The sequence below is a fragment of the Antechinus flavipes genome, chromosome 4, assembly GCF_016432865.1.
Source record: "Antechinus flavipes isolate AdamAnt ecotype Samford, QLD, Australia chromosome 4, AdamAnt_v2, whole genome shotgun sequence".
NCBI classification, from domain to species: Eukaryota; Metazoa; Chordata; class Mammalia; order Dasyuromorphia; family Dasyuridae; genus Antechinus; species Antechinus flavipes.
Window position 1 is genome coordinate 425,284,954 of NC_067401.1, and position 60,883 is coordinate 425,345,836.

Below are 60,883 nucleotides of genomic sequence, written 5' to 3' on the forward strand. Positions count from 1 at the left end.
GATTGGGTAGATAAGAGAAAAAGAAAGAGACTTCCTCATATTCATCAAATCATATCTATGAGTAAGACTGTTTATAAATGGGGTGTATTCTATCCATAAGGGTTATTCTAAGACCAAATTTTAATTCTCTAGGAGAGGTCACTATGATTCTAAAAATAATTCAGTAAAGGCACAAATTACCACATCACAAATAGAAACCCTATCCAGAAAGAATTTCAGAAAAGCATTCTATGTAATTGAAACAAACAAACAAACAAAAAAAACAACCTGGAAAAAGACTGTGTCCCAGAATAGGGGGATGGTTAAATAAAATGTGCTTCATTATTGAAATGGAATACTCAAATCCATTAATACTGGTGTGTATGAGACTTACAAATAAGGAAAGAGTGAAATAAGGTATGTGAAAGCAAAGAATAGAGTTCATATTTACTGTGACCACATTAAAAAAAGGAATAAGATTAAGCACTGGAAGAAAAAAATGAATGACTGGATCAATGAAAATGTATTGTTTATTTTGTATAAAGTTCTGTGCCCTAGCACAGCTGAGTATACATATGGAAAAGCATGACAGCTCCTGCTCTCGTGGAAATCACATTTTAATCATGGGAGGCAATGCAGATAGTAGTTTTTAGATGGCAAGAACCAGTGGTCCTTAGGGTACAGAGATAAGGAAGATTGAAACAATATCATTTTCTGAAGCTGACCTATGTGGAAAAGAAAGAATTCCAATGGAGAGTTAGGGGCAGTAACTGAAAAATTACTGATGTTTACACAGTGTGGTACAGTGAAGGTGTGAAAATGGCCCTAAGAGGTCCTGGGTTCAAATCTCAGCTCTACTATTCATCAAATTTGATTTAATTAATTAATTAAGTTAGATTAGTTAATGAGCAAATCTCTGGGACTCAGCATCTTGATTACAAAATGAAAAAGTTAGACCAGATTGACTTTTTTCAGCTCTAAATAAAATCTGTGATCCTATAATCTTAAAATTCATATCTTTTGGAATGTAACATGTATACCAGGGGTAACCACATAAGCTTTCTAGGTCTCAGTTGAAAATTGAAGTTGTAACTTGCCCAGGGTCCAAAATAGGTGGAATCCAATATTCCTGACTCAAAGTCTATCCTCCATGTATGTTGACGTCATCTAATTTTTCTATTTTATTTTTTCCTATCAAAATTGATTGTTCTATGGGTTGAAATTAAATCAAATATAAATAATTACAAAGCAAGCTTAGTTCAATTTATTTCCGATATTCAATTCTTAATAAAATACTTTATTAAAAAAATAAAGATATCCTCTTCAGGAGATTTCAGTTTTAGAAGAGTATTGGAGTTAATGGTCACCTAGATGTGAATAAAATCCCATCTTCCCAAAGAAACAACAGTTTTAATTCGGGTGCCTTCCTGCTATTGATGTTTTCCATTTATCCTTTATATAGCTTGTTTGTACATAGTTTTTTGTGTCTCCCCACTTAGATGGTGAATTTTTTGGAGTCAGAAAGTCCATTTTGTCTTTCTTTGTATCCTCAGTATTTAACATAGCTCCTAGCAGATAGTTGGTGCTTAAAAATATTTATTGACTGATTGGCTGATCCTTCTACCTATTCCACACTATTACCTCCAAGTTCTGGTAAATTCCTTACTTGTCTGCTCCATCCATTCATGCATGTCACTACTGAGAAAAATGTTGCTTTTTGCTTTTTTAAGACCTTGGTCTCCAAGATAAAGAAGCGTCCTGATTTCTCTGTTACTGGCCAATGGGATGTTGTGACTGAAAAGGATGGGAAGCAGGAATCAGCTGTGTTTGATGGTGTTATGATATGTACAGGACATCATGTGTTCCCCAATCTGCCAAAAGATAACTTTCCAGGTGAGTTGAAAGAAGACTTACTATGAAGACTTGACAAAGCTAGCTAAGGCAAAATTTTCATTATTTAAAATTTTTTTGGTGATTATTATTTTTGTTGTTTTTTTCATCACAGAATGGTTAGAATAAATACAAATAAAATACATAAATATAAAAATACAATACATCACCCCACCCTACTTTGAACCAAACCTATGAGTTAATCAGTATGGGGAAACTCCTTGTGTAGAAACTCCCTCCGCTGATTCAGATCGATAATTTGGCTTTATTTTTAGAGAGTCACCAGGGAATGCTGAGAATCTGAGCACCACCATGGTGACAGAGTTAGTAAATGATAAAGACATGACTTGATCCAGTCATTGAGTCTTCTGAATAGCTGTTTTTAAAATTGTCCATGGACTTGACGGTAAAAGAAAGAAATAAGCTGCTGCTTTGAGCATTTACAAAATGTTTTCTGAAGTTTGTCATAACAAACAGAGGTAAAAGACAAGTCAAGATTTAAACGAAAAATCTTTCCTGTTTTTTATTTTTACTTTTAGCAAATTTGTTTATTCTCCATTTTCACCCTTAGGGCTGAAAGAGTTTAAAGGCAAGTACTTCCACAGTCGGGAATACAAGGGGCCAGAAGGATTTAAGGGGAAGAGAGTGCTTGTGATTGGTTTGGGGAATTCAGGCTGTGATATTGCTACAGAACTGAGTCACACAGCAGCACAGGTATGATTTTCTAAGATTCTTAGTGATTTATCCTTCACCTAATTATTATTCCTATAATAGAACATTATTGCAACAAGGAGTTTGTAATAGCATCATTGATTTGGAACTCCAGGAGTCCTAGGGCCAGGTCAGCTTTCCTCCAGAAATATCCGCATCCACTAATTGATGAAGTCAGAATATGTCTAAGAAAGTAGTATGATAGAGAAAATCTGTTTCAAAACATCAGTGTTTTCCTCTTTAAACATTTTCACTTTGTAGAATGTTTTGGATTTTAGGTTAAACCACCTAAAATTCCTTATTTTTGTCCCACATGCCAATGGCACAAACAATAGGGAGATTTTTTTCTAGAAGTCAGGTCTAATGCTACTAGACTGAGGGTCTCCCAGCATGCTTCTAATCATAGAATCATCAAGCCTCATAACTGGCAAGCATCAAAGAGATTACCTTGATCAATCCTGTTATCTTAACAAGAATCTTCTCCAAAATTCTCAATGACTCAGAGATGAAATTAATTCAACACATTAAAAAATTCATATTCTAAATGCATTGTCAGGTGATGGAAATAAGAGAGTTTGAGTTATAAAATCAAAGAATTCAGAGGTGGATGAAATCTCAGTGGCTATTTTATCTACTCCATTCTCTCTTTTTTTTTTCTTTTTAATTTTAAATTTTATTTTATTTAATAATAACTTTGTATTGACAGAATCCATGCCAGGATAATTTTTTTTACAACATTATCCCTTGCACTCGCTTATGTTTCGTTTTTTCCCCTCCCTCCCTCCTCCCCCCCCCCCCAGGATGGCAAGCAGTCCTATATATGTTAAATATGTTGCAGTATATCCTAGATACAATACATATTTGCAGAACTGAACAGTTCTCCCGCTGCACAGGGAGAATTGGATTCAAAAGGTAAAAATAACTCGGGAAGAAAATCAAAAATGCAAATAGTTCACATTCATTTCCCAGTGTTCCTTCTTTGGGTGTAGCTGTTTCTGTCCATCATTTATCCATTGAAACTCAGTTAGGTCTCTTTGTCATAGAAATCCACTTCCATCAGAATACATCCTCATACAATATCGTTGTCGAAGTGTATAATGATATCTTGGTTCTGCTCATCTCACTTAGCATCAGTCCATGTAGGTCTCTCCAAGCCTCTCTGTATTCATCCTGCTGGTCATTCCTTACAGAGCAATAATATTCCATAACATTCATATACCACAATTTACCCAGCCATTCTCCAATTGATGGGCATCCATTCATTTTCCAGTTTCTAGCCACTACAAACAGGGCTGCTACAAACATTTTGGCACATACAGGTCCCTTTCCCTTTTTTAGTATCTCTTTGGGGTATAAGCCCAATAGAAACACTGCTGGATCAAAGGGTATGCACAGTTTGATAACTTTTTGGGCATAATTCCAGATTGCTCTCCAGAATGGCTGGATTCGTTACTCCATTCTCTTAAATTAAAATTTATCAAGGATCGTAAGTCTAGAACTGAAAGGAAACTAGAAATCTTCTAACTCAAGCTCCCTCATTTTACATAAAAAGAAAACAAGGTTCAGGAAAGAAATGGGACTTGCCCAAAGTCATATAAGCAGAATAAAAAGTGGGAATTGACTTCAAATACTTCTGCCTCAAGAGTCAATGGCCTTTCCAATTTATCCTTTTTTGAAGGGAAAACCAGGAAAATCAGAGTCCCACCTGCAAGACAGCCCATTCCACTTTTGAAAAGGTTTAATTGTTAAAAAATGGTTTTCCTTATATTTAATCACAGCAACTTACAAAGAACATATATCAAAACAAAGTTCTGATGCTAATCAAGTTTGACTCTTTTATCTATCCACAATGTAAGAAAGTAGGTAGCCATCTTAGACCAATCAATAATAATAAATGAATATTTATGAAAAACTCACTACATCCAAAGCACTCTTCGAAAGCCAAAGAAATACAACAAAGAATTCTCCTTGTCAAGGAACTTGAAATCTAGCTGGGGAGATGAATATCTGCAGAGAGAAATATTTAGCGTATAGATATTTGAAAGTAAAAATAACAATACAAAATGTCAAGGCAGTGAATTACTAAGTACACAAAAGGAAGGATTTAGTTTTGTGAATTCAAAGAAATAAAAAGATCAATTAATAGCTAGAAGAGGAAATTTTGGAGATAACCTTTACGCTATTAGATATTAGATAGATAGAAAGAAATTAGATAGACAAAAGAAGCTTTGAGAAGGAAAGGCACAGCAGATGAGATGTTAAGACATAAGTATCTTTGCATATTTGAGAAACTGATGTTGTATTAGGCCAAAATAATTTATTATCAGAGAGTCATGGAAGATGAACTTGGAAATGTAGACTGAGGTTAGATTATGGAATGCCTTGAATAGCAATACTTGACTAACAATGAATGCCATGACCAAATCAAGAAGTTAAGAAGATTATTTTGCAAGATGAACTGGAGAACAAAATTAGATTTAGGTAAATGAGTCAATTGATATTTTTTTGTGACCTCAGGGAACTATTTTTGGAAATAATTTTAGTGAATTTACTCAGTAACATTTTTAGAGAAATATTTATATTATAGTTGACAAGCAAAAAAAAAAGATCAAATTTCCTTTCTATATTGAAATGATGAAAACATGTGTTTTGCAGAGAGAGATATAGGTAAAATATTTCTTCTTAAGACTTCAACGTCAGAGTTTGTTGGGGGGAAAATGCAATTGAAATTTACTTATCACTTTCCTTCTACATTGAGAATTTGATTAGAAAATACGAGGATGATAATATTTGTATAGTACTTTAAGGTTTACAAAACATTTTGCAAATATCTCATTTTAGCCTTACAATAACCCAGGAAGTATGTGCTAATATTATGCCAATTTTACAGATGAGAAAATTGAGGCAGAGCCTAAGTGACCTGTCTGGGATCATATAGTTAATCACAGTTCGAGGTAAAATTGGTACCTTGACTACAGGTTCAGCACTACTGTGGCTCATAGCAGTCGGATTTTGCTTATTATTATCAAATGGGAATTCAATTCTACTTTCTTTGTACTTTTTATTTTTATTTTTAGGTTATCATCAGTTCTAGAAGTGGTTCCTGGATAATGAGTCGTGTCTGGGATGATGGCTTCCCTTGGGACATGGTATTTTTAAACCGCTTTGATAACTTCGTCAGAAACAACCTCCCTACATTCATTTCTGATTGGTGTTACGTGAAGAAGATGAATGGGAGATTTAAGCACGAGAACTATGGACTGATGCCTTTGGATGGGTATATTATATTCAGATTCTTATATAGCTGAGCATTGTCATGTCTGTGCAAGCATTTGTTTGATCGTTCCCCAAGCAATAAGCTTAACAAATAACATCAGAATGGTAAACCTCAAAACTGGGATTATGAAGCTGAAATTCTAGTCAAAAGCATATATTTATTGAGCCAAAGCTTAACTGAGCTCAGCAGACATTCTTGGCCTAAAACTAAGAATACAAGAGGAAAGGAGGAGGTAAGCAAGAAAGCAAAAATTTCTGAGCTATCTCCATGTGGCCCATGACCAATTTTGAGGTCAATTCTGTGCCAGCAGAGATGCCAAAGTTCACATGGATCCAAGGAAAATAAAGTTGATTGTGGTTAGTAACCGAGGAAGATGTGGTAATTACTGTAGAAGAAAAAAAGAAATATAAAAATGTGTGAGAGGGTTAGCGTGAACACACACATCACCTATTACACAATTTGCTCATGATTTTTTGTGCATTGTACATCAGGAAAAGCACAGTCACATTTTCTATGTTTACCATACTTTGGGTACAAGAACTGTAATAGAGACAGCAAGGATAGGAAAGCCATGTATATATATGCGGGATATGTGTGTATTTGAGTGTGTGTATGTATGTATATATCTACATACTTATAAACAAATGTATCTTTTCTTAACTGGAGCTTTCTTGGGGGTGGGGAAACAAAAGAGGGAAAAATAAAGTAAATAAAGTGTATAGCAGAGAATCAAAGAATAATTTACAAGGAAGTAAAGAAAAAATGGACATTCATGAAAATAATTTCTTTGACTAATATATACATATATTTATATACATATATACATATTTATACACACACACACACATATATATACTTATATACTTATATCTATATATACTCTTTTTTAACTTGGTAATTTGTTATATATTTTGAATCCTCCCTGATGTTCTGCTGGGCACATGACAATGTTCTCTTTTGTTAAGATTTATTTCGGTTTTTTTCTTTTTTTTCTTACTCTGTTTTCTCAGATAAAATAAATAAAAAAAATAAAAAAACATTATAATCTGAAGTATTGACTCTTTTTTCTATGCAGAACACTGAGAAAGGAACCTGTGTTCAATGATGAGCTCCCAGCACGTATCATCTGTGGTACAATAACCATCAAGCCAAATGTAAAGGAATTTAAGGAAACATCTGTGGTATTTCAGGATGGGACAGTGTTTGAAGCTGTTGACACCATCATTTTTGCAACTGGCTATGGTTATGCCTACCCTTTCCTTGATGAATCAATCCTCAAAAGCAGAAACAACGAAGTGACCCTTTTTAAAAATGTTTTCCCTCCTTGTCTTGAGAAATCAACATTGGCTATGATTGGTTTCATCCAGGCCCTTGGTGCTGCCATACCTACTGTTGATATGCAGTCCCGATGGGCTGCAAGAGTAATAAAAGGTAGGTAGAGGGAGAGTTAATAGGTAAAAATGGGATTTGTCAGCAAAAAATCCAAAGTGAATCAAAGCTCCAAACATGGGTACAGCAGTGAAGCAGATGAGTTCAGTCCAACAAAGTCAATATCAGAGAGGTTCTGATATACTTACTGGGAATCAAATCTCAGGAAGACAAGTTCAGGGGGAGAGAAAATAGGAGAATTGAGTTACTAGAAAAGTAATTAGGGACTGAGAGCCACGAACCAAGACAGAATTCCAGTTATTTGATAACTGATAGGAAGTGTAGACTTAATCTTATGGGAGTAGATATACAAAGCAGGAACTGAGTTACTAAGGAGTCAAAATACCAGAATCAGAGTATAAGTAACTAACTAACTAAACCAGTGATCTATTGATGGTTTGTTCCTTAAATGACACTAACTTTGGACAGGTTTTATCTCAGGGTTTGGAGATAGATTGAACTTTGAGTGAAATACCCCAAATTTCAATGGCTTTAAGATCGGGGACTCAAAAAGGGATTGGGATGATCCATTTGGGCTATTTAGAATTTGTTTGTTTTTTCTAGACCATTTCCCAGATCTTAAAGTCTTCAAGAATCCAACAACTACCCTTAATTCATCCCTTTGCAGCCCTGAACCATTAAAGCAATCATAGCATAAATTTGTCTTTTCCAGAATCTTCCACATCAAAAATCAGAATAAAATGGTTCTCTGCTTAATCTATCCCAAGAATTAAGTGACCTCTGAAAAAATTGGATTTTCTCTAAATAAAAATTCTGTTTTATTCTCAATTCCTCAATAAGCTAGGGTAACTTCCCATGGAACTATCTTCAACTGTTAGGATGTTTGACCTATCTTCCAAGTAGATAAATCATACACACACACACACACACACACACACACACACACACACAGCATTTTTATAATATTTAAAGTCTGTCTAGAGCTCATTTTTAATCTCTTTTGATCTTTACAAAGATCCTTTAAGGTAAGAATGTTTTATCCCCACTTCACAAATGAGAGAAATTAGTCTGAGAGAAGGTATATGACAAGTACCCAGAGTAATAAGTGTCCCAGGCAAAATTTAAACCCCAACTTTCTGATTCTAAAACTAAAGTTATACTGACTACACTAATCTTGCCATCTCTTAATTATAGGTTGGAAAGTATAGTACTCATTTTAGGAAATTGACACTTCCAAAAAAGTGAAACTTTCCAGAAAATGAATTAAAGCATTTTGCAAAGATTATGTAAGAAATGACTTGGAATCAATATTAGCAAAGAGTTAAGGAATACCTTAGGGTTGTAGATAAACAATAAGTCTTTCACTTAGAGAGATCCGAATTAAAATCCTATCAGTGACGCATACTAATTACGTGACCACAAGGAGATCAATTTTCTTCTCAGTACCCCCAGACAAACAGACTAAATCAGTAACAGAAAAGTTATGGATCTGTATCTATGGAGGAGGTTTCCACAACAGGTATTTCTTTTATTGCTGAAATTGCACATAGAAACAAAAAATGAATCAGAATGACAATAGTAGTAGTAGCATTTCTATACTGCTTTAAGTTTTGCAAAGTGCTTTACAAATATTATCTCATTTTATTCTCAGAAGAATCTTGGAAGGCTTTTTTTTTTTTTTTTGTATTCTACAGATAAAAAACTGAGGCATACAGGTTAAATGAGTTGGCCAGGGTTACACAGCCAGTAAAAGTCAATGTTCATATTTTACTCTAATCTTCTTGATTGCAGAATCAGCACTCTATCCACTCTGTTACTTAGTTGCCTTGATTACCATCTTGATTATGTAATTATTTTAGTCACTGTGACTAGTTTAATGTCTTAGAAGGATAAATAAAATCTGGATAGTTTAAAATAATCACTAACTTTTTATTACTTCATTGTATTAGTTAAATAGTATTGCATTAGTCAGTGACAGCTAAAGTTGCCACTGGACTTCATAATAAAGGACACAGTACATTCCAGATTCTCTTAAGTATTTTTGAGTAGTTTCCAGCTCAATCTATCTATGGAGTGAGATGTAATTTTGCACTCAAAATATTATTCTGATTTTCTTTTTTAGGAACATGTTCTTTGCCCCCTGTGAGTGATATGATGCATGACATTGATGAGAAAATGAAGATGAGACTCAAATGGTAAAAATACTTCCTTCCTTCCTTTCTTTTCTTCTCTCCTGAAAGTGTACTTCTTGCAGATCAGTTACAAAGGTCATAATAAATATTGATGTTAATACATAAATACTTATGTAATACAGTTTCCTAACTCTTTCACTAAAAAAAAATGTTGTTGTATATGTTTTAGTTTCCAAATCCAGTCAATGTTATGCTGATTACTATTTAATATTGGGGTATTTCATTGAGACTATAAATGTAAATAAATACCAATAAAATTGATCAGGTTCAAAGAGAGGTACATAGATGATGAGAAGAAAGGGTACTATAACTTCTATGGATTGATTAAGGGAAATAAAAACAATTTGTCTATAGATTAGGATGCTTAAAAAGACTGTAATAACTATCTAGATATTTGAAGGAATATTATGTTGAAAAGGGATTATATTTGATTTATTGACCAAAAACAATAGAAGGAATGGTGGTTATAATAAGTGGAATAATAACAATGGAATAAGTTATAGAGGCATATTTCAGCTTGAGATATGGAAAAACTTTTTATAATTAGAAATGATCAGTGAGGTGTCTAGAAAGATAATATGTTTCTCAAAACTGGATAACTGGATAGAACTTGAATGACCACTCATCAGGAATACTGTAGACACCTAGATCACCTCTAAAATTCCCTTCAAATTGAAAATTTTATGTGATATTTCATCATCAAATACTGACAAATTGGTTCAAATGTATTTGTAGGAATTTAGTGAGGAATATATAATAGCCAAACCAAGGAAGGATAAAGCAAATAAAGAAACTAAATAACATTAATGACTAAATAATGATGCACAAATTAAAAAAAAAATCCTAGCCAAAAGACTGCAGGAATATATACAAAAATAATTCACTATAACCAAATTGAAGTTATATGAGGGATGTAAGGATCACAAGTTTGGTGAACTAAACCAATAAAGAGGGTATCTTCAGTAGCATAAAGGAAACTTCAAAAGAGCTTGTATTATACACAAACCCCTGCAATTTCTGACTTTTTAGTTCAGAGGTAGGGAAACTTTTTTTCTTTCCAGGACGATTTATAACCTCATTCATGGATCTCCCAAAATCATTAATTTATATAAAGTCAAGCAGTGGTAGATGGTTGTACCTGGCTTTCAGTTAATTATTGCCTGTGGTTGCTTTAGCAAATGATTATATGTGGGCTGGACATTTCCCATCCCCAGTTTAAATCAATAGAAATCCCCGAAGTTTTATTGTGGTGATAATATAAAATATGATTTATTGAGAAAGTCAGAATTTTTTAATCACACCTCAAAGGATTTCCCAATATAGCATCTATAACAAAGTTTATTTCACCATTAGAAATAGACAGTGGGGATAGAGAAAAGATTATTCACTGAGATTTTAGTAAAAGGAGAAAACTCAAAATACAAGTACCCATAAGCATATAGTAACAAGTATTCCTTTTTTTCATTAAGGAGGGGAAAGACATTAATGTTAAACTAGTCATTTGTTAGAGACTCCATAAATCTATTTTAGGAATATATTCTATATTTGTGAATGGCAACTAATTTAAATAATATGGTACTTTCATATGTTATTTCTTTGCTGAATCTAGACACTCATGGTAATGTATATCTTTCTTTGAAGGTTTGGCAACAGTCAAGCATTACAGACAGATTACATCGTATACATGGATGAAATTGCCTCCTTCATTGGGGTCAAGCCCAACATGTTTTGGCTGTTTCTCACAGACCCCAAGCTGGCTGTGGAGGTTTACTTTGGCCCCTGTACCCCTTACCAGTTTCGATTGACAGGACCAGGAAAGTGGTCAGGAGCCAGAAACGCCATTCTGACCCAATGGGACCGGACCTTGAAACCCATGCAGACTCGAATTGTTGGTTACCCACAGAAACCTTATCCTCTCTTTGAATGGCTCAAACTACTTGCTATTCCTATTATTCTCATTGCTGCTTTTCTTGCTTTAAACTAATAATAAATGTCTGGAGCGTTTCTAACTCAGAAAAAAGAGAGGTTCATATTTTCTTCTGTTTTGTACAACATTCCACAGAAGTACTAAATTGGCATTTGTCAGCTTTCTTGGTAAAATAAAATAAAATAAATCATCTCCACACCTCTGACTACTTCTCAAATAAGAAGTAGTTATCAGGGATCTTTCTCCTGTCTCAGAATTACTGTGTCTCAGACGTCCCAGAAAGTTGAGTAAGAAATTAAATCACATTTAAATAGCCTCCAGGGAAGGATATTGTGCCATTCACACCTGTCCCTATATTTAGAATCCCTTCTCTGTCAGGATTGTTCATTCTGATAACAATGTGATATTTTTTCCTATAAGTAATCATGTGGGTTTTGGTGGCTGAAAGATTCTAAGATGGAGCTTTGTACAGAGAAGCATCTGAAGGAACAAAGTTTAACTGTGTTGAAATATATCACTTTGCCTCTTATTGAAATGGATACAAAACCAAATCTGGTAATAACTATGAGATCCTATTAAATATGGAAAATTACAATCAATACATCTTTACTCTCAAGGTTCTGGTAAACTGGCTCTTGTCTCAATCATGGGCCTTAGCAGACTTTAATTAAATGCTTGTTTAAGTGCATAATAAGGATTTTAGGCCAGTCAGCCCACTTCCCTTGAAATTAATAAAATAAAGAATTCTGACACGAGTGTGTTACTAATCAAAATGTATTAATTAAGCATATATGCTTCAATTTTATCTATAGAATTTGGATCTTTCTTGTTCACAATAATATTATTCACTGTCACAGCCAGATATTCAAAGACATGGGCTAAATTCTGTTATCAGTTGGACAGAGTGGTGGGGGAATAAAGGATCTGGGAACAGCCAAAGCTATATAAGAACATAAAAATCAGGTAAGCTGAAGCTGATGGAAAAGTCTCTGTGTTTGAAAGGGACAAAACTGGGGGAAGCAAATTTATATAGCTCCTACTCCTAATTTTATTATTGAAGAAACTAAGGTTGAATGACTTTCCCAATATGATACAGCCAAAAGTGTCTGAGACAGGATTTAAACTCAAAGACTTCCGGACCTCAGACCCTGTGCTCTGCACCCTGCCATTGAGAAGGGAAAAGAGAAGACTAATCAATGTATTAGGGAAGTCTAGAGATAATAGAATACAGCATCAGGACAGGACTGAGTAAATTTTACATTAGCAAAACAGTTAAGCTTTTATTAAGTGCTCAATAAACTTCCCCAGTTCCCCTTTTTCCTCAGTTTTATACATTTCTTTAACAATCTAGAAATAAAATTGTTGGAATAAAATCGAGGAGTACCTCAACTTTGCACCATTTTTATTGCAGTATCACAAATTGTTTTAAAGTTAATTGCATAGCTACAGGAATAGACTACTAAAAGAAAATGTAGGGTTTCTTTCTCTGGAGAGCTTTGAATTTAAAACAGGCCTTTCTGAGGGTGACAGTTTAAATTTAGTAGTGCTTTTAAGCAGAAAAATGAATTTAATTAATTCTAGAGGCTTTATACAATCCAAGTTTAAACCAAGCATGGTTTTTCATTTATTCCAAGGCCTATACTTGGCTCATTGAACATAATAAAATTGTTCTTATTATATTTGGTAGAAGCTACCAGAACATTAACTTTGTAGGCAAAATCGTTAAAGCCACCTCTGTAATGGAAAGGAACCTCAACCTAGAACTTTTCTAGAGTGACAAACAATGCAAAACACTTGTAAAATTTAAAAGATGTATATTAATTATTTATTATGATTATTGTGATAATTATGATGCCTGTATATGTGTTATTCAAAAACTAGTCTAGCAACTTTTTTTGCTGTGGTTAAGAATTGAAAATCAAGAGAATGCCTATTAGCTGTGGAATGGCTGACCAAATTATTATATGATGAAATATTATTGTGCTTTAAGAAATAACAAGCATTATTTAAGAAATAATATGACAGTGCTCTATGCACTGTCCCTGAATCAGGAGGAACTGAATTCGTATCTAGCCTTAGGTACTTAACACTTAATAGATGGTTAAGTCACTTAGCTACAATTGCCTCAACAAAAAGGAATGAAAAGAAAGGACAAGAAGGATGATTTCAGAAAGAATTACACGAACTTATGCTAAGCGAAGTAGAAGCTAGAAAATGTCATACATAGTAAAACCAATATTATAAGAACATAAAGGACTTAGCTATTTTCAGCAATACAATAAGGCAATCCCAAAGGACTCATGATGAAACATGCTATTTGCCTACAGAAAAAGAACTTATATTGTTCAAATATAGAGTGAAGCATGTTATTTTTTACTTCCTTAAATTCATTTTTTTGTTTTGAATCTTGTAGTATAGCTCTGCTTCATATCTATATAGAGATTATAGAGAAGATTACACAATTTGCCCAGGTTTTTATAGGTAATGACTGTGTGAAGTGTTATTTAAACCAAGCTCTTCCTGAATACAAATCCAGCATTCTATTGTTATATCACAGTTTCTTTGAACTGTTCTACCTCAGTTTCCCTGTACTAGTTTCCCGTATTGTCCTGACTGAATTTCCCTGAATTGTTCTATCTCAGTTTCCTTAATTGTTCTGTCTCAATCCCCTTAGTTGTAAAACCCTGCTCTGGTCCATTAAGACTGAGGACCATTTGCTCTAAGGTTATAAACTGTCATTGTGAAGCTCAAGATGAGGGGGAAATCAGACTTCCTGACTCCTAACTCCTTCTGCCTTCAAGAATTTATGACACTACCTCTCTAAAATATTCCAAAAGATAAGACTACCCGGATATCTCATTGACATCTTTACTTCTGTTTATTCAGACATCCTGACTCTGGCTTTTAGTAAGAATTTATGGCCTCCCCCCATTCCTGACAGAACCAAATGGATCTGTGAAGAAGTTTCCCACTTCTTTCCCCTTCTTTGTTTGTAAAGGTATATAAGGATTTGGGATTCTCCCATTCATCACTGGATATTTTGAGACAAGAGTCCTGTCCAGTCAATTATGCTCTCCAATTAATAAAATATTAAAAACTCTCTAATCTCTATGCTGCCTCAGTTTCTCTGGCATTATACTATGTACTATAAAATCACAAATCCATAAATTGTTCACGCATGTGTCATATGTAGATGCAATTTCAGATTCCAGGTTCTAGTATCTTAGTAATGAATAATGAATATTAAGGAGAACCTGAACAACAAGAAATAAATGGGAAATTCTTTTACACACACACACACACACACACACACACACACACACACACACCTTATTTCTTCTAGGTACTGAAAAACTGACATTATAAGACAGAAACAAATACTTGTAGATGAGAAATGGAGGGAAGATATTTCTTCAATTTTTCTTGTTCATATCACCAGGGAGCCCTTGGTGACTTAAATGAGTTCAGTGCTTCCTCTGTAGTTGATGCCTTTAGGTTTGCTCCATAAGAAATAAGAAAAAGAGATAGAAAGGAATATCAAGAGCCACTCCACACAAATTTTATCTCTATTAACTTAACTAGGAAAGGACTTATTTCAATCAACACTTAAAAGACTTAAATTTAAAAAGAAGAAAAAAACCCTCTTAAACCAGAATAACTTCCATAAAAATTGTGTTGGAATAGGGACAACCAGGTGGCTCAGGAAATGGAAGCCAGCTCTGAAAGCTGGAGGATCCAAGTTCAAATTCAGCCTCAGATTCTTTGTAGTTGGGTAAATCACTTAAACCCAATTTCCTTCAAAAATGAGAGACAGAGGTGTGTTGAAATAGACTATTGAAACTTGGCCATATCTGAAGCATTTTCTATAAATTATTTATCAAACTGAGAAGAAGAAAAATTCCTGCTATTGGAGTCATCATGGAATTCTAACTCTTGAGGTATCAAGCACATAGCCTATGATATTGAGTTGGGAAATATTTAACAAAATAAATAAAAATATAATATAACATGGATAATGTGAATTTGTGGTTTTCTGAGTCAATTTGCATATTGCAGATTGCAGGGATCCACTTCTATTTGACTTTGACACCACTAGTCTAGCTGAATCACATAAAAAATGTCTTTTTAAAATTAGAGAGGACTAGATCCAACTCATGGAGAAGTCTTTTCTTCAGTGTCTCTGGAGGAGATCTGCTGGAAATCGTACTGATGAATCAACTTCCTCTATGTGACTGAAGTTTCCAAGATCTTTTCCTTTTTTTCTTCTCCATTCTTTAGAAATTTTTCTGCCTACATTTCTCTCTTCAGAAGAGTCTCTCAAGAAATTCTAAAATCAATTCCATTCCTTACAGAGGTACACACTATCACACTTGGTTTTCTCTATAGTCATCTATAGTCACATCTTCTTTCACATATGTAAAATGTCTTACATCTATTTGGAAGCTTGGTTACATTGGAATAAGGAGGTGAATATCCCATTGTATTCTCTCTTGAGAATTTTGTACTCAGTTCTAAATGCCATTGTTTAGGAAGGATATTAATAAAATGGAGAGGCTCTTGCAGAGAATAACCTTTGAGTTGATGAGAAGTGAATATCAGATGAAGAAATTGGTCAGGGAAGTGGAAAGTGAGGGAAGAGATGACAATCCTTTTCAAGTATATAAGGGAACACCCTATGGAATAGGGATTAGATTAGTTCTTTTTTGGTCCAAGAGGGAAGACCCAATTCTCAGTTTATTCCATTTTCTGAAGTAGCCATTCCTTAGTGCCTGAGTGCTAATGCTTTCCACTCTGAAATGACCTACTTAATTCTGTATGTTTTTTTTTTTTTAATGTCAGTGATGTCAAAAATGTGGTCACATGTCTCACAACAGTATTGAGTGTGACAAACAATTTAAAATGTAATCAGAAAATAGGTAATTATTGATTGTACAAATATAACACAGAGACAGAGACACAAAGAAAGTGAAAGAAAGAGAATGACTTACAGAGAGAAACAGAGATGAACAACAAAAGAAAGCGATGAACAGAAAGATAAAGGGAATTGAGAGAAGAAATAAATGAAGAAAAAATTCATTTAACAGTAGAATCTGTGAGAATATAATCACTCATGCTAAAGTTTTTAAATAGTAGATCATATTTGGACCAGTACCCCAGAGGATTGGGCTAAACATTCGATTCACTGATTTTGTGAAGTAGCCCAATTCTTTGGATTTGCTATTCACTGCAGAATATTAAAAATGAATTTTATTAATCTGTGGTTAAGTGCTTAATTTTCTTCTTGCCTCTCTCTACTTCTGGTTGATAAAATCTAGCTTTGTACAATTATGTAATATCTTGCTTACAAGCATTGAACAGAAGTCAAGGTTTGGGAAAATGTTGATTTGAAAATGTAACATGGAAAATAAGGAGTTCACTAATACTCATAGATATTTTTGGGAAAAACTTTGGGTCACTTGGGGGTACTGCTTCTTAATAGTGATCCAGTCACTCAATTCTTCCTATTCAACTATAAATTATAGAATCTGAGGGCTGGAAGGCCTAGTTTTATCCATTCTAATTTTTTTGAGGCAATCTGGGTTAAATGACTTGTTTACGGTCACACAGCCAGTAAATGTCTGAGGCCAGTTTTGAACTCAATTCCTCCAGATTCCAGAGCAAGTAGGGTTAATGTGTTATCCACTGCTAAAAGTACTCTCTAATATAAAATATTTGACTCTATACCCCATCCAATTGAGGGAGAATCTGCCTTCTTTTAAGACAGCTCTTTCTATTTTATATAGCTCTCATTATGAAGAAGTTTTTCTAGAAATCAAGTGTAAATTTGGTTTTTAGTAACTTCTATCCATTACTCCTGATTCCTCTAATCAATAAAAAAATCATTTATTAAAGGCTTAAAATGAACCAAGCATTGTAATAAGCACTAGAGACAAAGAAAAACCGTTCTTGGCTGCAGAGAACTCAAATTCTAATAGGGGAGATATTCAAGAATTAGTAACATACAACAATGATAAAAAAAAAACTCAAATAGAAATGGAGGCCATGAAACTGATTAACTTAGAAAATTATTTGGGAAAATAATTTAATAAAAAATTTAGAAAAAAACTGGTTTTTGCCAAACTCAGGAATGTTATGGGTCGCATGTGGCCATATTTTTAAAAACAACTCTGACATACAAATTCACACAGAATAGATAAAGCATAATATTCCATCACAATCATTTAACACAACTTGTTCAGCCTTTCTATTATTGATAGGCATCCTCTTAATTTTCAATTTTTATTTAAAAATAGGTTTTTATTTTCAAAATATAGGCAAAGATAAGTTTTCAATATTTACCCTCGCAAAATCTTGGGTTCCAAAATTTTCTCCCTCCTTTCCCCTTACCTTCTCTCCTAGGCAGCAAATAATCCAATATATGTTAAACATGTGCATTCTTCTATCCGGTTCCACATTTATCATGCTGTACAAGAAAAAATCAGATCAAAAAGGAAAAAAATGAAAAAAGAAACATGCAAACAATAACAAAAAATGAAAATACTGCACCTCTCTCTCTGGATGCAGATGGCTTTCTCCATCACAAGTCTGTTGGAATTGCTCTGAATCACTTCATTGTTGAAAAAAGTCAAGTCCATGACAGTTGATCATCACATAATCTTGTTGTACACAAAGATCTCTTAGTTGTATTCACCTCACTTAGTATTAGTTTATGTAAGTCTTTCCAGAATTTTTTGCAATCAGCTTCAGCTTCCCTGATTTCTGTATTCTTACATAGCCCAGATTTTTTATTCTCCCACTGCTCTGTCCTACTGATAACAGATTTTGGCCCATGTCTCCGAACAGCTGGCTGTGCACAGTGAAGAATATTATTGTGAATAAGATCTGAATTCCATAGATTAAATAGTACATTTTAATTAGTAACAAACTCTCATCAGAACTCTTTATTTTATTAATTTCAAGACTAAGCATAATCTTTCTTTGAAGGAATCCAGGGAAGAGGCTGACTGGCATAAAATCCTTATCATGCACTTAAATAAGCTAAGGTCCATGGTTGAGACAAGAGAAAGTTTATCAGACTTGAGAGTGAAGATGCGTTGATTATACGTTTCCACATTTAATAGACTCCCGTAGTTGTTACCAGAATTGGTTTTGTGTCCACATCAGCAAGAGCCTAAGGGTTATATTTCAGCAGAGTTAAGCTTTATTTCTTCAGATGCTTCTCTGTACAATGCTACATCTTAGACTCTTTCAACCACCAAAACCCACATGATTACTTATAGGAAAAAATATCACACTGTTATCAGAATGAACAATTCTGACAGAGAAGTCATTCTGAGTATGGGAACAGGTGTGAATGGAACAATCTCCTTCCCTGGAGTTTATTTAAATGTGACAAATTTCTAACTCAACTTTCTGAGATGTTTGAGATGTAGTCCTTCTGAGACAAGAGAAAGGTGACTACTTATTTGAGAAATGATTAGAGGTGTGGAAATAATTTTTTTTTGTTTTATTTTACCCAGAAAACTGATAATGTCAATTTGATACTTCTGTGGAGTGCTGGACAAAACAAGAAGATATGAACTTCTCTTTATTTTTTAAATAATAGTGCTCTGATCTCAGGCAAAATCATTATTCTGAGTTAGAAATGCTCCAGACATTTATTATTAGTTCAAAGTAAGAAAAGCAGCAATGAGAATAATCAGAATAGCAAATAGTTTGAGCCATTCAAAGAGAGGCGTTAAAGTTTTCATGGATGACCAACAACTCAAGTCTGCATGAGTTATAAGATCTGGTCCCATTGGATCAGGCTGCTGTTTCTGGATCCTGGCCATTTTCCTGATCCTGTCAATTGAAACTGTTACGGGATGCAGGAGCCAAAGTAAACCTCCATAGCCAGCTTGGGGTCTGTGAGGAACAGCAAAAGCATGCTGGGCTTGGTCCCAATGACAGAGGCAGTTTCATCCATGTATGGGATATAATCTGTCTTTAATTCCTGACCATTGCCAAACCTTGCTAGAGTAAAAAAAAAAAAAAAAACACTACCATGAGTATCTAGATTCAGCAAAGAATTAAGTATCATACTATTTAAATTATCAGCTAACCATGATTATAGAGCATATTCCTAAATTAGACTTTTGAGCTCCCATGGCAAATGACTGCTTTAATATGAATGTCTCTCCTCCCCTCCTCCCCTTAATGGGGAAAATGAACACGTTACTATGTGTAAATGAATGCTTATATTTTGATCTTTCTTCTTTTACTTAAGTCTCAGTGAATGATACTGCCTCTTTCCTCCACCCCAATTGTCTATTTCTAATAATGAAATAAACTTTGTTATAGATTCTATATTGTGAGATCTTTTGAGACATAATTTAAAATCTCTAGACTTTCTCAAGAAATTTTATCTTATATTCCCCACAATATACTTTGGGGAATTTCTACTGATTTAGTTGCTGAGAAATTGCTGAGTTTTTTTATAATATGAGATGTTTTGAAGTTTTCTTTTTTGTTTCTGAAGATATCCCCCTTATTGTTTTAGTATCCCAACAGTTGCCATCCTTACATCCCTGATATAACCCCAACTAAGTTATTTTTAAATACATTACTATTGTCTTTTTACTTGGGTTTTTTATTTAATTTTTGTTGCATCATTATTTGTTGCTTAATGTTACCTGTAATCTTCTTTAGTTATTTGTTTGTTTTTTTTCCCTGAGTTTCTTTTCATAGAGTCATGATTTCTACTTTAGACACTGCTATCTGCTGCCACAGAGATGAAGCTAGAACAGTAATGTGTGATTGAGATGTTTGACACTGTGCAGACCCTTCAAAGTTTCCCAGGTTCTCCAAAAGTCAAAAGATCAATGGAAAAGAAGGAGACCTAGGCTGAAGACTGACTTTCAAATTCTCTTTCTTCTGTTCCCCCTTCCAGATGGTTTTTCTTTAGGGATGGAAGCTAATATGTCTTCCTAATTTGGAAACAAGTCCTGTGATGTGGCCAAGCTTCCATGGCTCATCTGAACAAATTCTTGGATATCACTCCAGTTCAAAAGGCTTTTCACATAGTCTAAAATTCATGATGGATGCATGGATTGGAATATATTCTTAGTTAACATAGCCAAAGTAAAATAGAATTTGTGTGGTTTCAATGCCAACTTAAAAATTCAATTTATATAATAAGTGTATGCATATATATATATATATATTTATCAAATGAGAAAAGAATGATAAAGCACTTCCTACAATGTCTGGCACTTAGTAAACACTGGTTTCTTTTTCTTACTATGATTTGTGCTGCAATGACATCTAGTGTTGCATAAAAGTAAGTGATAAATTTAATTTGAATGTAAGGAAAGCAGCTCAGGAAGAGGATAGATATAGGAAAGTGTTGTAATAACACTAAGAAACATACTGTTGCTAGTAGGTTTTTGGGTATCTCACCTACCTTATTACCTAGTCACTAGTTTATTGAATCTCCTCTCATTAAGCAAGAACCTGGGAAAATTTTGGACAAGTGTCAATACTAGGAAATCACAAGATTTTTTCAAATCTACTCAGTTTCCAGTTTCTAGCCACTACAAAAAGGGCTGCCACAAACATTTTTGCACATACAGATCCTTTTCCCTTCTTTAATATCTCTTTGGGATATAAGCCCAGTAGTAACACTGCTGAGTCAAAGGGTATGCACAGTTCGATAACTTTTTGAGTATAGTTCCAAATTGCTCTCCAAAATGGTTGGATCCATTCACAACTCCACCAACAATGCATCAGTGTCCCAGTTTCCCCATATTCCCTTAAATATTTGTCATTATATTTTCCTGCCATCTTAGCCAATCTGACAGGTGTATAGTGGTATCTCCTTAAAATAGTGATTTGGAGCACCTTTTCATATGAGTAGAAATAGTTTCAATTTCATCATCCGAAAATTGTCTGTTCATATTCTTTGACCATTTATCAATTGGAGAATGGCTTGATTTCTTATAAATTAGAGTCAATTCTCTATATATTTTGGAAATGAGGCCTTTATCAGAACCTTTAACTGTAAAAACGTTTTCCCAGTTTATTGCTTCCCTTCTAATCTTGTCTACATTAGTTTTGTTTGTACAAAAGCTTTTTTAACTTGATATAATCAAAATTTTCTATTTTGTGATCAATAATGACCTCTAGTTCTTCTTTGATCACAAATTCCTTCCTCTTCCACAAGTCTGAGAAGTAAATTATCCTATGTTCTTCTAATTTATTTATAATCTCATTCTTTATGCCTAAATCATTAACCCATTTTGATATTATCTTGGTGTACAGTGTTAAGTGTGGGTCAATGCCTAGTTTCTGCCATATTAATTTCCAATTTTCCCAGCAGTTTTTGTCAAATAGTGAATTCTTATCCCAAAAGTTGGCGTCTTTGGGTTTGTCAAAATTAGATTGCTATAGTCATTGACTGTTTTGTCCTGTGAACCTACCCTATTCCACTGATCAGCTAGTCTATTTCTTAGCCAATATCAAATGGCTTTGGTGACCACTGCTTTATAATATAGCTTTAGATCAGGTATAGCTAGGCCACCTTCATTTGATTTTTTTCCCCATGGAGTTCCCTTGAAATTCCTGATCTTTTGTTCTTCCAGATGAATTTTGTTTTTATTTTTTCTAAGTCATTAAAATAGTTTCTTGGGAGTCTGATTGACATACCACTAAATAAATAAATAGATTAGGTAGTACTGTCATCTTTATTATATTTGCTCAACCTATCCAAGAGTACTTAATATTTTTCCAATTGTTTAGATCTGACTTTATTTATGTGGAAAGTGTTTTGTAATTTTGCTCATATAGTTCCTGACTTTCCTTTGGCAGATAGATTCCCAAATATTTTATACTATCAACAGTTATTTTAAATGGAATTTCTCTTTGTATTTCTTGCTGTGGGATTTTAGTGATGTATAAAAATGCTGAGGATTTATGTGAATTTATTTTGTATCTTGCAACTTTGCTAAAGTTGTGGATTATTTCTAATAGCTTTTTAGTAGAATCTCTGGGGTTCTCTGAGTATACCATCATGTATCTGCAAAGAGTGATAATTTGGTTTCCCCATTACTTACTCTAATTCCTTTAATCTCTTTCTCAACTCTTATTGCCAAAGCTAGCATTTCTAATACAATGTTGAATAGTAATGGTGATAGTGGACAACCTTGTTTCACTCCTGATCTTACTGGGAATGATTCCAGTTTATTCCCATTACATATGATGTTTACTGATGGTTTTAAATAGATGCTACTGAATATTTTAAGGAAAAATCCATTTATTCCTATACTCTCTAGTGTTTTTATTAGGAATGGATGTTGGATTTTATCAAATTTTTTTTCTGAATCTATTAAGATGATCATATGGTTTTTGTTAATTTGGTTATTGATATGGTTAATGATGTTAATCGTTTTCCTAATATTGAACCAGTCATGCATTTCTAGTATAAATCCTACTTGGCCATAGTGTATTATCCTGGGGATGATATTCTGTAATCTTTTTGATAATATTTTATTTAAGATTTTTGCATCAATATTCATTAGGGATATTGATCTATAATTTTCTTTCTCTGTTTTCGTCCTACTTCGTTTAGGTATCAGTACCATGTCTATGTAATAAAAGGAATTTGGCAGGACTCCTTCAATTCCTATTTTTTTTTCAAATAGTTTATATAGCATTAGAGTTAATTGTTCTTTAAATGTTTGGTAGAATTCACATGTAAATCCATCTGGTCCTGGGAATTTTTTCTTAGGGAGTTGATTAATAGCTTGTGGAACCATCTTTTCATAAGTGGTTGTGTTTTCCTGCAGGCTGAAACTAAGGAAAGGGTTCAGCTTTTTAGAAAAGCAAAGAAATAGAAAAGTCATTAGTGAAAGAGACAGTCAAAGGGATTTTCAGTCACCTCATCAGCCAGGTCAGAGCAGTACAATCTATATTACCTGTATCACTCTTTGGCAAAGACCATATAAGAGGACTACTTGAATTAGTTGAGTTTGTATGATAACCTTTGTCCTATCAAAGTCTACTTAAAAGGACACTGATCCAGGCAAATACAGCCCACAGAAACTATGTTATTAAATTACAGAGTTATAGATTTAACACTGGAAAAAACCTCAGAGTCCATCTCATCCTCCAGATAGGGAAGGTGAGGTCCCAAAAGCTGAAGTGATATTAGTACTGGAGTTAAAGGTCATTCTTTGGAAGTGATATTAGGACTGGAGTTAAAGATCATTCTTTACAGGAAAACTTACAGCGCGCCAACATATATCTAAGCATGGTGTACTAACCCTAGGAAAGTGAGAAGATTATTGCCTACTTTGAAGAACTTCTCATATCTGGATTCAATTCAAGGGGGTCACTGAAAAAAGAGGGGTAGGGGAATAAAAAAGTCCTAAAATTTGTACTATAAACAGAGAGAATTTGTTGTTGTTCAGTCATTTTGGCCATGTCCCGGGCTTAGTGAAACAGAGGATAGAATGCCAGGCTTGAATTCAGGAAGACATCGTCAGTATGTTTGCCAAGAAAACCCCAAATGGAGTTATGAAGACTCAGCCATGATTAAGACAGCTGAACAACAACAATTCCAGACTAACATCTGGAGAAAATCTCAGGAACCTCTGAAATTTCACATGGCTTTACTTGTTTCTGTCTTGAAAATCTTTTATGGAAGGTGGGAGGAAATAATTAAACAAACAAACTTTTAGCAAATTTTTTTTGACATTGCTGTAATTTTCCAATTTTTCTCCCTCATCCCAGAACCCTTCCCTTGTAACAGTAAACCATTCAAATAAAACAAACACCTTAGCCATGTCTGGCAAAATGTGCCTCTTTTAGCATATAGAGTTGACTCTATATCTCTCTGCTGAGGCATTTCTGAAGTGTAAGCAAAAGCCAAAAATTTGATCTATCACATGAACCCATTTTGTTCTTTGTCACACAATAAAAGTTCACTCATTAAGAATTTCCAAAGGTCCCTGACTCTCAAAGCAGGTGGGCTCAAGCTCTTCTTCCCAACAGACTCTGATAGAGGCCAGGCCACTCACTCCAGCCCCAATGATTGCCACTCTCTTCTCCATGGTCTCCTGTAAGAACAGAGGCTCAAGTAAAGCTTCAGCCAGCATCATCAATTAACTCAAAATTGTACATTATTTCTGTTTGACTGAAAATCATGATGGGATTTGTTCCCATTTCTTCCCTTTCTGTTTAGGGATCCTCAAGAATGAATTTGTCATCATGAATGGAAAAATGGGTTGAGAAGCAGGACGACCCAGATTGGACTCCTTACACATAGTAACTATGTGATCATGGCAAGTCACTTAGTCTCCAGTGTCCCTTCTATTTTTTTTAAGGAAATAAGTTTTATAAGAGATGCTGATCTCCATCAATAAACCATCTTAATTCCAATCCCAAAGACTCCTTTTGAACATTTGGCTATATTTTACATGCCCTCTTTCAGTTCTTATATTGAATATCTTACTTTTGAATTCCATGAAAAATATTTCCTTATTTTTATATTGTAGCTAATTCTCAATTTTCCAGAGATAAGTAACCCAATCATGTGACTAGTAATCTTTCCCCCTCTTCCTTTTTTTTGCTGGTCTTTACACTTTCACTCCTTACTAACCCCTTTAAAAGAAAGATCAGGAAATATTCAAAAACAAGGAAAGCAAATAGTCACTAATCACTTTAGTGTAAGGATTAAAAGAAGCTTCCAGCCAAATGTAAATATTAGACTTTTTGACTTCAGAAACACTTCTTCCCAATGTTTTGTCTTTCCTTTAACCTCCCTCTCAGAAACATATATTTCACCTCCCTTTCATGCCTCTGGTTATATCGATGCAGAAATATAGAATGTTAGAACTGGGAAGAACCTCCTCAGAGATTGTTTAGGTCAGTTTCTGAGCCCCAAATTGTGATATAATTCCCAGAAAGATTAGATTGATTAGAATTTGTTAATTACATCTGTCCTTTATTCCAATTATATTGAGAATAGAAATATGTCCAGCATTTTTATTGTTACCCATCCTTCCCTTTTATTATTCCTATCCCTAAAGTGTCTATCTTTCTTTTCTTTGCCACCTTCTCTTATAACTTATGTCTTCTGAATTCTGAATATATGTCTCCAAAGACTTATATAAAAGGAATAATTTGCATAGTCTTTCCTCTAGAGGCAATAATTGAAAATAGGAAGAATTTCTCTTAAAAGAAAGCATTCCTTTTTACGTAGTAATCCAATGAATTAACTCATGAAAAAAAAAGTCTTGGAGTAACTTTATGTTTAGGATTTTGAAACTCATATACTATCATAAGAGATATAAAAAGAGATAAATGTGAAAATAACCATGATTCTCAAAGTTTCATAGTCCCTGTATAAGTTTTTTTTTTAATAACTTTTTATTAATAGAACGCATGCCAGGGTAATTTTTTACAGCATTATCCCTTGCATTCACTTCTGTTCCAATTTTTCCCCTCCCTCCCTCCACCCCTTCCCCCAGATGGCAAGCAGTCCTTTACATGTTGAATGGGTTACAGTATATACTAGATACAATATATGTGTGCAGAACCGAACAGTTTTCTTGTTGCACAGGGAGAATTGAATTCAGAAGGTAGAAATAACCCAGGAAGAAAAACAAAAATGCAAACAGTTTATATTCATCTCCCAGTGTTCTTTCTCTGGGTGTAGCTGTTTCTGTCCATCTTTGATCAATTAAGTCTCTCTTTATCGAAGAGATCCACTTCCATCAGAATACATCCTCAAACAGTATCGTTGTTGAGGTATATAATGATCTCCTGGTTCTGCTCATTTCACTCAGCATCAGTTCATGTAAGTCTCGCCAGTCCTCTCTGTAATCATCCTGCTGGTCATTCCTTACAGAACAATAATATTCCATAACATTCATATACCACAATTTACTCAACCATTCTCCAATTGATGGACATCCTTTCATTTTCTAGCTTCTAGCCACTACAAACAGGGCTGCCACAAACATTTTGGCACATACAGGTCCCTTTCCTTTCTTTAGTATCTCTTTGGGATATAAGCCTAGTAGAAACACTGCTGGATCAAAGGGGATGCACAGTTTGATAACTTTTTGAGCATAGTTCCAAATTGCTCTCCAGAATGGCTGGATGTGTTCACAATTCCACCAACAATGTATCAGTGTCCCTGTTTTCCCACATCCCCTCCAACATTCTTCATTATCTTTCCCTGTCATTCTAGCCAATCTGACAGGTGTGTAGTGGTATCTCAAAGTTGTCTTAATTTGCATTTCTCTGATTAATAATGATTTGGAGCATATTTTCATATGTCTATAAATAGTTTCAATTTCTTCATCTGAGAATTGTCTGTTCATATCCTTTGACCATTTATCAATTGGAGAATGGTTTGATTTCTTATAGATTAGAGTCAATTCTCTATATATTTTGGAAATGAGGCCTTTATCAGAACCTTTGACTGTAAAAATGTTTTCCCAGTTTATTGCTTCCCTTCTAATCTTGTTTGCATTTGTTTTGTTTGTACAAAAACTTTTCAATTTGATATAATCAAAATTTTCTATGTTGTGGTCAATAGTGATCTCTAGTTCTTCTTTGGTCATAAATTCCTCCCTCTTCCACAGGTCTGCGAGGTAAACTATCCTATGCTCTTCCAATTTATTTATAATCTCATTCTTTATGCCTAGGTCATGAATCCATTTTGACCTTATCTTGGTGTACGGTGTTAAGTGTGAGTCAATGCCTAGTTTCTGCCATACTGATTTCCAATTTTCCCAGCAATTTTTGTCAAATAATGCATTCTTATCCCAGAAACTGGTGTCTTTGGGTTTGTCAAACACTATATTATTAAAGTTATTGGCTGTTTTGTCTTTCGAACCTAACCTATTCCATTGATCAACTAGTCGATTTCTTAGCCAATACCAGATGGTTTTAGTAACTGCTGCTTTATAATATAATTTTAGATCTGGTACAGCTAGGCCACCTTCATTTGATTTTTTTTTTTCATTAATTCCCTTGAAATTCTTGCCCTTTTGTTTTTCCATATGAACTTTGTTGTTATTTTTCCTAATTCATCAAAGTAGTTTTTTGGGAGTCTGATTGGTATAGCGCTAAATAAGTAGATTAATTTAGGTAGTACTGTCATCTTTATTATATTTGCTCGCCCAATCCAAGAGCATTTAATATTTTTCCAGTTGGTTAGATCAGACTTAATTTGTGTGGAAAGTGTTTTGTAGTTTTGCTCATAAAGTTTCTGATTTTCCCTTGGCAGATAGATTCCTAAATATTTTATACAATCAGTAGTTACTTTAAATGGAATTTCTTTTTGTAACTCTAACTGTTGGGTTTTGTTAGTGATCTATAAGAATGCTGATGACTTAATGTGGGTTTATTTTATATCCTGCAACTTTGCTGAAGGTGTAGATTGTTTCTAATAACTTTTTGGTAGAATCTCTGGGGTTCTCTAAGTATACCATCATATCATCAGCAAAGAGTGATAATTCGGTTTCCTCATTGCCTATTCTTATTCCTTTAATCTCTTTCTCAACTCTTATTGCCAAAGCTAGCATTTCTAATACAATATTAAATAGTAACAGTGATAGTGGGCAACCTTGTTTTACTCCTGATCTTATTGGGAATGGTTGTAGTTTGTCCCCGTTACATATGATGCTTACTGCTGGTTTTAAATAGATGCTACTGATTATTTTAAGGAAAAGTCCATTTATTCCTATACTCTCAAAAGTTTTTAATAGGAATGGATGTTGGATTTTATCAAATGCTTTTTCTGCATCTATTGAGATGATCATATGGTTTTTGTTAATTTGATTATTAATATGGCCAATTATATTGATAGTTTTCCTAATATTGAACCAGCCCTGCATTCCTGGTATAAATCCTACTTGATCATGATGTATTATCCTGGGGATGATTTTCTGTAGTCTTTTTGCTAATATCTTATTTAAGATTTTAGCATCAATATTCATTAGGGAGATTGGTGTATAATTTTCTTTCTCTGTTTTCAACCTACCTGGTTTAGGTATCAGTACCATGTCTGGGTCATAAAAGGAGTTTGGTAGGACTCCTTCATTCCCTATTTTTTCAAATAGTTTATAAGGCATTGGGGCTAATTGTTCTTTGAATGTTTGGTAGAATTCACATGTAAATCCATCTGGTCCCGGAGATTTTTTTTTTAGGGAGTTGGTTAATAGCTTGTTCTATTTCTTTTTCTGAAATGGGACTATTTAAGCAATTTACTTCCTCCTCTGATAATCTGGGAAGCCTATATTTTTGGAGGTAGTCATCCATTTCGCTTAGGTTATCAAATTTATTGGCATAAAGTTGGGCAAAGTAACCCCTTATTATTTCTTTAATTTCCTCTTCATCAGTGGTAAGTTCTCCTTTTTCATTTTTAAGACTGCCAATTTGATTTTCCTCTCTCCTTTTTCTAATCATATTTACCAAAGGTTTATCAATTTTATTGTTTTTTTTCATAAAACCAACTCTTAGTTTTATTTATTAGTTCAATAGTTTTTTTTTTACTTTTTATATTATTAATTTCTCCTTTTAATTTTAGAATTTCAAGTTTAGTAATTGATTGAAGGTTTTTAATTTGGTCTTTTTCTAACTTTTTAAGTTCCAGGCCCAATTCGTTGATCTTCTCTTTTTCTATTTTATTCAAGTAAGCCTCTTAGGATATAAAATTTCCCCTTATTACTGCTTTGGCTGCATCCCATAAATTTTGATATGATGTCTCATTGTTGTCATTATCTTGAGTGAAATTATTAATTGTGTCTATAATCCCAATCATTCTTTAAGATGAGATTATTTAGTTTCCAATTACTTTTTGGTCTATTTACACCTAACTTTTTGTTGAATGTAGTTTTTATTGCATTATGGTCTGAAAAGAAGGCATTTACTATTTCTGCCTTTCTGCATTTAATTTTGAGGTCTTTATGTCCTAATATATGGTCAATTTTTGAGTAGGTTCCATGAACTGCTGAGAAGAAAGTATACTCCTTTCTGTCACCATTCAGTTTTCTCCAGAGATCTATCATACCTAATTTTTCTAATATTCTATTTACCTCTTTAATTTCTTTCTTATTTGTTTTGTGATTTGATTTACCCTGTATAAGTTTTATAAAAGACCCTTATTTTGTGTATCTTTTGGCAAAATTTCAAACCATAACTATCATGTGTAAATACCAGGTAGCTCTCTGTTTTCTATCAGATGTTCTTCTCTAAATAAGGATAAGTGACATCTTATGATACTAATTGACTGTTTTTGATTCTCTGCACCTTCCTCAGTTGCCTTTATACTCTGATTGACAGGCCGGATGGTGGAATATTAAACCCCTCCCAAAGTCTTCCTTTTTAGCTGACCTTTCAGGTTACTCCATTTTCTATCAGCAGCTCTGGTTGGTTTTATATCCTGTTTTCCATATTTCTGGCCAGCTACCTCCTCTTGGCCCAGTTCCTCTTTCTAGCTTTCTTTTTTTATATTGTCTCCTCTCATTATACTTTAAACTGCATAAATTCAAGGGAAGTCTTTTTCTTATTTGTATCTCTAGATGATTCATTGGATCACTAAGTGAAAAAAAAAAGATATTTTCTCTTTAAGGGTAGCTCCTTCTACTTAGAACAGTGCCTGGTACCTAATAGGTGCTTAATAAATGTTTATTGAATTGAATTCTATGAGTATTGCCTTGGTCTCACTGGCAAATCAGAAATTAAGACAACTAGCTTGATATAATTAAGTGTTTCACTATAGTATGTTGTTTAAGAAATTGTCTTCAAAAAGCACAACATATATCTCTGTTGTTTTCCCCTGTTGTTCTTGTCTTCCAAAGATCATACAACTGTTATTTTTTATTGATTCACATGTTATATGATTTCAGGAAAATGTAGCCTCCTAGAGACATTTTGTCTTTTTGTTTGTTTGTTTGTTTTAATAGAAAGAGCTAATCAGTAGATAGAGTGTTGGTCTTAGAGTTAGGAAGACCTGAGTTCAAATATGGCTTCAGATACTAGCTCTGTGATCTCAAGTAAATCACTTAACTTCTGATTCTGTCTCCACAACTGTAAAACACACACACACAAACACACACATACACACACACACACACACACACACACACAAAAGTGGAATATTATAATATATCCTATCTCCCAAGGTTACTGTGAAGATTAAAAAAGATAATATTTGTAAAAGTACTTACAGCCTCTGACACATAGTAAATGCTTCATAAATACTTGTTACTTTCCATCCTTTAAAAACAATCAAACAAAAATTAAGGACTAGGGTTCTAGAATTTGAAGGTTGTCCAAAGCACGTCTTTATTATCTGGAATTTTTTATTTGAAAATGCTACAGTCATTAGTAAGACCCCCTGAAAATTTCATTGAGGGGAGAAATTGTTTAGAATTTTCTAGATAATAAAAATCACACACACATACACACATACACACACACATACAGTACAGACAATTATCAGTTCTGAATGAGAGAACTTTAATATAGAACTTAGTACATGGTTTGCATTGTACTTTTCTAGTTGTATGTTTGGTTCTTCTTATTACATTGCAAATTCCTGAAGAAAAGGAATCACGTATTATATACAATTTGTATTTCTAGAGGCTACCATAGTACTTTGCACATGGTAGACAATCAACAAATGTGGTAGTTGGGTGGATAGTGGAGTTTTAAAACTGTAGTTTTAATAGTTCTCACTCCGACTTTGTGAATTTGACTATCATTCTTGTCACAAGCAAGTCTCTGCTCAGAGGGAACCATATGTGGAAGACAAAAGGCAAAGTCCCATTTAGCTCTGACTAGCTTGCTTCAAGATGAATTGGCTGGTTTAGAACTGCCTTTTGCATTCTCTCAATGAAAGGTTTTTCAGTGCCTGGACCTGGACTCTAATGAATGAGTTGTTTCAGACCAGACAGTGCTGGGGTAGAGAGGGACATCCTTTTTTCCTGTGCCAATTAAAACTGAGCTTAAAAGCCTGCTTAGACATTTTTGGATATTTTTTGTCTTTTTCTCTTCACTTTTTCTTTAAGGAAATAGTAGAGGAAGGGGGAAGGACAAAGAACAAATGAAAGGAGGAGGAGTGGGAAAGTAGGTATGTCTCCTCCTCAGCAAAATAGAAATTTCCTGGTAACCTCCACCAGTCTTGGAAGTTGTTAAAGAATAACTTCAAGTTCAATCATTCAATGATCTGGCCTTAAAGTGTTAAAGAGAAGAAAGGAATTTCTGAGTCATGTTATTTAGAGATAAAAAGGATTATCCATGTAGCTCCTGAAGCAAAGTGAGCAAAAATGACTCAAGTTCCCTCACGGGGAAGTAGAAAACATACTCATTCCCTGTCATCATTAATATATGTTATTTGGACAGTGAAGATTATGTGGCAAGATATTTGGTTATTTGATCCCCAGGGTGCATTTGCCTTTCAAGGGGAGGGTAAACTATAGAAGGACCTTTCATTTCTTGGTGGTGGTGGTGTGGGGGGGGGAGTTTAATACATTTTTGGTAGTCTTGGTCACTTAATTTAATCAACAACTGTCTTTTGTCCCCTTAACTCATCACCAATCTCCAAGTTCATGCTTTCTAAGAGAGTTCTTAACTTTCTTTGTGTTCAGAATACAGCTAAGACAATAATAATCATTTGTTGCAAGTTCAAATAATGCTAATTTTGATTTAGTGTAAATTATAAAATGACACCACAGTTAGCTAGATGGTAAACTAGAATAGAGTGCTGGGCCTGGAGTCAAGGAGGCTCCACTTCCTGAGTTGAAAACTGGTCTCAGATAATTCCTTGTGTGATCCTGGGCAAGTCACTTAACCTGTTCGCCTCAGTTTCCTCATTTATAAAATGAGCTGGAGAAGGAAATGGCAAACCACTTCAGAAATTCTGCCAAGAAAACCTCAAATGAAGTTTCAAAGAGTTGGACATGACTGAAATGATTACTCAAGAGCAACAATAACAATAAAATGATACCATGCTGAGTCAAAATTCAATGAATGTGATATGGTGGGAGATTTTCTAGAGTTTAAAACTGTCTGAACTTGCCTAAATTCTTGTGAGGTCGTAATATGCTGCTGAGTATCATATCATATAGAGTATTACTAATTATATTTAATTTCCCAAAACTTAAAATGGAAAAACAGAAAAATTACTAAAATTGAGGCAAACACAACTAAGTGACTTGTCTAGATTACACAGGTAATAAGTATCTGAAGTTATATTCAGATATACTCACAAAGATGGGGTTTTCCTGATTCCAGGCTCAATTCCACCCTCTGGGCCATTAATTGTCCCTTCCTCAACTGTAACATGGGGATAATAATATTGTCCACTTCATAGGGTTGTTGTGAAATCAAAGCAATATTTGTAAATCACTTACTAAAATTCCTGGTAAACAGTAAGTAATAAATAACTGCTTGTTTCCTTTCCCCTTTCACAGCAAAAATTGGTTAAAAGAAAGTTGTTGAAAGAATGACAACTAACTCTCAGTGAACTTTGAAAGACTGAAGGATATTAGCTCCTATATTTTGTGTTGACCCATGTCCTCAAGTCCAAAAGTCTTTGAATATTAAACACTTAGTTTTTAAGTTGGCATTTACCTTTAAAAATCAGAAGAATGGTGTTAACATATACAGGTATACTTTGGAGTTATTGCAAGTTTGGTTTTCAAACTACCATATAAAAGCAAATATGGCAATATCTCAAATCACACGCATTTTTTGGTTTCTCAGTACATATAAAAGTTATGTTCACACTACATTGCAGTCTATTAAGTGTGCAATAATAGAATTATATCTAAAATGTATATACCTTAATTAAAAATATTTTCTTGCTAAAAATACTAATCATCATTTGAGCTTTCAGTGAATTGTAAATCTTTTTGTTGGTATAGGTAGGATCTTGTCTTGATGCTAATGCCTGATCAGTGTAGTAGTTACTGAAAGTTGGAGTCCCTATAGTCATTTCTTAGAATAAGACAATTAAGTCGGCTGCATTGATTGGCTCTTCCTTTCATGAAAGATTTCTCTGTAGCATTTTATCTACAGTAGAACTTCTTTCCAAATTGGAGTCAGTCTTCTTAAATTCTGATGCTGTTTTATCAACTAAGTTTATGTAAAATTTTTCAATGTTGTGTCTCAAGAAAAAGGAAGGTCTGAGGAGGGGGAGAGAAATGGGAGGATGGTTAGGGGGTGGAGTAGTCAGAACACACAACATTTATCAATTAGGTTTGCTGTCTTATATGGGTGCCATTTGTAGTGTCCCAAAACAATTATAATAGTAAGATAAGAGAATACTAATCACAGGTTACCATAATAGATAGAATAATAATGGATAATAATGAAAACGTTAGAAATATTGTGAGAATTTCCAAAATGTGACACAAAGACAACCTGAGCACATGCTGTTGGAAAAATGGTGTTAGTAGACATGCTTGACTTAGGATTGCCATAAAGCATCAATTTGTTAAAAAAAACAAACAAAAAAAAAAAAACAGAAAAAAAAACACTCCCTGAACAGTAAAGCAAAGCACAATAAAATAAGATATTCCTGTAATAAATATTTAAGCATTTGCTACAGGCAAAAGTCAGAAGTTTTCTAATAACATACAAACAGGTAAACCCAGAACTATCTCCCTTCCCTGCCCCACCTTTCCCAACAATTCCAGGAGGAACCCGTCAAGCATGAATTTGCCTCTCCCCTACTCTTTTAACCTCTATCTCTAAATCCCTTGACCCTTCAGTTTTTCTCCCAGGATGACCCCCTTATTCTAGCCACTTTCTCTTCTTTTCCCATCTTGACTCTGTGGTGAATTTTTTCACATCTACACTGTTTTCCTCTCTTGAAACTCTAGTCCCTTTATCATTTCATTGATTATGCCCTACTAAGCCTCAACCTTGGCTCATTCTCACCATTTGCCACCTTTGCTCATACATGAGCTGCTGAATAAAGGTGGAGGAAATTTTGTAACCGCTCTGTCTAGGTCTACTTCAAATTTATGTTCTACAACCTCAACTAGACCCTCATCACTGTTTGACAATGTTCGTCTATTCCTCCCTCCCTCCCTCCCTCCCTCCCTTCTTTAGATGTTTATTCTTTTGCTATATAGGCTGATCCATGTCTATATGCTGATATCTTAATGTTATTCATATTTCTTTGCTACATGTACAGGTGTTATACTTTGACACGTGGCCTGAATATTTTGTTAGAATGTACTATTCTGTTGTGTGATGCTAAATGTTTATTTTTTGGTCTAATATATGTATTTTCTTTTTAGAAAAATCTATTTTTTGAGAAAATCTTTTTACTGCTGAATGGAGGAGGGCTTGGAGTGGAAAGCTGTTTGGGACAGGGAGGTTATTCCAATGATCCAGCTGAGAATGCCTAGAAAATTGGCAATGAATTGTTTTGAGGTCCTGTAAATTGGATCTGACTATCTAGTGCCCTCTGGTGTTTGGTTGTGCTTTTTACATTATTATTCAGAAATGGAAACCTATTTGAACAGCTGTAGTCTAAATACAGTTCTTCACATAAACAACTGAGAAAAAGCTAGTAGATATGGCAGATCATTGGTAACTTTGGAGAAAGGTTTCAATTAAATGATGAGGCCAGAAGACAGATTGCAGAGTTTTTAAAAAAGAATAGAGGGAGTGGAGGTACAAATTATAGATGGCTTTCTCAAGTTTAGTTATAAAAGGAAGGAGAGAGCTAGAAAAATAGTTCATGGGGATGAATTGATGGATCACGTGAAGATTTTCCAATGATGGGGGAGACTTGGGCATGTTTGTGAGCAGCAAGAAAAAAGCTAATCACTTTAGCTGAGAGAGATTTAAGTTTAGTGAAAAAATAGGGATGTTAGAGGAGGAAATCTGCTGAAGAAGACAGAATACAATTAAATCATTTGTGAGTATAGAGGGGTTTGCTTTGGCAAAGAGAAAGGCTGATTCTTCCTATGAGATAGGGGTGAGGGAGGGAAGAGTAGGAAGGTTTCTGAGTGATGTTAGATGTTAACTTTTTGACTAAGCTAACATTTACAGAGATGTCTATGCAGAAAGGCACTATAGAGAGTTCATGAAATGGGACATATTATTAATTCATTCATTCTTTTGTTTAAAAATATTTATTGACTGTCTACTACATGCAGAAAACTGTGCTAAAATATAAAGTTGAATAGGACATGGATTTTCCCTTCAAGGAGTTTACAGTGTAGTATGAAATTAAGATATGAGTGTGTATGTGTTTTTATTTCTAAATTATACAAATTTAAATTGTTAGGCTAATTGTGTTGATGATAATGATCATGATATCCCTGAATGCTAACAAACTTGATTTGGAAATTAAGATAGTAACTATGTTAGTTTGAAGGAAGGGCTGAGTTAAGATGCAACTTAAAAGATGATTAAAGCCCTATGCAGATTTAAAGTCTTATGGATGCATAAGAATGATCCCCTTGACCACTGTTAGACTTCATAGTAAGTGCTTAAGAAATAGTTCTAGAATTTGTGTGTATGTGTGTTTCTGTTTCTCTGTCTGTTTCTTTTTCTGTCTCTCTGTCTTTGTTTCTTTCTCTGTTTCTCCCTCAGCGCCAAAGTGAATTGAATATTGTAGGAGGTAAAATGTAAGATGAAATAATTCTTCAAGTGTAAGATAATGATCATGGCCTATTTATTTATTTTTTTTTTAAAGAATGCCAATACACTTCTACACAAATGAGCACTGTGTTTTTTTTTTTTTTTTTTTTTGCAATTGTAACAAAATATTGGACCATTATCTGAATGAAGCTACCATGTCTGAAAACTTCTTTTTTTGGAATTATATTTTAGAGACTTGGTTACATGTGGTCAATGTGGATAGCCTCTTAGGTGGAAAATTTTTGAGGAAGAAAGGGAAGAAGGGGAATTTTGGACTTGAAGTAACAGTTCAAAGTCATTTAGGAGGAAAGTTTATGGACTAAGATGGAGGGAAGGAAGAATGGTCAAGAGGAAAGAATATTGAATCAGTTTCATTCCTGGCTTTTCATCTAACTAATTGTGTGCCTCTGGGCAAAGCATTTAATTTTTCTGTTCCTCAGTACCCTCATCTATCATGAGGATGGGATCAGGCTAAGGAATCACTAAGGCTGCACCAAACTTTGGCACTCTGTGATCAGGCTGAGTACTGTTGGTTTTGGTTTAAACCAGCCACAGCAACAATAACAAAAACACCATAGTATTACTACTGTTAGTGAGAAATGTTTTCATGTGTAACTGATAAATGGATTTAGAAGACAACTCTAAAAGAAAAAATCCAAAAGTGTTTTTAGCAATAGCAACATTGTGAGAATAAGTATATTATCTCAAAAGGGTCCCAGCACTGACATAGATATACAAGTTACAGCAACAAATCAAAGTCAGTCTCAGCCAAAATCAATTACATTGGAGTCCCAAAGTGAATTTGGAGTCTGTGGCAAGGGAAAGATGTAGAAAAGATGAGAAGACTTTGGAGGAGAACTATAGAGGTGGTCAAACAGCTGGAAAGGAGACTTTAGAAAATCAGTTTTTAAAATAATGGTGATTCTATAGCCTGCAAGAGAGAAGAGCTAAAGGGAATGAATATAATCATTAACAACTTTTCATAACTATTTCAGCCTAGGGTGAGGGACTATCCTTCCTGCCCTTATTCTTGACATAGCAAAGAGAAAGGAATCTCAAATGGAGTCCTGAAGGCTTGGAAAGAGAAATGAAGAATAATTTCCTGATCCTCATTAGTTTCTGAAATGGTAGAAACCAAGTAAACTGGTTCTCACTTCTATGAATCTAGAAAAGTATGATTTTTCCCCCCAATATGTATGTGTATGTGGGGTGTGTGTGTGTGTGTGTGTGTGTGTGTGTATGTGTGTTTTTACATAAGCACAATCTGCTTCAGTGTTCTACACAAACTAATTGTTTATATTATGCTTAAATTCTGCTCTGGAGCTAGAACTTTGAACTTTTGCTCAGTAGGCATCTTTTAAAAATGCTAAAAGGTCAGTTTAACTGCGAATCTCTTGGATTGGGGACCAGTGACCGCCAAAGAAGATGAACATTTGTCTGGCAGATCTGAACTGTATCCACCTGAAGATACTTAGTTTCCCTTTCCCAGATTATCTACATACTATGGAGAAAGTTAGCATCCCTCTGCTTTTAGCATTAACTCTGTGATGGGGAGAGAAAAAGTACTAAGTACTAAGAGAAAAAGGTGGTGAAAAGGAATTGTAGGCATGTTGGACATATATGAATTTGAAATCTCGGCTGGGATTTTTCTAGGAGAGATCATTCAAATTACAAATAAACAAAAATCGCCATGAAAAATGCCAAGAACCACAGAGTTTTCAAAAACATGAAGCCCAAAGACAAAGGGTCTTCCTCCCTGGTGTTGGGGGGTTCCCTAGTTTTTGTTGCTCTGATGATCCTTTTTCTCTGAGATAGGATAGCCTCCCGGGCTCCATCCCATTTCCCTGGCCCCATGAGGCGGAATTGGATTGGTGTACAAGGACCAAAGAAGACTTCCCAAGCCAATTTTGGATCTCTGAGAAATAGGGACAGCAGGTTGGGCTTGACTCCAGAGAAGCTGGAAATTTCATCCATGTATTCGACATATTGTACTTGCAAGTTGATGTGTTGACTAGGCACATACCTAGATACAAAAGGGAGGGAAATAGGAAACTCATCAGTGTGTGTTTGATATTAACTTCTGGGAATTTCTTTTGAAAAGAAACTTTAACAATCTATCTAAAATCACTGAATTTTTTAGCTAGAAGCAAGTAGGGATAATCTTTTTTCAATCTCCTCACTTTATGGAAATATAAACAGAAATACAAAGAAAGTGAAAGTTGCACATCCTCACAATGGCAGAAATGACTTTATCCCCCAAATTTCTCAACTCTTGATCTAGAACTCTTTCCATCATATTACATCTTTTGATATACCAAAATTTATGGTAACTAGGATAGAATGAGAAAATAGCTCTCTGTAAGAATAGCCTACAGAGGCCAAAGAATGCTATGTCTGATTGCTTTGTTGTTTCTTTGTTATCGCTTTGCAAATTTACAATGTCTCACTTGTTTTTGAGTAATTTCAGTAGTGTCTGATTCTTTGTAACCCCACTTGGGGTTTCTTGGCAAATATACTGGAGTGGTTTGCCATTTATGGGTGAGGTAGCTTGTCCAAGTAGCTGCTACATTTTATTTTCTGTTCTTGAATGGGTTTATGGTAAGATGTAAGTTCCTGAAGGGCAGAAAATAGTTTGGTTTTTTTTTTTATCAATAGCTCATACCACAGAGCTAAGCTCCTGGTCACTACTTAATAAATGTCTATTGGATTATTTGTCGAATAAGTAACAATTGCTCACATTTTGGGGCTCCAGGTCTAATTTTGCAAACAAGTTATCCCTCTCTATTCTCACTTTTTGAGGGGAAGGTTCTGAAAGTCATTTAGGTTGTAGTTGTGAAAAAATAAGGCAATATGTTTCAAAGTGTTATGAAAAGTTTAAAGTGGCACACTATTTTTATGATTATTATGGTGACTGATAAGTCTCTATTTTTCAGTGTGATTATTTTTTTTCCCCAATAAACTCCAGGCCCAGCTCACTGTCTCATGGAAGATTTATTCTAAAAATATTGCCATTGAGCAAAACATTTCAGAATTTCCTTTGAAATCACCTTCAGAGCTATATAATGCCTCACAAATATTTAGACTCTACTTTGGGGGAGCATATATGTGTCAAAAATGCTATAACCCAGTTTGATCATTTATATTATTTATATACCTGAGTTCTAAATGACTGGGTTTTTCCCCAAAATCAAATCTACTTTCAAAGGACCAAGGCATTAGCTACCATTAAGGATATTCAAAATACTGAGCTGTAGGAAATTCCAAAAGAAGAGTCTTCTCAAAAAGTTGTGAGTCAATGGAAATACCATTAGAAAAATAAGTTTTCTTATTTTATATTATTGTTTTATATATATGTATATGTATATTATATACATTTCTTATCATTGGTTTCTGAGGAGTGACATGAAGACTTACGTGGATGTGCAAGTTCCAATATATTTGTTTTGTTAAAACAGTAGCCATGAAAATTCATAATTATTATTTTGAGATATTTGCCAACATTCCTTATAGTAATAGAATAGGCTTGATTTAGAGCAACAGAAACTAATTTCAAATCCAGCTATGCTAATGTCTAACCTTGGACAAATCTCTGCATCTTGGTTTCCCTATCCATAAAATTAGGTAGTTGGAAAGATAATTTATGAGATTTCTCAATCCCAAAGTGAATTAATCAGATAACACTAATCTTATTCCTTTACATTTTATCTACATTTACACTGTAATCCACATGAGTATTTAAATGTTTATTTATAGTGCTATGGTAGATAAAACATTAGGCCTGGAGTGAAGAAGACCTGAGTTCAAATGCAGACTCAGATACTTATTAGCTGTGTGATCCTGGGCAATTCACTTACCCCCTGTTTACCTTGGTTTCCTCATATGTGAAATGGAAATAACAATATTATCTACCTCCCAGGCTTATTATGAGGATCAAATAAGATAACAATTGTAAACCACTTAGCTTGTTATCTGGCATGTGGCAAGCACTGTATAAATGTTAAGTGTTATATATAGTATGAGAGTGCTAATGAACTCTTGTTGACTTTTGTTGTAGGTGGTATAGATGAAGAGTAACGATTCAATTTTTTCCTGGGGCCCTCTCTAGTTCTAAATTTATGATCATTTATTCCTATATATCCATTTCTTTGGCTCACATAAATGCCTATATTTTAAGTTCTCAAATTGTCATTTGTGTAGTCTAATAAAAAAGTTTAACATTATTTTTAAAAAATCACTTGAGTTCTTTTTCCATCATTCAAAGTAAATATCTAAGGTGAAAAAGGTTCTCAGTTGCAAACAGTGATTCTAATTTTAGAAATGAGGAAACTGAGGTTCAGAGAGATTAAGGGATATATCTAGTATTAAACAACTAAGGAGTATGAGAACAAGAATTTTAACTCAGATTTCCCAACTACAAATCTGATATCTTTTCCTCCAAAATACTTCCTACCTAGTGATTCCATATAGCAAAACAGTTTAAAATAGAGATTCTTCATAGCTCACAATGACTTCTTCTCCTGATGTCATCAGGCTCTTATTGTCTATATGCCCTTACAATGATTATTTTTTTTTAGATATATATGTCTTATCTCTTTTCTTTTTTTTAAATCTCCTTTATCTTCTTTTTAAAGATCTTTTCTTTCTTTTTTTCTTGCCTTTTCTTTTTTTGTGTGTGTGTTTTAATGATTAACACTATGTTCTACACATTAAGAAGAATCAATAAATCTGTTAGTAGACTGTTGGCAAATTAATTACTCATTAGGATCTAGGTTTTAGAAATTCAAGTGTAATAAATGAAAAGAGAATTTAAAATCAGTGAAAAATTTCCCTAAATTCAAGTCTATGATTGGTTGGGTGGGCCCTACATGATTGGATTGTACCTTTTTTCATTTTCCTTTATCTTTTGGATAATATCAGCCATCATAATGTCTTCAGGAGGGAGTTTAATCAAACCTGAAAAAGAGGCAAAGTATGGTTCTTTACTTTTCAACTGGAGATGGTATAATCCTTATGTACAGACATCCTTTACCATTTGCCAGTATCAGGTCAATAGATAAAAATAGGCTAGAATTATGCTTAATTCCCATAATGGTGCCTGGAGATATTAGGGGACAAACAAAAACAAAACACGAAACTGCAAAAAAGCTTATAAAGGTTATTTTTTTGTTACTATATGTCTGTAAATTACCCATAGCCTCAGATCTAATTGATTTAAAGGCTGACCTCAGAAATGCTGTCAGTCCTAAAGACTATCAGTTAATTCAGTTATATTTATAAAGTTATGATAACAAGAGCTAAGAGAATCTTTGTAATTTTTTGGAGGTCAAAGCTGGAATGAACTTCAAGGATCAAACGTGACCTGCTAACTGTTTCTGCCAGAAAACAACCCATTCTTAGCTAGGTAGCTGTCAGTGTTTGGATCCTGTTTGACTCCTATTGAACATAAATAGCAGTCACTTCTGCTTTGGCCACAAATCCTGAGGGTCTTCCCTTCCCAGATCTTATTTATTTAGAATTGTGTGGGCAAGATGTGGGTTTTAAGGTCCATTCTAATAATAAATTTATTATTTTATCTGAATCTCACTTTAATTATCTCTGAATTTCTAACTTATTTTCCCTCTGTAAATGCCTGTCCTAGGAAAAACACACTTGTGATCTGAAGTCAATAGTGGAGGAGGAATACAACAAAAACAATTATAAATATTATGAAATATTAATATCATAATAATAATTGTAATTATTATTATAACATCCATAATGGGTTTTTTAATTTACTAAGTGTTATACATAACTCATTAATTTTAATTAATTAATTACATTGATTAAATTATTATTTATAATGTAATATAACATTACAATATAAAATAATATATAAAATAAATTACCATTAGTAATTAATTAAAATAAAGCAAATTAATTAAATATTATCTCATTTAATCTTTACAATAATACTGTGAAGTTGATATTATTATAATTCCCATTTTATAAATGACAAAACTGAGTCAGGTAGAGGTTAAGGGACTTGTCAAAGATCACATAGCTAGAAAATATTAGATATAAGATTTCAACACGATATTCTTGACTTCAAGTTTAGCATTCTGGGTTGGTATGAAATAGAAGAAATCTAGATACATTTGAGGCAAAGGCATTTGGGATTCTGAGCCATAATCATGGTAGAAGAATAGGGAAATAACTAAGATCTATGAAACTAAAGACAGCAAATTCTCACAGAACACAGTAAACAAAAAGAAAAACAGTTCTGGGGCAAAGCAACAGGATTCCTTAATTCATTTAAGAAAAAAGAACTGATTTCTGGAAGACTCCAATGTCAGGTCTTTCATTTACAGATAATGAAGCAGTTTGCCATTTCCTCCTTCTCCAGCTCATAGGCAAACAGGATTAATTGACTTGTCCAAGGTCACATGACTAGTAAATGTCTGAGGCTAGATTTAAACTCACCAAGATGGGTCTTCTTGACTTCAAGCCTAGCACTCTGTCTATTGCACCATATAGTTGCCTTCATTTAGTTGGACTTTTGGAAATTCTAGGCACTATTAAACTCAATAAACATTTATTGAAGTGCCTACTATGTATTGAGAACTGGGCTGGGTAATGGGTGAGATAGAAAGCTGAATGAAAACTTGGTACGTGCTCTCATGAAGCTTCTTGTCGAATCAATGTATTCCCTGTATAATCTTAATCAAGAAATTTCTACAATTGCAAAATAAGGAAATTGATGACTTTAGGTAATCTCTAAGGTTCCTTACAATTCTGTTATCATAAGGGGCTAGGACAAATCCAGAGATAATTATAATAGATGATAAATAAAAAGAAAGTACTGCTTGAGTTCGTAGAAGAAAGATTGTTATTGACTTATAGGTAGGCTTCATGCTTACCTTCATGGAAAATGTGGTATTTAGTTAAAATTTAAAGTATGAGCAAGAATGAAATATGCAAAGAGAAGGATGAAAGGAAAGCAAAGAATGGAGAAAAAACATGGACCATGACATCAGGAGAGGGAAAAGTAGGTTGCATTCACACAGAAACAGAGAATAGTTTAAATTTTTATAATTATACTAACTAGTCGATTTCCTTCTCTACAAGGAGACACAAGATTGAAGATGAAGTTTGACAAGCACAAACTACATAAAGGTTATCATCTTATTTGGTTCAATCTCCTCATTTATAGATGAAGTAAATTGAGACCTGAAGACATGTCCAAGTTCTCACAGACAGTAAGAAGTAGTACTAAAATGTGAATGTGGGTTCAGATTGACTCCAAGTCTGGTGTTTTTTCTACCACAACACTTTTATCCTCAGCCAGAACCCACATCTTCCACCATATTGAAATTCAATTGCTCATCAGAGTCATAAAAGCTGGATGATGTGAATAGATATAGGAAACAGGAAAGGGCAGTTATCTGGGTTCCAATGGCCTCAATTCAGAGAACAATGACCAAGCATTTGGAGTTTGGCAGTATTGAACAGAGAACCCAAGAGTCACAACATCTAATTTGAAAGGTTCAGCAGAAGAAAGGAATAACTTATGGGTCCCTCTTTCATTAATTTGTCATATTTTCCCTCTTACCCTTGAAGACTCGGGTAGCTCCTCGGGCTTGCAACTCTGCAATTGGCATGATGGCTCCCAGAGGTTGGAGAAGACCAATTATGGCCAATGTTGGCTTTTCCAGGAATGGAGGGAAGACATATTTATAAAGGGAGATGCGGTTGTTCTTGATTTGGATGACAGACTCATCAAGAAAGGGGAAAGAGAAGGAGTAACCCGTTGCAAAGATGACAGCATCAATATTATCTTCCTTGGTACCATCTTCAAAGATCACAGAGGATTCAGTAAACTCCTTCACATTTGGTTTCACGATGATTCGGCCAGAGATGATTCCATTGGGAAGGTCATCACCTACAATGGGATACTTGCTGAGGAACCTGTTAGGGAAAGTTCAAGAAAACGGGTGAAGAGAAAGAACTTAGATATAAGGTTTATGAAGATTCCCATCCACCATAATGAAAGATTCAATCAATCAGCCAAATGTATGCTGGGCTTTTCCTACTCTGATGTTAAAATAGGTTCTCCTCCACGGCATAATGATACAATGACCCACAACAAGGGGATGGAACATCTAAGGTTTTTTTTTTTTTTTTTTTTTTTCCTCCAGCAATGTTGGTACTGAATTTGCACAGAGCCATCCACAAACTCTTTATTGGTCCCTCTGATAAGTAACACTGTGAATACATCAGACTTTTAACTGCAATTTTATTGGAATAATCATCTTTTATCAAATCTAAGGATGGGAAAAAGAAGAAGGATGAAAGACTATATGTCATTATGTTCAAGTTCATGCACTAAGCAAAAATAAAGGCTGAATGATTGAATCACCTAGCTCTTAACCTTCACCCAGTTTCTTAAAGTTCCCTCCAGAGATCAAAGAGTATGCAGAGGATAAATAAATGTTCCCTTCACAATCTGAGTAAATTATAGTTAAAAGAAGCCGTGAAATCACTTGCAGGGAATTGTGAAATTACTTTTTGCTTAGTGCATAAGCTTGAACACAGTGACCTATATCCTTTCATCCTTCTTCTTCCTACCCCTACATTTGACAAAAAAATGATTATTCCAATAAAATTGCAGTTAAATGTCTGATATATTCACAGTGTCACTTATCAGAGGGACAAATACAGAGGGACCAGTCAAGAATGTGTGGATGGCTTTGTGCAAATTCAGCCTTTCCCTCTGTATTTGTTAAAATGTGTAATGGTTGTGGGAGGGAGTTGGAGGAAAATTTTCAAAAAATCTCTATCTGGACTAGGCATTTTATATCTAGAATTGTTTAGTCAGAACTAGGGTGCCCAGAATCCAAGGGACACACAATTTTCTCAAGTGACTTCTAGAAACTCAAAAGGAATAGGTGGGGGCCATAGTTCCATGCTTTAGAATAAGTCTTGGCTTATATACAACTGTAAAGTATGTTCTATTTCTATTTCTTGGTAGTTTTGATTTTTTTTCCATTTTATCATATTTGATTATTTGAAAACTTTGCACTTGTGTGAAATTTAAGTTATGGTTGAAAAAGTTCCTATTTGAACAAAATTTAGGGAATTTTGGGGAAGAAGTTTTGAGAAAGAAATGCAGGGGTTTTTTAAATTCTTCAATGTGATTCACATCCATCCCTATCAATTAAATTAAAATTTAAATTGGAAGGGAGTTTATTTATCCTCAAGTAAAATTTCTCCTGTAATAGGGAATGTTGTCTATTGCATTTATGGCTCAGAGGTGCTATTAGGAGTCCTGACCCCTAGTATCAAGTAAATTAGTGATGAGTAGTCCAACAGGGGCCACATAGGGTGGTAATTTAAGTAGCTCCCAGGAAGGACAATTCAACTAGGGATACAGTTGTGTCAGGAGAATGAATAACCCATCATCCTTTCCACTTCATTCATCTTTATTGTTCACAATTTCATGCTATTTCCCTTTCATGTCTTCTATTACCCATATTACAAATAAACTCTTTATAGGTATAGGCTGGCCTGTGACAGAGAAATAGAGGTGGTAGGTATAGAGGCAGTGGTTTTCAGGCTGCTATTTTGGGAAAATAATAGCTTCCTGACCAATGTTGATGCCTAGAAAAATTCCCAGCTGGTCATGTTACTCATGGTTCTGTCCCTGACAAAAGGAAAATTTCTGAATAAAATTTCAATTCCTAGAAGCAAGACTTTCAGACAATTCAGAGAAAATTATTTACCATCTCTCAAGATTTTAGGTCACTGTTCTATTACTATATTTCCATTTAACACATCTTTTCTAGGAAATACTATTTTGGAATGATAGTCAGTACCTGTGGGAAGGCTTCAGGCCATAGTTTATGTGGTTGAATCTTGAATTCAGTTTGTTTTCTCCCCACCTATTCAGTAGGCACAAGGGGGTAACATGGCGGATGACATTTCTGAAGCGAGTAAAGTATGTAACATCCAGTGGATAGCCATTATCTGAAACACGATTCAGCACCCATGATCCTGACCTGGTGCTGAGGAAAATCTTTTTCAAAAGGCAAAAAACTTCAGATTAGGTGAACCAGCTCTCATTTTTTATTCTTATAAATGGGAAGAGAAGGATGGGATAAAAGGGTTTCATTTTGGGTCAAGCTACCTTATTGCTTTTCAGAGGAGAACAGAACAGGGAAGAGAGTGGAGATGGGGAAGAAAGGAGAAAATAAATAATACATTATTTAGGGCTTTGGGGTTAATAGTATGTAGTAATTGCCTGCATCTTAACTGTGTTGAAGGGAGGTAGGGAGGAGGACTAAAACTAGAATGAATGTACAGTATTTCATAAAAGATGACAGGATAGAAATTCCAAATAATTCCTCAACTGGAAAAACCTTAGTAGGTGTTCAAAAGAGCAACATCCAGTGGGAGGTTGGAATAAATTGAACCTTTTTTGTGGTGTGGCTGAGATCCACAGTGATATCTGCTCCAGAGTTCCCCAGGCCAATCATAACCACTCTTTTGTCTCTGAAATTTTCAGGCTCTTTGTATTTCCAGCTATGCAAGATTTGCCCTTTAAATTTCGTTATACCTGTAAGGGTAAAAACAGACAACAAAAGGCTTTTAGATCATATCTCATCCCAGAATGAAGACTCTCTTGAGCATAGATTTTCCCTAAACCAGAAATCACAAATGTCATCATCCAGCCCTATCTATATTCTTTATAAATGGTCATGCTGTTTTCTGAATTGAATTTCAGAAAAGAGGCGAGGCTTGAACTCTAAGTGTGATCTTTTCACCACTAAATGGACATGTGACCTTGAGTAAATCATACACCAATTATGCTGTTTTTTATCCCACCTTGGCTTTCAGATAAAGAAAGGAACATATATTAAACACCTACTATGTTCTATATATATATATATATATATATATATATATATATATATATATATATATATATAGAGAGAGAGAGAGAGAGAGAGAGAGAGAGAGAGAGAGAGAGAGAGATCTGAAATAAAGAATTAATTAAAATCATGGAATCCTATATCATCAAGACAGCTAGGTGGTACAGTAGTTAGAGTGCTGATCTTGAAGTCAGGAATATCTGAGTTCAAATACTGCAGCAAACCCTTGTCCTGGGCAAGTTATTTGACCACTCTGTGCCTCAGTTTCCTCATCTGTAAAATGGGGATAATAATAGCATCTATAATACCATGCTGTGAGGCTTACATAAAAAATAATAATTGTAAAATGTTTCGCTGGTACATAGTACTAAATAAATGTTAGATATTAGTAGTAGTAGTAGTAGTAGTAGTAGTAGTAGTAGTAGTAGTATTGCATATCTAGAAGAGTTTCTAAAGTCTGACCATAGTACATCATTTGAAAAGGAAAGGCATTCATAGTTGGAGGGGAATGAATGAGAAAGACTCCAGCAGAAAGAGATTTGAGCTGAGTCTTAATGGAAGCAAAGGAAACTGTAGAGGAAAAGAAAAGATCACATTTTGCCTCGAATTAGCTTGCCCTGTGAGAATTAGGGCAAATTTTGTCTAACTAGTTTTCCCCTCTTATTGGTTAGCCCAGTGCTCTGCATATAATAAGCACTTAATAAATGTTTGCTAAATTGTTGTTTAATTGCACAAACATTGACTAAACACCAGAGGTCTGTGAGCTCACTGCCTTAGAATTTAAATATAATTGATATGTTACATAAGCAGATAACATTATATACATATCCCCTTCAGGAGGAGGGGAAGAGGATAATGATAATATAGGATGTTTGCTTTACAGAGGTCTAAAAATGAAGTGCCAAAGTCATGGGATCATGATCTCACTCTCTAAGTGGTTTCTCATTTTGCAGGCAAGGAAACTGAGACCAAGAGATGGGAATTGACTTGCCCAAATTCTCACATTGATCTTTTCCCCTCTCCCTTTCTCTGTGTCTCTGTGTCTCTCTCCTCCCTCCTTTTCTCTTTCCCTTCCTCCTTACCTCCTTTCTCCCTCCTTCTCTCTCTCCCTCCTTCCCTTTTTTCTTTCCTTCCTTCCTTCCAGGCTACCAAGCTTAGGTGACTTGCCCAGGGTCACCCAACTAATAAACATCTAAAAACTGTATTTGAACTCAGTTTCTCCTGATTCTAGGGCTGGTACTTTATCCACTATGCTACCCAGCTGTCCCAGCACATTGCATTTCCAAACAAAAAACAATCAATTGGATGGCTGAGAGGTTTATCTCTGGATCAGTCCTGTGTCTGTTGGTTACTCTCAAGTTTAAGCCTAAAGATAATTTAAATATTTTTTCTCACTAGACAAATATGTTTAAAACATACAGCCATGTAAATTATGACACTTCCCACAGATAATTTACCTGGAAAAAATGAGAGTGGTAGGTAAGGTTCAACATGATGGCCCGTGCAAACCAAAACAGCATCAAAGACGGATGATTCCTTTTTCCCAGAATTCTCAGTGATGACATTCCATTGGCCAGTGATAGAGAAATCTGGCTGTTTTGTTACACTGAGAACAGTGGTCTAACAAAAAACAAACAAACAAAAAAAACAGAAAAATTGTAAGAAGAAGATTGATTAATCTTGGGGTAGGAAGATAAAAGTGGCCATTGACCAAGACAAGGAAACTGACCTTTTATAAATGCAAGACTAGCCTACACTTCCGAGTCTTATCTTATTAAACTGTCCCTCGCAGAATGTGTGTTGTCAGAAGGAAATACATAGTCAGGTGAGAGATCGTTTGGTGGAACATAAGATGGGGCTTTTCCTTCTCTTCAGCCTTCCTCAAGGCTAAAGTCTTACTTCAGAACCTCAGCCTGGGCTCCTTGCTATTAGTGGAGCAATATCAAGTATCTATCTGTTTCTACCTCCCACTTTCTGCCTGTCAGAATCTGACTTTCTGTACTCTCAACTTCAAAAATAGGACTAAATCTCTCTGATGTCACACCTTTCTCAACTTTGCTGTCCACATTTGGGCATCTCTGTCAGGACCATTGGCCAACCTGGACTTCAACCTACTGTTTGCTGCAAGATTGTCATGACAATGGAAACGTTTACGAATGTATTTTTCTTGCCTACTGCTAGGAATCTCCTGGTTCATCCCAATGCACTCTTTCTCTCTTCCTGTCAATTCCCATCTTCTACTAGATCAGTCCAGTCTCTGAATATTAGCATCCCCACTCTGACCTTATCTACTTCTTGTGAAGTTCCAGATTTGTATGTATGAAAATAATCTTAAATGATTCTCAAAATACAAGTACTATTATTACTATTGTTGCATTAAGTTGATACTTTTATAATTTCTGTAATCTCACTGGCCAAAGTATATTATATATACTGGTTCAATTGTATCTAAAAAGTTATTCAGTTGTGTCTGATTCCTTGACACCCCATTTAGATTTTTCTTGGTAAAGATACTAGAATAGTTTGTCATTTCTTTCTCATTTGACAGATAAGGAAACTGAACCAAACATGGTTAAATGATTTGCTGAGATCACACAGTTATTAAATGTCTGAGGCAGATTTGCACTTAGGTCATCTAGCTCCAGACCCAACATTCTGTCCACTATACCCTTTAGTTGCCTTGAAATTATTTAGTACTTGTTCTATACAAGATACGATGTCAGGCCCAAGACCAAACATGAAACATACACAAAATCCCTTGACAACAGTTCATCCCTTCAAAAAGCTTATATTCCATTTAGGGAATTACACATGTAAACAGGTAAATATCAACATGATAACTTAAAGAGGAGGAGGAGAAAAATAAGAATGATATGGATTGAAAAAGCCTTCCTGAAAGAGCTTGCACATAAACTGAGCTTTAAATGAATCTAGGATTCCAAAAAAGCAGAAAGGAGGAAGCAGTACATTTCAGACTTGAGAGACAATCTGTGCAAAATCAGAGTCTGGGGTTAGAAGACCAAGTTCAGAGAACAGTCAGCAAGCCTTCTTTGTAGGAATGTGGACCAAGTCAAGGGGAGTAATAGGCAGAAAGCCTGCAGAGGTAATTATGGGCCAAATTATGAAGGACTTTTAATGTGAAGCTGAGCATCCATACTTTTTTTTTTTTATAGACAATACAATGTTTCTCACACCTTACCTTAAAGCATATATATGACAGCAGTCCAAAGTGCTTGGTGTAAGCCCAGAAGTACTCCATGACTTGGCTATTGTGCATGTAGTTGGGATAATCTTCTGGAATGGGGAAATCACTAAATGTCATCATCTCCTTAGATGTGTTAATTGTCAAGGATTTATATATGCTGGCCCTTCCCTCAATAGTTTCATCCTTCAGGAAGAAAGCAAGCCAAAACTGTTTAGGTTTGTCATCCAAGATCAAATCCATAAATCTTACAAATCACTGGTTGCTTATGTCACGTAGGCAAAAGGCCACCCTCAGTTCTCTGATTCTTAAGGAAGCATTAAATTCTCATGAAAAGAATGTTCCTGATCCATTCTTATTTGTCTGTACAATATATGCTCTATAACTAGTCCAATGAGATATAAATATGTGGATCTTTTTTTTTTCTAACTTAACTATGTATTACTAGGTGCAAACTAGGTGCAGGAAAGTAAGCACCTCTCTACAACTGACATTGATTTAGTTACAAAAGAGACTTTTTGAAATATTTTTCTTGAGAGCCCTTAATTAAAAATTATTCCTCTGCTTTCCAGCCAATATCTTGACAAATGAAAATAACACTTTTTTAACATTATTTAGTATGCTTATTCAATTATATCATTAATGTATACCACCATGTCTTATCTATTACTTCTTTATACTTCAAAAGTAATTCATAATAGTTAATGTTTTTAAAAATATATTTAATATTTGTTTAATGAAGAGAGTTTTGCATTGAGAATGAAGACATGTAGATGCTAATCAACTCTGTGACAATGGACACATCATATAGCATCATTGGATTTCAGTTTCTTCATCTGTACAATAGGTTTATAATACCAATCCTACCTTCTTCATAAGGTTATTGGGAAGATCAAGTGAAATGATAAGAATTAAAGTTCTTAGGAAAATGGATAGCATTAAGTGAAATGAGTAGAACCAAGAAATCATTATATACTTCAACAATGATATTGTATGAGGAAATATTCTGATGGAAATGGATTTCTTCGATAAAGAGAAGGTCTAACTCAGTTTCAATTGATCAATGATGGACAGAAGCAGCTACACCCAAAGAAAGAACACTGGGAAATGAATGTAAACTGTTTGCATGTTTGTTTTTTTTCTTCTCGGGTTATTTTTTCCTTCTGAATACAATTCTTCCTGTGCAACAAGAGAACTGTTCGGTTCTGCACACATGTATTGTATCTAGGAAATACTGTGACATATTTAACATGTATAGGACTGCTTGCCATCCGGGGGAGGGGGTGGAGGGAGGGGAAAAATCGGAACAGAAGTGAGTGCAAGGGATAATGTTGTAAAAAAATACGCTGGCATGGGTTCTGTCAATAAAAAGTTATAATTACTAAAAAAAAGAAAAGAAAAGAAAAGAAAAGAAAATGGATAGCATTTTAAAAATACTTTTATTAGCCTTCGGAACCTCCAAGTCAATTTCTGACATTTTTTCTGTAGAGATTGGGGGAAGGGGATTTTTTTTCCTTACATTTCTGTCATGGTTTCTGTGTCTGTGTATTGAATGTAGTCAGTGGCCATAAAATAAACACTAACTCACTTTGTAGAAAAATTTAAGTCAAAAAGGAGAAGTAAAAGAGAGATAGAAAAGTGAACCATATGGGTGATATAGAAGCATATTTAAAAGGATGTTTGGAGACTGAAAGTTAAGGTGTATGAATATAGAATGAAGTAAATCAGAGATATTTGATGAGGAGTAATCTTGGTAATGATGGGGGCAATGGGACATGAGCTGATTTTAAATATCTGAAGGACTGTCATATGTAATAGGAACTGATCTGTTTGGTCCCAAAAGACAGAAATAGCAACAATTATTAAAAGCAAAGAGATAGATTTAGATGTGGTGTATATATAGATAGACAGATAGAAAGAGAGAAGTAAATATCTCTCTTCCTTCTTGCCTTCCTTCCTTCCTTCCTTCCTTCTTTCCCTCCTTCTTTCCTTCCTTCCTCCCTCCCTCCCTCCCTCTCTTCCTTCCTTCTCTTTCTCTCTTTCTTTCTTTTATTTCTTTCTCTCTCTCTCCTTCCCTCCCTCTCTCTCTTTCATTCTTTCTTTCTTTCTTCCTTCCTTCTTTGTTTCTGTCTCTCTCTCTTTCTTTCTTCCTTCCTTCTCTCTCTCTCTGTCTCTCTCTCTCCTTCCCTCCCTCTCTTCCTTCCTTCCCTTTCTTCCTCTCTCCCTCCCTCCCTCCCTCTCTCTCTCATATTCTTTCTTTCTTTCTTTCTTTCTTTCTTTCTTTCTTTCTTTCTTTCTTTCTTTCTTCCTTCCTTCCTTCCTTCCTTCCTTCCTTCCTTCTCTTTCCCTCTCTCTCTCTGCATATCTCTCTCTCTCTCTCTCTCTCTCTCTCTCTCTCTCTCTCTCTCCCTCCCTCCCTCCTTTCCTCCTTCCCTCTTTTCTTTCCTTCCTTCCTTCCTTCTTTCCTTCCTTCCTTCCTTCCTTCCTTCCTTCCTTCCTTCCTTCCTTCCTTCCTTCCTTCTTTCCTTCTTTCCTTCCTATCTATCCATCTATTTATCTACCTATGTACCTATCTATCTGTCTATCATCTAAAACAATCCAAAACAAAACAAAAAACCAAACAACTTCCTAGCAAACTAGAGATATCCCAAAGTAGTATGGATTGTCTTGGCATATAGTTTATTTATGTTATTGAATGAAAATCTTCCTAGGTGACCATTTGTTGGGACTGTTGTTGAAGAAATGCTTATTGAGGTACAAGTAGGACTAAGTGATTTCAGTGATCTCTCCCAATTTTGATGCTTTGATTATAATTAAGAAATAGGTGTAACCTATACAACCAGCAAGATAACAAAATAATGGTTTTATGCAAACTTCTTCAACTTCACAATTTCAAAGAAAAGAAAATATGATGATATACAAAATAATTACAACAGATCCCACAAGATAAGAGGATAGAGTACCTGGAGCAAGGCAAGAACCCCATAAATAAATGCCCAAGAATTTTAATACCCAGGTCACTCAATTAGCACTCACAGTTCTCCAAAATAAAAATCACAAGCAAATTTGTAAGCTTATGTATAGGGTTTTGGATAGAGAATTTTATAACATGATCACAAATTAAAAAAAAATTCCCAGAATTTAAAAGATAATAACATAGTTATTATTATTTTATAAATTAGAAAATATTTGAAACATGATCTAATTTTTAATCATTTAATCTATTTTTATGGCTTGTTACAAATATTCAGTTTATTTGGGCTGCAAGGGGTCCTTACTTGATCCTTATCATCTTTTTTTTGGGGGGGAGGATTATTATTTTTTTTCTTAATCAGTCTTAAATTCTAATTTCAAGAAAGAAATGGAAAGCAGTAAGACAAAGTAAAAAGATTTGAAGTCAAAATGCATGGTTCCCAATACCGACTTTATTATAACTTAGTACCTATGTGAATGTAGACAAGGCCATTCACTTCTGTGGGCCTCAGTTTCCTTATCTATATAATGAAAATGTTGTGATAAATGATCTATAAAGTTACTTCCAGTTCTGAATTCTATAAATGGAAGGCAAGTTCTTTAGGAACTGAAAAAATAGAGATAATGGGATTTTTAAAAGTTAAAGGCCTTAGAGATTTTCTAGGTCAGTACACTCAAACTGAGCCCAGAGAAATTAAATGATTTGCCCAATGTCATTGAGGAAACAAGCTGACTAGAACTTCTGACTCCAAATCTAAGGTCCTTTTCATTATTCTTGGCTGTCCTACCTAGTTCTACATTTAAGTAAAAATTTTTAGCAGATTCCATTATATATATATATATATATATATATATATATATATATATATATATATATATATATACACACATATATGAAATGAAATATTCCTTACATGAAATTTCCAGAGTCCTCCAATATCATCATTCTGCTCAAAGCAGGTGGGCTCAAGCCCCTCATCCAGACAACACTTAATGGCAGGGAGGCCACAGGATCCAGCGCCAATGATTGCAACTCTCTTTACCATGGTGTCCTGTGTCAGGGGAAGAAGCAGACAAATTTGATACTTTTTCAGTGACAGGGATTCTTTGGTTCCTGGTTTCTATCTTTTGTATTTTCTACTGAGAATAGGGAGTAAAATAACTTATATATAAGTATTGCTGAAATGTAAAGATAAACACAAAAATATCATCAAAGTGTTGTTATTCTCCTGGCAAGAAGAAATGTTACCTGATTCTCACTCAGAAGATTTTGTTGTAGTTATCATGTGTTATTGAGTATTGATGTCTTATTTTCCTATCACACTGTGGACTCCATCAGGGAAAATACTGTATCTTATATGGACTTTGCATCTCTCCCAGGACACCAAAGAGTATCCAGTACATAGTAAGCTTTTTTTTTCTTCCCCTGAAGCAATTGGGGTTAAGTGACTTGTCCAGGGTCACACAGTAGGAAATGTTAAGTGTCTGAAGTCAGATTTGAACTCAGGTCCTCCTGACTTCAGGGATTTTGCTCTATTCAATGTACCACCCAGCTCCCCCCATAGTAAGTTCTTAATAAATGACCAGAATGTAAATTCCTAATAGAATATAAACTCCTTTAGGGTAAAGACTATTTAATTATTGTTTTTACATTTCTGGTGCCTAGTACAATGCCAGGCATGTGGTGGAGGCTGAGCCAATAGTGAATTGAATATTGTTGATAGTTAAGAGTTATATTCTGATTGATAGAATTATCACTAATACCCCATACCAATTTTCAAAGAAGAAATTACTTTACATGAAAATGATAATAGAAAGAATTTCACCTTTTAGCAATTCAGAAGATCTAATGCTTTAGCCCTATCAGTTCTCACTGATTGGGAGTTAAATGAAAGTGCTTGTTGAATGAATCAAGCATACATTTTAATGTTCATTTGCCAATTGTTTAGATCATCAAAGAAAACTTCCCTTTAATAGAAAAATTTGCTGAACGATCAAATTTCTTATTCAACCATATTTCCCACCACCCATTCTTCACTATTGTGCTCATCTCACCTTCCTCCTTCCTTCACCTTTTTTGTTTGTATTTGTGTCCCTTAGAAATACACTATGCATAGTACTTAGCACAGAGTAAGCATTTAATAAATGATTATTGGCTTGACTTGACTCCATTGCATTAAGTAAGGGAGACCTGAAAAAAATTTCTGTCTCACTCTTGCACTGAATTCTTCTCTCTCCCCTCCCTGCCTAGCAGATTCAAGAAGGACTTAGCATCATTTTGTGAAAGTCTTTTTCTTTTTAGTGAACCTTTATGAAGTAGATCTGGACCTAGGAGCTTTGGGTTCAGATTTTTGCTTATGAGAATATAGAACTTAGAACATGAGTATGCTTCTTTAGTTGCATAGTTCTGGGGACAGTGAACCAATCCTATCACAACTATATAGTTACAAGATATTAAAGCAAGATCCTTCCAATTTTCTCAGCAATTTTACCATTTCATCATTCTATGACAGAGTAAATAGCAACTCCCATCTTTGCTAGGCTATCAACTGATGACTAGCCAGGGGAAGATTTCTACATTATCATTTTTGGAAAGGTATGTGATGGAAAATGTTCCTTTGCCTACTATTTTCAATCCTATAAAATTAAAATTTCTTAATAGCATATACTTCTGTGCTTTACTAGTATAGTGAGAAATGATTCTGAGCCACAAGGAGATTCTGAATCATGCTTTCTCAAATGCTCAAAGATTAAATTCTGTCTGCTCTGATTTTCATGTAATTATTTCTTTGAAAATTTGTAATTTATATGGAATGTTTGTGGCAATTCTATCAATCAGAATATGTCTTAACTATCAACAAGAATTTATTAAATTCCTATGCACTAAAAATTTTGGTAAGTGCTGGGATTGCACAAAGAATGAAATCCCCACTCTCATCCCCACGAATACATTGTTCTCTATAAATCTTCCCAAGAGCTTGCAGAGTTCATTTTTTTTTCATTTTGTGTACTGACTAATTAGGAACTGCAAGGTCAACAATAGAGTAAATGATTTCCCACTTAATGGATGTGATACCTATTTAGTAACACTGGGAAATGCAGAATAGCCATAACTCTCCCATTTCTCAACCATGTAATGGTAGACAAATTACCCTACTTCTTAAACTCACATTTTTTTCATCTGTAGAATGGGGATAATCATAGTTGTACCAGCCAATACAATGCTTTATAAAAAAAATACAGTGAGAAAATGGAGCCATTCAGGTTTACATAGAACTTTACAATTACAAAGTATTTTATGAATTTTATCTCACAACTACCCTATGTGTAAGAAATGGATAGCAATCATTCGCATTTAAAATAATAGCCAATAATTACAATAATGGACATCAACAATATTGATGTCAAATTCAGGACTCTGTTCATGCACCATCTAGCTGTCTAGAGTTTGATAATGCTTGAAATGTTGTAAGATATTTTGCTCAACCCAGCTCAATAAAACTATTAACATCATCTTTAGGTGTAGTGATTAGAATTTGAATCTAGGACTCTGGACTTATGTCCAGGGTATGGCAAACTTTACTCTATATCTCTTGCCTCTCTAAAAAAATAATTAAGGCAACAATAAACAACAACAACAACAACAATAACTGTAATAATAAGACATAATAAATAATAAAAGCAATAACAATAACAAACAAAAGAAAGTACTCCAATGGACTCTACTTAGACAGCCTAGATAAGTGGACCCTAGTTAACCAAAGAAAATGGGAGGAAAGAGAGTTTGGTAAAGAGAAAAGAAGAAAGGCTTCCCTTTGTCTAACAAGTCAGGGATCTGGGACCATTTTAAATGCAGTTATGGGGAAGCAAGGAATGCTCACCAAAAGTTTTTAGAACTTCACCGCAGAGTAGACTCCTGAGAATAACTTGATGTTACTGCAATCACGGTAATAGGTAGGAGCTGAGGATGTTGCAGGTGCTGCCACCTCAGATTCTGTCTCTTAGTTGAATGATAGCAAATCTGACAGGGATTCTTCTGTCTTGTTCTGAAGATCTTTGTCTCTGGGTCCAATAGGCAGGCTTCCCTTTAAGTATCACAACCCAGTATTGAGGTGTACCATCCCCCACCCCCACCCCCATTTCAGACAGATTTATGAATATAGTTCTGTTTTCTTTAAGATGTCTGAAAGTATCTTCTTTATCTTTTCTTTTTCCAAAACAAACCACACAGATTATCTCCTCCTCTTCCTAAAATGTGACTAGTACCAATTCATTTTACTATTTCCCTAGAGAATTTCAGGTAATGGGATCTGTTCCATTTCATTTTAAATTATCATTGGAATTTGGAAAGTCAGGGAGTTCCTTGCTCAACAAAGAGGGGAGCAAAAGAACACTCTGCATCTTTTCTTTCCTTGTACCAAAGGAAAACACTGAATTGTTTTTAGTTCTATCCAACTCTTTGTGACCCTATTCGGGGTTTCTTGGCAAAGAAACTGAAGTATCTTTTCTTACTTTTTTGCTCTTTCCTTCTCTAGTTCATTTTACAGATGAGGAAAGTGAGGCAAACAAGTACACAAAATTTTTAAGTGTTTAAGGCTGGATTTGAACTTAAGAAGATGAGCATTTTCTAGATCAGCATCTATTTTCATCACCTAGGTGTCTATCCTTTGAATAACTAAATAAACTAATAAACTGATTCTTAATTTGTTATATGAAAAGCCGATTCTTACCTACTTATTTTCTGTTGATACAATAGCCCCTTTCTCTTGCTACTTTTCTTCACATTCTCATCACTATCCAGTTCAGAATTGCTTAGTCCTTTTCCTCCTTTTCTTCCTCCTTCAGTGTGTCTGAGGAAATTCTGCTTTCTATTTACCAACTCACATTTATGTTAGATCCCTTTCTTTCACATTCTTTCCATCCCTTTTTTTTGATTATTTTCATTTATTTCATTTAAATAGTCCTCAATTATATGTAAACATTTTATTTTGATAATAGCTTTTTTCTTTTTAAAAATTACAACTATTTTCAAATACATGCAAAAATAATTTTCAGCATTTATTCTTGCAAAACCTTGTGTTCCATATTTTTCTCCCTCCTGCTGCATAGGCAGAAAATAATGCAACATAGGTTAAACATGTACAATCCTTCTAAGCACATTTCCACATATATCATGCTGCATAAGAAAAATCAGATCAAAAAGGAAAAAAGAGGGAAAAAAAGCAAGCAAACAAGAAGAACAAAAAAGGTGAAAATATTACGTTGTGATCCTTATTCAGTCCCCACAGACTTCTTTCTGAATGCAGATGGCACTCACAAGTCTATTGGAACTGACCTGATTGATCTCATTTTTGAAAAGAGCCAAGTTCATCACAGTTGATCATCACCATAATCTTATTGTTGTTGTGTACAATTCTCTTGGATCTATTCACTTCGCAGCATCAGTTCATAGTCTCTCCAGACCTCTCTAAAATCATCCTGCTGATCATTTTTTATAGAACAATAATATTCTATTCCATACATATAACATAACTTATTCAGCCATTCTGCTACTGATGGGCATCCACTCAATTTCCAGTTCTTTGCCACCACAAAAAGGGATGCTTATATGTAAACATGTTAAAAACAATTATTTAAAAAATTGAATTCCAAATTCTCTCTGTCACCCTAACCTCAGCCACGTTTTGAGAAGGCAAGCAAATTGATTTTATTTATATATATTTTAGTCCTGCAAAATATATTTCCATATTGACCATGTTGTGAAAGAAAAGACAAAGATAGATGAATAAAGAAATTGAAAAAAATAAAGTTTGCTTCATTCTGCGCCCAGAGTTCCTTTGATCTTTCTCTGGAAGGGACCAAATTTTTCATCCCAGGGTCTCTGAAATTAGGTTGAATGGAAACACTAGGAGGGGACAAGTCTGTGGATGAGAGGGGACCAGAGCCGAAACGGCGGAAGTGCAGGAGTCTGTCCCAGGCGCAGTGGAGTTGGCCATGCTTCCTGCGTCCGGGAATGGGACACCGGCCTTCCATTCCCCAGGCGGGGATGGAGCTGGAGCTGGAGGCAGCGTGCTACTGATCGCATGGTTGCCTGTTTCTAGGATCGCCAAGCTTCAGTTGCAGTTTAAGAACCCCCGAGAGGCCCGCAACAAATGCTTCTATTTGGTCGGAGTCCAAACTGCAGCCAGGGTGACTGACCTCCTCCTGAACTATAATTCTTATAAATTGCTTTAATTTTATCTTTGGTGATAGTCATCCTTTTCATTTTTGATATTAGTAATTTGGTTTTCTCCTTTCTTTTTAAAAAATCAAATTTATCTATTTCCCCCCAATAAAACCAGATCCTCATTTTGTTTCCTAGTCCAATTTTTTTAAACTTTCAATTTTATTAATCTCTCCTTTGATTTTTACAGAATTTCCATTTTGTTTTTTTAATTGGGGTTTTTAATTTTTAAATTTAATTTATTTAATTTGTTTTAAATTTTATTCTTTTTTTCTTTAATTAATTTGTTCTTTTTTCTAGTTTTTTTGAGAGTTGCATTCTCAATTCAATGAGTTGCTCTCTAATTGATATATTTTAAGTGCTACATTGATTATAGTCCATAAATTTTGGAATGTAATCCCATTATTTTCATTTTCTTTAATGAAATTATTTATTATTTCTATGATTTGTTCTTTGACCCACACATTCTTTAAGATCAGATTATTTAATTTGCAGTTAGCTTTTAATCTATGCTTTCACAGCTTTGTTAAATGTATTTTTTATTGTATTATGATCTGAAAGGGTGCATTATATTTCTGATTTTCTGCATTTATTTGGCTGTGAGGTTTTTATGCCCTAATGGTTATTTTTTGTGAAAGTGCCTTCTACAACTGAGATAAAATTTTCTCTTTAATTAAGTGTGTTTTTAAAAGATTAAAACAATTATGTTTACTGTATGTATTAGTTACTGCTTAAACTCCAGTTTCCCACACCCTCAACCATTCTCCACAGTTTCATCCCTTAGAATAACAAAACAAAACAGTAACAATAGCAGTAATTAAATAAATATACAAAAAAAATATGATCTTAAAAACCGAAACTACAAATATTGCAAAAGGCAATGGAATGGGGCATAGAATCACATCTAAGTGATGACTTAGATGGAAAAATGATATAAAGAACAATAGTTTCTTAATTAGTCTTTCCTCTCTTATTTGTCTTCTCCACGTTTGCCTAATTGATGCTCCTAAAACACAAGTTTTATTATCTCTCTGTCTCCCCACCTCCCTCAATTTGGAAAGCTTTAATACCTTCCTAATTAATCCTAAATATATATTACATATGCTCAACCTTTCATTTAAAGGTCTTAACTATCTTGATTCCCACTTAACTTTCCAATCTCATCCCACATTACTTCTCTTTTGCTTTATTCTACATTTCTAGACTACATTACTAGTAATTTTCTGAACTTGACCTCCTATCTTCCAAGTGTGTGCTTTTATATAAAGCCCCAATACTTGGAATGCATGCCCCTCTCTCCTCCTTTTCTTTCAATCTTTCATTTCTTCTAAGTTCTTCCTTTGGAGCTGGCAGACTAATAATCTTTGTTGTTTATTTATCTGATCATGTACCTGTTCTCATTAAAAACAAAAACAAAACTTAATTAACTTCAGGAAGTGAGAATGATGGATATTCCAAGTGCTATGCTCATGAAATGTTAAATACATATGAAATGTATGAAGTGCCAAGGACAGATTTCTAGCATATCAGATAGATCCTCTGTCAACTATTTGAAG

At 34.5% G+C, this 60,883-nt stretch overlaps 2 protein-coding genes across 3 annotated transcripts in view; one reads left to right on the forward strand and one right to left on the reverse strand.

Annotated features, from left to right (window-relative positions):
- The window catches only part of FMO3 (flavin containing dimethylaniline monoxygenase 3), a 19,573-nt gene extending 7,966 nt beyond the window's left edge, over window positions 1-11,607 (forward strand). For both annotated transcript variants that reach the window (XM_051998958.1, XM_051998959.1), the window contains 6 exons: window positions 1,710-1,872; window positions 2,441-2,583; window positions 5,658-5,857; window positions 6,933-7,288; window positions 9,369-9,441; window positions 11,080-11,607. In XM_051998958.1, the coding sequence (XP_051854918.1) occupies window positions 1,710-1,872; window positions 2,441-2,583; window positions 5,658-5,857; window positions 6,933-7,288; window positions 9,369-9,441; window positions 11,080-11,422 (1,278 nt within the window). In that variant the 3' untranslated portion in view covers window positions 11,423-11,607. The remainder of the gene's footprint in view (window positions 1-1,709; window positions 1,873-2,440; window positions 2,584-5,657; window positions 5,858-6,932; window positions 7,289-9,368; window positions 9,442-11,079) is intronic.
- A 19,246-nt stretch (window positions 11,608-30,853) lies between these two features.
- On the reverse strand, window positions 30,854-57,153 carry LOC127562909 (flavin-containing monooxygenase 5-like). Its single transcript, XM_051998957.1, has 9 exons — window positions 56,986-57,153; window positions 54,019-54,156; window positions 50,129-50,317; window positions 48,387-48,549; window positions 46,471-46,613; window positions 45,874-46,073; window positions 43,611-43,966; window positions 40,903-40,975; window positions 30,854-38,045 (listed from the first exon to the last, which is right to left on the reverse strand). The coding sequence occupies exons 2-9, from the start codon at window positions 54,148-54,150 to the stop codon at window positions 37,691-37,693; spliced, it is 1,611 nt and encodes a 536-aa protein (XP_051854917.1). The 5' UTR covers window positions 54,151-54,156; window positions 56,986-57,153; the 3' UTR covers window positions 30,854-37,690.
- Between the last annotated feature and the right edge of the window lie 3,730 nt (window positions 57,154-60,883).

Excerpts from the sequence above, each read along its gene's own strand:
- LOC127562909 (XM_051998957.1), bottom strand. The coding sequence starts at position 54,150 with ATGGTAAAGAGAGTTGCAATCATTGGCGCTGGATCCTGTGGCCTCCCT. Across the intron at positions 43,967-45,873 it reads GGCCTGAAGCCTTCCCACAG|GTTCCTCAGCAAGTATCCCA; the intron begins GTACTGACTATC and ends TTTCCCTAACAG. Across the intron at positions 40,976-43,610 it reads AGCTACCCGAGTCTTCAAGG|GTTTGATTAAACTCCCTCCT; the intron begins GTAAGAGGGAAA and ends CCTCTTTTTCAG.